The sequence below is a fragment of the Miscanthus floridulus genome, chromosome 10 (genome assembly GCF_019320115.1).
Source record: "Miscanthus floridulus cultivar M001 chromosome 10, ASM1932011v1, whole genome shotgun sequence".
Lineage (NCBI taxonomy): Eukaryota > Viridiplantae > Streptophyta > Magnoliopsida > Poales > Poaceae > Miscanthus > Miscanthus floridulus.
Window position 1 is genome coordinate 41,942,306 of NC_089589.1, and position 72,089 is coordinate 42,014,394.

General features: G+C 45.2%; 1 long non-coding RNA gene and 1 other non-coding gene across 2 annotated transcripts; both read right to left on the reverse strand.

The window, feature by feature from the left end:
- Nucleotides 1-32,058: 32,058 nt before the first annotated feature.
- On the reverse strand, nt 32,059-34,103 carry LOC136490088 (uncharacterized). The gene is made up of 2 exons (XR_010767508.1): nt 33,634-34,103; nt 32,059-33,540 (listed from the first exon to the last, which is right to left on the reverse strand). It is a non-coding gene; the product is annotated as an uncharacterized lncRNA (long non-coding RNA).
- Nucleotides 34,104-68,365: 34,262 nt separating this feature from the next.
- On the reverse strand, nt 68,366-68,474 carry LOC136490349 (small nucleolar RNA R71). The gene has a single exon (XR_010767638.1). It is a non-coding gene; the product is annotated as a small nucleolar RNA R71 (small nucleolar RNA).
- Between the last annotated feature and the right edge of the window lie 3,615 nt (nt 68,475-72,089).

Genomic DNA, 72,089 nt, shown 5'->3' on the forward strand with positions numbered 1-72,089 from the left:
AATATGGTCGGTAGTCCACCGAGGGGGGTGCCCGTGGTGGTAGATTATCGGTAGACGGTGCGCAAGCCCCAAACAAGACGGTGACGCGAGACAGACACGAGGTTTTATCCAGGTTCGGCCGCCAAGAAGGCGTAATACCTACGTCCTGCGTCTGATTTGTATTGCTGTATGTCAATGAGAGATATTTTTTAGAGGGGTCCCCTGCCCGCCTTATATAGTCCGGGGGGCAGGGTTACAGATCTGGAAACTAATCCTAGTCAGTTACAATTGCCATATGTGGCCGGATAAGGATTCCTATTCTAACTGACCAGGATCCTGCTTGGTCGCCAAATCCGTCTTGATTCCTTGTGCGGGACTCCGACCAGGTTAACTGGGCCACACGTCATCTTTCGGGTGGACTGAACCCATCGATCCGGGCCAGCCCAAGCTTAGCCGTAAGGGTATAGGGGTTAATACCCCCACAGCTAGTCCCCGAGCATCATGTATTATGCTGCGACATGCCATTTTAACCTTCTCCGACAAGCGAGGCTTAAATCCTTGACGCCTCCGACCACCGTCATCATCGGAGAAGTAGGTTGTCCAAAGAATGTATGGTGCTCTTAAGAAAAAAGAAAAAGATTTTTGTCCTGAGAAGTGTGCCCACTTGTATTTCTGAAAAGAAATGTAAGTGGTCTTGAAGCATAGCATCCCTAAACATCAGAAGCGTAGGGGTCGAAAAACAAACACATTCACCGCAAGGTGAAGTGTGCCCACTTAGTCCCCGAGCCTGGTAGTAGGTGACGTAGGCACGTGGTGCCAGGGTCTAAAAAGAATCCATAGTTTAGTAAAAAACCGAATTGCCGTACAGGCAAAACATGATGCACCGGGAGGTGCATCGTACCGACGTAGTCCCCGAGCTTGCTGGAAGGCAAAGTATGAGCCTTGTAGCAAGGTCTAAAGAAAAGTCTCTTAACTGTATGTGAGTACAGATCACATGTAGCCAAGGAGAACCGTTATTCAAGCAGTGGTCGGGGCAGTCCCCGAGCACACTAATAATCCTCATAATCATTCAAAACATAGGGGCCGATTTAAACAAACACATTCACCGCAAGGTGAAGTGTGCCCACTTAGTCCCCGAGCCTGGTAGTAGGTGACGCAGGCACGTGGTGCCAGGGTCTAAAAAAGAAATTCCACTGAAGTTAAGAATCCAATTGCCATACAGGCAAAACAAGATACACCGGCAGGTGCATCGTACCGACGTAGTCCCCGAGCTTGCTGGAAGGCAAAGTATGAGCCTTGTAGCAAGGTTTAAAGAAAAGTCTCTTAACTGTATGTGAGTACAGATCACATGTAGTCAAGGAGAACCATTATTCAAGCAGTGGTCGGGGCAGTCCCCGGGCGCGGCCGTGGTTGGAGCGGACCCCGAGCACAAAAGTGGTCTGGGCAGTATCCAAGCACAGTAGTGATCTAGGCAGTCCCCGAGCACAGTAGTGGTCTGGGCAGTCCCCGAGCACATTAGTGGTCTGGGCAGTCCCCGAGCATATTAGTGGTCTGGGCAGTCCCCGAGCACATTAGTGGTCTGGGCAGTCCCCGAGCACATTAGTGGTCTGGGTAGTCCCCGAGCACGTTAGTGGTCTGGGCAGTCCCCGAGCACATTAGTGGTCTGGGCAGTATCCAAGCACAGTATTGGTCAAGGCAAATCCATGATCACTTGCGCTGCTTGTACTATTATTTGGTGTACTTATTTTTCTCTATTCTCTGCCAAGGCCAGTCTGACACGTCTGGTCAAAAAAGTAAATAGGTATAGTACGTCATTCTGTCTTTTCTTTTTTTTTTTTTTGCAAACAGTCGGTTGACACCTGTATTGAGGTGTGTCAGTGTGGGCCCCCTTACACTATCAACGAAGAGGCGCGTACACTGTTAACGAAGGAGCGCGTTTATTGGCGCAGATTTTGAGGTTGTGTGAACAACCGTCTGCGGCGCGTGCGCACGACTCCCAATATTCTCAGGCGAACGAAACGACGGTGCTCTTTGTTTTATATAATGCAGATCTAGTAAGTTACTCATACCGTTCCCCATTGTCATCCGTCGCCGCAACCTTCTTCTTCCTCCTGCCGAACCCTATTCCCCCAAAAATCATCACCAATCCCCTCAGTCTCCCGCATCCACCCACTTAGTAAGGACGAACTAATGGCGAAGAGAGACGCCTAGAAGAAAGGCGGGGTCATGGCGAAGGAATGGTGGAAGTCGCGGAGCAATGAGCAGACCATCGAGGACCTCGTCGCCATGGGAGTGCTCCACAACAAGGCACTTGCGGGATGGCGTGCACCGGAAGGAGAAAGCTTCCCCGATCCACAACCAGGTGAGATTGTGGTCTTTGAAGATTTCTTCAAACAGGGTTTTGGGATTCCAGTGCACCCTTTCCTTCAGGGTCTCTGCTTGTACTACGAGATTGGGATTTGCAATCTGCATCCCAACTCGATTCTTCTTGTCTCCACCTTCATCCATCTCTGCGAGGCTTATGGTGGCTTCCAGCCCCATTTCGACCTCTTTTGCCACCTATTCTGTCTTCGGAAGAAAGGGAGCGGTGGCTCGAAGATCGCCGGAGGCGTCTACCTGAACCTGCGTGACGGCATGAAGGCTCAATACCTGCACTGCCCCTGGAACACCTCATTGGACGAGTGGTACAAGAAGTGGTTCTACATCCGTGAAGAGCCGAACACCATCACTCTGTGCAATGTGGGACTGATTCCAGAGAAAAAGAGCAGCTGGTCAGAGAGGCCTGAGAACTTAGAGCAGATCACCGAACTGCTCGGGATGATCCCATGGGGAAGGCTGGATGGCCCGAGCGTTGTCGGCAACTTCATCAGCCGAAGAATTCAGCCCTGCCAGAAAAGGATTCACCCTGGCTTCGAGTACCAAGGAGGCGCTGATCCGACGAGGACCAGGAAGGAGCCGCTCGACAAGATGGAAATCAAGGCTAGGATTGGAGAGCTGTTCAACCTGGCCGATCCCAATTATGTTGCACTAAGCGCCATCGAACACGCCTTCAAGCTGGCTCGACCTCCCCCAAAGGTAAATGACGTCTCCTTTTAACTGTAGAGTCATGTTGTATCAAGAAAATAACTGTCTTTTCCTTCATTTTGTGTCTCAGTGTAATGGCCGTGACCGGGCAGGAGTGTTCATGTCACCTCCCCCCGGTGTAGAATGGCCGCAAGCTACCGGGCCAGCCGCCCAAACCAGCGCCAGGGCCGACAACGTTCACTGGGCGGTACTCGAGACCGTAGAGGACGCCTCGACCAGAGCCGCTAGCAAGCGTCCGGCTGCCAGCAAACGTCGTTAAGCCATCTTCCCCCTGTCGGACGACGAAGCAGAGGATGCGGACATCTTCCGGCTCGTCCCCCGAAAGAGGAGAAGGTAGATGGGACCGACAGAGCAGGGTGGCTCCTCTAGGCCAGCAGTGGTCACAGCACCGACCACTGCAGCACAGAGGACAGACGAAGGGAACATGCCGCATCATACTCCGACGCCCGTACCGGAGGAAGAACAAGTCCTGGTGGAAACTGCCGAGCAAGCGGAGTAGGGGCGGTCGAGGAGACGTTCCTTCGCCACATCCTTCCGCAAGTCAAAACTGTAAGTATCTATATTTTTGATGCAAGCTTTGCATTTTGCATTGGATGCTATTATCTTCTGAATTTGTCTCTGAATGCATTAGATCGGCGTCCACCGAAAGCCCCGACCAGCTAGCTGGGTGCGGAACGTCCTCACCAACAACGGTGGGACAAACTGCTCAGCAACCAGCCGTGGAGGAGCCCATGGCAGGGACTCCGCCTGGGCCTCAGCAGGCGGATGACCAGGCGCCAGTCCCCGAGCAGCTGGTCGAGAAGACAACCGAGCAGAATACAAGTGCTCCAAGCACGAACCCTGATGAGGCGGATACCACGGCGCCAAGGGAGCTGGATCCACCCGAGGGGCAGCAGCCAGAAGATGCCCGGAACATGGCTACCGACGCGACGGCTCGTGGGAAAGCCCTGGTGGTCGTGGAGTCTGCGAACTCCAGACCAGTGCCGCCTCCCAAACAAGAGGCTGAAGAGGATGAAGTGGAAGAAATCCTGGGCCGTCCCCAAGATAGGCGACAACATGTATATGTGTCGCGCTATCGGAACGACGAATGGGTCATGCACGAGGAAATCCCAGAGGTCGAAGAGACCTTAAGAGTCGAACGGGCGGCCAAGCGCCTGGTGACAGAAGTCCAGGTATATTTGGCTTTAGTCCTTGACCCTGTTGTGTAGTCGAACTGTCTGACGTAGCTTGTCTGTATGCAGGACTTGATGAAAACTGCAAGATACCGAAAAAGGTGCTTCGACCAGATAGAAGGAATCACGACGACCAATAAGGAGCTGACGGCTGAAGTGGAACGCCTACGGCGCCAACTTGAAGCCGCCGACCAGGAGAGGACAGACCAAGAAGCAAAGAACCAAAACCTGGTCGGCCAGCTCATAAACAAAGAGCGGGAGAAAACAGGTAAGTTTTCACCGTAACATAGCAAGTGCGGGACTTTGTGTTATTTTGTTCTTGGCAGTAATAGCTGTAATGCAGGTTAAGAAGCTGAAGTGACCCGCCTCCAGGGGGAGAACAGCCGTGCGCTTGCAGAATGTGGTCGCCTGAAGGAGGACAACGAGAAACTGGCACGCCGCCAGTCGGAACTCCAAGACCATACTAACAAAATGAAGGACGACCTGAAAAGTAAGCACTCCAGACCACCGTTCTCATTCGATTGCCCACATTGCCTTGTCGTGTCATCACGTTTTATGTCCTGTACTGTTTGCAGTTTTGAAAGTCAATGCCAAGAGGCACCTGGAGGCCGTGATCAAGGAGCGTGACGACTGGAAAGCACAATGCCTCAAGGCCACCGAGGAACGGGACACGTGGAACAAGCGGTGCCAAGAAATGGCAACTGGCATTGTGCCCATCCTCGACCTTATTGACCCGGCGCTCACAGAGGAAGAGCTAAGGACGCCTCAGCTCAGACTGGTCGAGAGATGCAAGCAAGCATGGGGATGGTTCCAAGACTTCGTGAAGGAGGCGGGTGAGTACACGGGTGCCCATGTGCTAAGCATGGTGCGTGCTCACTACCCCCTGATCGATCTCAAACGCTTGGAAGCTGGGTACCCAAAGGAGATAGACCCAGACAAGGCCAAAGAGCTTCGGACGGCCCAGCTGGACTTGTCATCAAAGATAATTGGCGATATTAACCTGTGCGGAGGTGGGATAGCACCTGTGCAGGGTATGCCATCGACAAGCCAGCTGGAAATGCCATCAGCTGCAAGCCAACCAACGAAGCCTATGGTCTCGACCAGCCAGGCACCGGCGGGGCCATCCCCTTCAGCTTGACTAGCTCAAAAGTCCCCGAGACTTGAGTAGGGTATCAGAGGCGGCGAGCAGTAAATGCCATGCGCCCCGACCAGCCAATGTAATAGGCGTAGAGCTGTAGAAGGAGGACATAGTTGTGTTATTGTAAACTTGAGCCTTTTCAGGCAAGCTTGTAATAACGTAACTGTATATCATTATAAGCTTGTTTGTTTTATACAAAACGCACTTTAAGCTTGAAATTTTTTGTTGGTGTAACTAAGTGGGAACGTGTTAACGTTCTGTTTAGTTGTACCGTTTTGCTCGACACGTCATCCTGAAAAGTTTGTGCGGCCCTAGTCTGGCATGTGGTCGGAGTATGAGGTACTATGACCTGTGCACACATGGACACAGACAAGTCAGACTAGGGGGGACCTGCCGATCACCCGCAACGTAGAGAGCGGATCCCGTGCACGTGTTGGGAGGAACCGGAGACAGGGCCTGCTCCGAAAACCGTAGAAGGAGTGGTGGTCGGCTTGTACTGGCTTAAGTTAGAATAACCATAAAATTCGGAGTGACACATTAGAGTGGTCGGAAGAATCATAGTTGCTTTAGTAAAGTAAATCGAAAATACAAGTAGAGTACATATCTCAGTAGTTAAGCATAGAAGCGTCTAAGCTTGTCGATGTGCCATGAGTTCGGTACGTCCGTGCCGTCTAGATGAGCTAACCTATAAGACGTTGGACGTGTGACTTCCTTGATCATGAAGGGTCCCTCCCATGGGGTTGCGAGTTTGTGGACACCAGCCTGGTTCCTCTTCCACTTCAGGACTAAGTCCCCGACCATGAAGAAACGCTCTTTAACATTCTTGTTGTAGTACCTGCGCAAAACAGCAAGGTATTTGGCCGTGCGTACACAAGAATCAAGCCTTTTTTCTTCTGCGCTGTTGACTTCTAGCTCCCGTACTTCGTTGACCTTGCCTTCGTCGAAGTTCTCTACCCGTGCTGATCTGAAAGCTATATCTAGTGGGAGGACAGCCTCAGCGCCATAAACTATAAAGTATGGTGAGACGCCGGTGTTACGACTGGGCTGAGTTCGGAGGCCCTAGACAACGGCTGGTAACTCCTTTAGCCATCTTCCAGGAGCTTTATCGTTTTCTCTGTACATCCTCTTCTTCAATGCGTCCAAGATCATGCCATTTGCCCGCTCGACTTGTCCATTAGCTCTAGGATGCGCCACCGAGACGTATTTTACAACTATGCTCCTTTCATCGCAGAAGTCCCAAAAAGCGTTCCCGGTGAACTGAGTACCCAGATCAGTAATGATGCTGTTGGGCACGCTGAAACGGTGGATGACCTGGTCGAGGAATGTGACAGCTTTCTCTGAGGATGCCTATACCAGAGGCATGTACTCTATCCACTTAGAAAACTTATCAATTAGCATGAAGACGCATGTAAATTTTCCAGGAGCTGGTTTGAAAGGCCCGATCATGTCCAGTCCCCAGCATGCGAAGGGCCAAGAGGCTGGAATCGTCTGGATCTCATGTGCTGGTACATGGATTCTCTTGGAGAAGAACTGACAACCCTCACAGCGGCGGACTAGCTTCTCTGCGTCAGCCACTGCTGACGGCCAATAGAAACCTACTCGGAAAGCCTTACCGACCAGTGTTCGTGAGGCCGCGTGGTTGCCGCAGGAGCCAGAGTGGATTTGGTCTAGGAGATGCTCACCTTCCTCCTGGGTTATACACTTCATCAAGATTTCCTCCTTAGCGTTTTTGCGCCATAACTTGCCATCGACGAGCAGATATTGCTTACTACGACGCATCAGGCGCTCATTTTCTGTTCGATCGACATAACCGCTACCATCTATCAAGTACTTGATGAAAGGCGTTCTCCAGTCCGGCTCATGAGTGGTCAGAAGCGGCTCAGTTGTGCTCGGCGCCGGAACCGTAGCCACTAATTGCTGGTCTGAAACTTTGTCGATCATTGAATCTTTGTCTTCAATGGAAGGTGTGAGCAGGTCTTGGACGAATACGCCATGTGGGATTTTGGCTCGGGATGATCCTAACTTTGACAACGCATCCGCTGCCTGGTTCTTGTCCCGGACCACGTGTATGTACTCGATGCCATAGAACCTGCCTTCCAGCTTTCTTATCGACTTGCAATATGCGTCCATCTTTTCACTGGTCGTGTCCCAGTCCTTGTTGAGTTGGTTGATGACCAGAGCCGAATCTCCATAGACATAGAGACGTTTAACTCCAAGCTCAACCGTAATGCGTAGACCATGCAGGCATGCTTCATACTCGGCGGCATTATTAGATGCTGGAAAATAAATCCTAAAGACGTACCGGAGCTGCTCCTTGGATGGTGATACGAAAAGAACTCCTGCTCCCGCACCGTCAATGTTAAGAGAACCGTTGAAGTACATCGTCCAATATTCGTCGGATCCCGGAGAGACAGGCGTGCTTAAGTCTGTCCACTCGACGATGAAATCGACGAGTGCCTGAGACTTGATTGTAGTACGGCTTGCAAATTCCAAGGAAAGGGAGCATAGCTCCATTGCCCATTTGACGATGCACCCGTTCGCATCCTTATTGCGAATGATGTCCCCCAAAGGATACTTGGTTATGACCACCACACGATATCCGTCGAAGTAATGTCTCAACTTTCGGGATGTTATCAGTATGGCGTAGAGCAGTTTCTGAATCTGTGGGTACCTGGTCTTGGATTCGTTGAGTACCTCACTAATGAAATAAATTGGCCGCTGTACCTTGTAGGCGTGGCCCGGCTTGTCGCGCTCGACCACCAGTGTAGTGGAAACCACCCGATCGGTTGCCGCAATGTAAAGTAGGAGGGTTTCGTCTTCTCTGGGAGCGGTAAGTACCGGAGGTGATGTGAGGTATTGTTTCAGCTGCGTGAAGGCAGCGTCTGCTTCCTCTGACCACTCAAACTTCTCGGACGCTTTGAGCAGTTTGAAGAATGGTAGTCCTTTTTCTCCTAATCTTGATATGAAACGGCTTAGAGCAGCCATGCAGCCAGTGAGCTTCTGAACATCCTTCACCTTTTTTGGGGGCTTCATGTCTAAGACAGCTTTGACTTTCTCCGGGTTAGGGCGTATGCCGTCGTAACTGACGACGTTGCCGAGCAATATGCCAGAAGGGACACCAAAGATACACTTCTTTGGGTTTAATTTCCATTGGAACGTATTAAGGGCTGCAAAGGTGCGTTCCAGATTGTCAACAAGGGTATGTGCTTCCTTGGTTTTGACAACTACATCGTCGACGTAAGCCTCGATGAGGCCGTCTTTTATCTCATCGTTGAGGCAGGCCTGTATAGCGCGTTGGTAGGTAGCACTGGCGTTTTTGAGCCCGAACGACATAGTCATGTAGCAGTAGGCGCCGAAAGGCGTGATGAAAGATGTCTTGATCTGGTCGTCCTTTTTGAGAGCGATCTGGTGATAACCAGAGTAGCAATCGAGAAAGGAAAGCAGCTCGTAACCGGCGGTTGAATCTACGACCTCGTCTATACGAGGTAAACCAAAGGGGTCCTTAGGGCAGTGTTTGTTGAGATCAGTGTAATCAACGCACATTCTCCATTCATTATTCTTTTTGCGTACAAGAACCGGGTTGGCTAACCATTCTGGATGATACACTTCTTTGATAAATCCGGCTGCCAAAAGCTGTGTAACTTCTACCCTAATCGCCTCCTTTTTGTCACGAGCGAACTGTCGTAACTTCTGCTTGATTGGTTTGGCTTTGCTGTTGACATTTAAGGAGTGCTCAATCAAGTCCCGAGGCACACTGGGCATGTTGGAAGGTTTCCATGCAAACACATCCACGTTGCCCCTCAAGAACTTGACGAGCGCGTCTTCCTATTTAGGATCTAGGTTGGCCCCGATGAGGGCCGTTTTGCTGGGATCGCCCTCGACCAGCTGGATCGTCTTGTGCTCCTTGGATCTGATGTTCTTGCGTGGAGCCTCGAGCTCTGGGATCTCCAGGTGGTCGGCTGGGGTCTTCTTAGCGTCGAGCATGGTCTCGGCCATGCGAATAGAGAGGTCGTGGGCCTCTGCTATTTTGAAGCTGTCGTCCTCGCAGGTATAAGCTGCGTATACATTGCCCCTGAGGGTTAAAACTCCTTTCTCAGTAGGCATCTTGAGCACCAGATACCTGTAATGAGGTATGGCCATGAACTTGGTGAGCGACGGTCGACCAAGAATAGCATGGTAGGTGCCGTCGAAATCAGCGACCATGAAGTTGACGTAGTCGGTGCGGAAGTGGTCCGGAGTCCCAAACTGCACAGGTAGCGTGATCTGCCCGAGAGGTGTGGAGCTCTGTCCGGGGAGAACGCCCCAGAACTGTGCCTCGTATGGCTTCAGGTCCGCCTGGGCTATTTTCAGAGCGGGCAGGCTGTTCTTGAACAGTATATCAATGGAGCTGCCGCCGTCGATCAGTACCCTGTCGAATTGAACCTTGTTGATACAAGGATCGAGGACCAGGGGAAAACGCCCTGGCTCGGGTATGGCGGCCCATTGGTCCTTCCTGCTGAAGCAGATTTCACGGTGAGACCACGGAGGAAGCCGCGGATCGGTGAGAAGGTTGTCGGTCTTTGCCACGTTCAAGCAAGCGCGGGCGAGCAGCTTGCGTTCTCGTTTGGTCTCAATGGACACCTTGCCACCGATGATGGTGTGCACGCGATCAGTCGGCTTGACGTATTTATGACGAGGATCTGCATCGTCGTCGTCGTTGTCCTCGTTGCGCTGTTCCCCCACGTCGTTAGGCTTGTCACACGTATCCGGAGCCTGTTGACGCGTGTAGATAGTCTTGAGGACGCGGCAATTCTCCATGGTGTGGTTCGACTTGGGATGGAGCTGGCAGGGTCCCTTCAATGCTTTGGCGTAGTCGTCCTTATAGTTTCAACGTCCGCTGCCCTTTTTCACAGTATTGACCTCGCCGTCGTCTTCCCAAGCGCGCTTGCTCCTGTAGTCGTCCCGGTGGTTGCGCCGCTGATTACGTTGATCACGGTGGTCGCGGGAGTCGTTGCGCTGGTTGCGGCGGTCAAAATTGTCGTTCCGACCACGATTGCCATGGTAATCGTCGTGGTGTGGGGGGTGGTCGGAGCGTGGAACCCTTACTGCTTCTTCAACGATTATCTTTTTAGCGTCGTCAGCGTCCGCATATTTCTTAGCGGTGGCCAAAAGCGCTGTGACCAATTCGGGTCTCTTCCGGAGGAGCTTGTCTCTTAGGGCGTCGTGGAAGCAGAGGCCGGTGACAAAAGCCTCGATTGCTTCGTTGTCGGATATTGATGGGACCTTGATGCGCATCTCCGAGAAACGCTGAACGTACTCGCGTAGTGGTTCATCCTTTCGATCTCGGATCCATTGCAGATCGTACTTGTTGCCGGGTTGTTCACAAGTAGCGATGAAGTTGTTGATGAAGGCCTGCCTGAGCTCCTGCCAAGAGTCAAAATAGTTCACTGGCAAGCTAACCAGCCATTGGTGACCTGCATGACCAACAGCGACTGGGAAGTAGTTAGACATGACGTGCTCGTCAGCCATGGCTGAGCGGCACGTGGTTTCGTAGAGCATGATCCATAATTCGGGGTTTTCCTTGCTGTCGTACTTCTGAAGCTTCTCGAACTTGAAATTCTTGGGCCATATGACATGGTGCAGGTGTGGAGTGAACTGCTTCAGACCCGGCGGACCGTGGGCGGTGTCATACTTCATACGGCGATAGCTTTCATGGGATGCACGATCGTCGGCTCTCTGGTTGATGCGAGCACGCAGATCACGTCCCCCGAGGTAATGGCGGAGATCGTTATTGCCATCGCGGTGATCTCGATTGCCATCTGGATTAGCCCTGCGACCGTGGTTATCTCGGCGATTGTCGCGGTTATCTCGGCGGTTGTCGCCTTGAACGTCGTGGCGGTTATCCTCCCGGCGGCAGTTGTCGTCCCGACCACCATCATGACCACCGTTTCCGCCTTGACGGTTGTCTGATGGGTTGTTATTACGCGAGCCACGTTGGTTGAGTGGCTGTGAACGACTTGAGTATTGGCGGTTGTGGCTTGATTCGACAGAAACGGATGGAGCCCGGGCTTGGTTCATCTCTGCGGTCTGAGCCATAGCAGCCGTGAGATAAGCTTGTATGTCATCATGGATTACTTGAGTCTCGGGAGTGTTGGGCAGCCGCTGCATTGTCGCCATGGCGATGGCTGCGTTGGCGCTTGGGGTCTTGAAGACTTGTTTGTCCCCCACCCTGTCGAAAGCATTGTTGAGGTCACGTGGTCGGAGCCTTATGCGTCGTGCCTCCTGGTCTGCTTCAGCTTCGATTTGCCGGCGATTAAACCGGTCAATATTGCGTGCTTCGCGTGTAGTCTTTTCTTGTTTTGTTTCGCCAACTGCTGGTGGCTCGTCGTTGCTGACAACATGGATCAAATCCCCTCGTCTTGGCAGGAAAGACGGAAATTGGGGGAAAACCGGGGCGTGGTCTGGTAGATCCAGATCGTATTTGACGCCTTCATCTTCGTAACGCTGAAGCTCGGTGTGGACAGATGCGTTGGATGCGATGTCGAATGAGGAGCTGGAGTCACCCTCTCGGACTGTGTGGACGGATCCTTCTTGATAATCTTCAATTCGGACCATGTTGACGATGTTGCATGGCTTCGGCCGAGATCGGTGTATAGGACATAGATCCGAGCGGCGTCGCAGGTTGTACGCGTAGCTGGAGGCAGCGTTTTGCAGGCCGTAGGGCTGGACCTGGTGGTTCTCTGTCGGGGCTTCGTACTCGCAGAGTCGGAGACCCGTCGCGATGTCTGGCCGGCGATGAGCGAAACGCCCCTCAGGAGTTGATACGACCACAAGATCTGTTCCAAGTCGCACAGGATGACTGGTCCGAGCAGGTCGGATAGATCTGTTGTGGAGAGCTGTTACCTACTCGTTAGGTTGGATTTGAATCATACTTACCAGAGCCAGGGTTTCAGCGAGTTGGATGCCGACCCGATCAACGGAGTCGAGCAGGTCGGTGTTGTCGATCTGCTTCCCTCTGTAGCGGGGAAGCGGATGACGGGTTGTTGGCATGGCTGTAGGCATGGTCGGAGCTAGATGTCCCGTGGTCGGAGCCAGGTCCATCATGGTCGAAGCCGTGTTCACCATGGTCAGAGCCGTGTTCACCGTGGTCGGAGCCGTAGCCGATGCAGGTGAAGTAGTCGTCGGTGTAGGCTGAATCCATGCCTCCTCCGCGGTCATGGCGATGGAGTCATCGGAGCTGGTGGTCCAGGTGATCTGGCCGACGGTGAACATGAGGCCGTTGGGCGTAGCCATGGAGCCGGAGATGATGACCATCTTGTTTGCTTGGAGAGCGGTACGCACACCCCCTACCTGGCGTGCCACTGTCGACGAAATATGGTCGGCAGTCTACCTAGGGGTATGCCCAAGGTAGTAGATTATCGGCAGACAGATGCGCAAGCCCCAAACAAGATGGTGACGCGAGACAGACACGAGGTTTTATCCAGGTTCGGCCACCAAGAAGGCGTAATACCTACGTCCTGCGTCTGATTTGTATTGCTGTATGTCAATGAGAGATATTTTTTAGAGGGGTCCCCTGCCCGCCTTATATAGTCCGGGGGGCAGGGTTACAGATCTAGAAACTAATCCTAGTCAGTTACAATTGCCATATGTGGCCGGATAAGGATTCCTATTCTAACCGACCAGGATCCTGCTTGGTCGCCAAATCCGTCTTGATTCCTTATGCGGGACTCCGACCAGGTTAACTGGGCCGCACGTCATGTTTCGGGTGGACTGAACCCATCGATCCGGGCCAGCCCAAGCTTAGCCGTAAGGGTATAGGGGTTAATACCCCCACACCTGCCATCACCACACCCTTGCTGGAGCGCCACTGAGCTTGCGCTTGCTATGGCCGTGCTCCACTGAGCCATCTTGCTCATGTGTTCCGCTTGTTAGGGATAGTCTAGGGTTAGGGTTAGGGTTAGGTCATGCCGTTGGCCCTTGAGCCAACGATGGCACACCAACGCTGGAATGCCACTATGCACCACCGTGTCACCATGCATGTGGCCAAGCTTCACCGCTGGTCCACCCTGACCTAATCCACACCATAGAGCTTCGCTAGGGTTTGTAGATGCCATAGCCGCGCTCGCATGGCCATGCCGTCGACGGGGATGGCTGGAGCACCACCATGCATCACCGCCAAGCCGCCATGCTCGCTAGTGAGCTAGCTCCGTTGATCCTCCAAGCAAACCTAGGGTACCTGTAGGTGTGGAATAGGATTGGGAACACGTTGGTGCTGACCTCATCGTCGGTGACCTCACCGTCAGTGAGTTCTCACCAGTCAAAGCCGACCCCTAGCTCTGTCTCTCTGTCTTGTGGGGTCAGTTGACCCACGGGGCCCAGTCGTCAGCACCTCTGTGGTGTATACGCTGGGTGCACCTAGCATTTAGGGTTTAGTTGTTTTTGAATTATTTTCACAAAATTGAATACAAATTTCAAAAATTCATATCTAGAGCTACGAGTGTCCAAATGAGGTGAACCAAATTTGGTTAGATTCATCATGAAGTGTACTATTAGATAAAAATATGAAATCTAGTGCTTAGGGTATTTTTCTGGTTGAATTAAATTGAGCAAGATAAGTGCTTCTAAATGTTTTTATGAAACCTCCCTAAGTGCTCGGATCACAGGCCAACCTCTTTGCTCAAAGGTAAGCCCCAGAGCATTCTAAGTCTCCTATGTTTTACAAAACTTGACTTCAGTCCTTTTAAGTTTGATGCATTAGGTGATAAGTGTTGAACTAAAACCAGTTGTTGCATAGGACTACCTTGTCTAGATATATATACACCTTTTATCTTGTGTAGGTCCAGGATCGAATACATGCTTAGCCATGCTTAGACCGATAGAAGTCGGGTGATTTCCTATCATCTACGAGATATAGGTGGATACCGAAGCACGGTTGGCTATATTTGCTATCGTGGAAAAGAACCATGGGGTAATGTAAATGGAGGCTAGGCAGAGTCTATGTGTAGGTTGACTCATGTGGATCCGTCTGTGCCGATTAAGGACTGTACCATTGTTGGGTGCTTCTGACAAGATTGAACGCATTCCTCTTACTCAGCAGGCTAGATAACTCGCTTCGACCGTGAAGCCGAGTAGCTCAACTCAGGCTGAGCCCCGTTCTGTAAAAGTGTGCACTCTAGATGGTAGTAAGGATGAGCGGGGAGCCAGACATGAGCCCAAGGGCAGGCCAGGCCTGAATGTCCTAGCAGCTGATTTTCCCTGATTGTGCGGCATAGGGTGAACCCTCAAAATGTAGACCTGAGTTGTACCAAAGGTGAGCTAAGGTGACCGTTGATCTGGTCTGCCTGGGTTTGTGTTAAGAATAAATTCTCAGCTTGTTGAAATCAATTCGAATCGTCGTCTCTCCCGGACAGTGAGAAACTTGGCTAGTACCAACATCGTAGTAACTATATTATGGAATGATGGTTATGATGAACATGGAATTATTATACCAGCTATGGTTACTATTGTTATGCTACTAAATGATATACCACATGTTTGGCATAGGTTATTTGCTAATCTAGAGATGAATAGCTATAATTAACTTGATGACCAAATTATAAAATGTATAGCAGAATTAGTGGCTTTTTATGCAAAATGTTGTCAAGCTAGCTCCACTTATAAAGCCTTGCATAATCCTTGGAGTCACTTTATTTTTGGTTTATGATGGGTAAGTCTAGCTAAGTACCTTCTCATACTCAGGGTTTTATTCACATTATTGCAGATGGTACAGTTTATCATGGATATTGCAAGAACTGCTTCGGACCTGCTGTGGACGAGGAGTAAGCCCTGGGCAGGCATCTCTTATTAATCCCTCTCTTATGCTTTTGTGGAAGTGTGGTCGTGAGCTGACACTATATTTAAACAATGTTGTAGATGTTGGTTTCAAACTTTTAATTTGCTTCCGCTACTATCTTACCTGAACATGGTTTGTAATAACTTTAATTCATACTCTAATGGATGAACTATATTTGTGAACTTTATGTAACGTGTGACATATATGTTGAATCATGTATGATCTTGGTTGTATGTTGGTTGAATCGAGACCCTTCACGGTACTCGATGGACTACCGGGTTTATATGGGCTCAAGTATGACAGTTCGACCGCTTACGGGCTACCATTGTACTTGTGCTCTCATAAATTGGTCGGTTATGCTATAGGTACTTCCTCCAAACTCTTCTCTCACACTCTCTCTCTATTTCTAATACAAGACTAGATCGTATGGAGGACTAATCTTCTCTTGATAGCTGGCTCTGATCCTGATGAGGAGGATATGAATTAGAGTTCTAGGATGGCTCTAGGGAGGGGGGTAGGGGCTGCTATACATAGGGGTAGCTTCAATTCTGGACTCTTGGATCAAACCAACTTAAAAGAATGGCATAGATATGATCTTCAAGGCAGTGGGAAACTGACATACGAAGGAGGGGTCGAATGGGCTTCCTCATAGGCCGGTCGGCCTATGGGTTGGGCCGCCCAGCCCACTTTTGGCACTGTTTGGCTCCATCTTTGGTGGTTCACCTTCTGGAGTGTTCTAGAGTATTTCCCTAACAAACATTTTTTGTCTACTCCTAGTGTAGGAGCAGAGTTTTGGGTGGATGGAGGCATGTTTTAGTGTATTCCCAGTGTAGGAATATCTTATGTATGTGGGTGTATGTGATCTTGATCTTGGGGGCATGATAACTTTCTCCACAAGGGTCAACAAGATTTGACAAAACACAATGCAGGAATAAGTAGCATATATTTGGATGTTTTAAGCTCTAAACACTAGATATGGCTTTGGTAGGAATTTTGAGTATCATTGAGGAGCATGATATTTGAATTTTGATTTTGCAAAATAAATCTCAAGTTCTTCACATGAGAGAGTAAGGTTCATTTACATCCTACTATATCACATATTCCAATTACTTACATAACATGGGGTCCGTATGATGAATTGTTCACAAGTATAGGAATATTAGCAAGGAATAGAGTATGCAAATTTAGTCAAAGGATTACATGGAGATGGAGCATCCAAAGTTTTGCCCTTTTTTATTTGTTCAGTTTTAAACTTCAAAACTTAGGAGAGTTGAGGGTAGAGTGTGCATAAACCAACATTGAAGATGAAGGAGCTGCGGGAAGTCAGAGATGGTTTGGCTAAATAGAGGTTTAGCCAATCCATCTCTAGAGTCATTTGTTTCATCCTTCTGCAAGTTGGATCATTTGATGTTGTGCAACGTGTTGGGGGAGATCTCAAGTGTATGGTTGTTATGCTTGAGAGATCTTCCCCACACTTATTGTTGTCCCTACTTTTATTTAACAGAGAAAAATAAAAAGAAACACAAGGGCTCTACCAGTTGAAATACTGGGGAGCCTCAATTTTATTACAATTATTTTATTATTATTATTATTATTATTATTTTTTTATTTTATTTGTTCACCCAACTTTTTATTTATATTTTTTAAGCATAACTCAAACAAGGCTAAAGTTGAATATGCAATGTAACTCTAGCCTTGATTTATCTCCATTATAAAACTACTTCCATTGTTTATGAATAATAACTCAAGTTCATTAATCAAAATTTTAACACCATGTCTAATTTTGATTAAAGAAGACCATTTTAACCTAAGCACCATGCTTAATTTAAAAGGCCTATGGATGTACCATATGATTGCATCCAAATCAGAGCATAAATCATAAACAAGGAAAGCATGAATGTGCATGATCTCATGGAGACAAGTATGAGTAAAAGAGTTTGGTGAACTTTCATTTACCTTTACATACCTAAGTGTACTTACCGGTAGCATAGAAACTCTAAGGTCACTACTACAATTTGACTTATCACTATCGCCACTTTCACTGCCGTAGCGATAGAAGCGACGGTGTGATACCTCCACCATCGGTTGACCGATAGCGAGGCCTCATAAGGAAGGAAACCGACAGTTGAAACTGCTACCACCAATGGGTTAACAGTAGATGCGGTAGTGGTATTGGGGTTGCATTTCCTCCATCGCATGAAAAGTCGGCCCGACTAGGATACGTGTTTTGGCCGGCGGTCCAAAACTAGCGATTGGTCAACCGATGGTAAAAATTCAGCATGAGTGTTGAATGCCCTCAACTTCCAAGGCCATCAAATCACCATTACTTCCACCGCCTAAAGCCAAAGAGCCATACCCACTGCTCTACATATTCTTCAAGCTCGGTGCCCTCTGAAACCCACCCCTCTTCTTCATCCAGCATCCCCTTCTCTTCCAATCTGCAAAGAAAATGTCGGACAGCCCCATCAGGTTTCCAAGTAGCCCATCATCTAGCGAGGATGACTTGCTAGTCCACTAGTCCTCTAAGGAGGATGTCTCCTCTGATGACTGAATGCCTTCTGATTATAGTCCTTCATGGAGCTCTAAGAAGGAGGATCCGGAGGAGGAGGACAATGCCAACGCCGATGATGATGACTCCGACTCTGACTTTGACTCGCCTCCTCCCAAGCGAGCGAGAGGATCATATTTAGATTAAGTAGTTTATAGTTAGTATAAGTAGTTTTAATAGTTTAGGTTAGTTATTATGTTTTTGGATGAGTACAATCGTATACTCATCCAAATTGTATTTATCGGTATATGCAATGAATGAATGAAAAAAGTTATTTGAAATATTATGTTTCCTACTGCTATTCTTGCTATCTATCTTTGATCCTTGCTATATTCCAGGAGATATTGCTACGCGATGAATGTTTTTTCTTTTTTTGTATTTATATGAATGAAAAGTAAAAACTATCATGTACAGTTCCAGTTCTAGGAGAATCTAATAGCAGTTGAACTACTGACAATAACTGTATTATAGCGTTAGATTAGCATGGCAATGGTCGGCTTAATACGGAGATTGTTTACCATATCCCGTGCCATCCGTTCTTGTTGCTAATCAATCTGGACCGTCCATTTGGAAAAGAAACCTAGAACTACCCAGTTCGTTCCCCAACTACCCTCGGTGCATTGGCGGCTATTGGAACCACTAAAAACCCCAATACGAATCCATTAGTTCTCCCCACCTGTTGCTTCATCTTCATTCTCCCCACCAGTTGCTTTATCTTCATTCTCCCCACCCGCCTTTGCTTGCCCTACCTCAAGCATGTTGCATTGTCATCATGGACAATGCCCCATGACGGTTAGATGAATTCGGTCACCCCCTGCTGTTTGCATTTGGCTCCAATTGGTTTTATGTTCGATATCAGTTTTGTTTATATTAGAAATTTCTTCATTGCAACAGATGTCTTACTTTGAAAGAAGCCATTACAATCCTACTTGGGGACAGAGCATTCACCCAGACCAATTGCTGATTATTGAAGCCGTTGTTCGTCACCTCCTCGGACCACAAAATTTGACAAGAATTGTTCAAGACCCTATTTGTGGAGAGATTTTTGTCCTTTGCAGGACTAGACAGGAAGTAGACATACCTTATAGATACAATGTGTCTGTGGATGGAGATGCTATCATCTTCACTCTGGTTCACTACCATTGGCTTTTGGGACCGCATCGACCAATTGAGTACCTTAGCAACTGCCTACCCATCCGACATTAAGTCTTACAATTTGTGAAACTTTTATGTTAATGAAGCTTATATGTACTGATGAAACCTCTAGATTAGTATGTATGAGTAATGCATAATCGTTGAACTATTACTTCGGTCAAACTGTTAATTGAATCAGTTGGTCTTGATTGTGGTCTACGTGTACACCTCTATGTAAGCACAGAGGATCCAAAATAGGCCTTCTTCTACAGGCAGATAGTACCCTGAACTAGCGATGACACAGCATTTCATATTGGTAGGAGTCTGAGGGTTTTGAAGGATGTTTTGGCACATTGGTGGGAGGCAAAAGCATAGAGAAAAGGCCTAGGACAACCTCTTCACTCAGAGTGTGCAACACTTTGAACCCTGACTGCTCCATGGCTACATCTAGCTCCAACTCCTCCTAGTGGTCGGCACCATCCTAGGGCACCATCATGAGAAGAACACTGGCTTCTAGTGGAGGAGGCTACAACAAGAGGGGGCCACCAATCCCATGCCGTGTCGAGAACCACCCCTACCATACAAGCCACCACTCTTGTGTCGTTGCGGCTTGAAGTCACCTCAGTGGATTTCATGGAGTGATGGAAACCTAGGACGTCGGTACCATAGATGCTGCAGGGCAAATAATGTAACTCAATTTCTTTCATGTTCATTCTATTTTCGCAATGCAATTGCCAAAATCCCATTGTACTAATGGTAATTTGGTTTTTTCGTAACCCAACTTAGATTGTGGGTTCTTTAAGTGGCACGATCCCCAATATGGAAAATTTCTGAGGACTTTGATTTTGGATTTACGTAACAAGATTTGGGAGCTGAAGGCAGAGGCCAATGTTACAACAAATGAAGAACATCTGCAGGAGGAGGAAGAGATTATGCCTCTAATTGAATAAATGGCCTGGGTTCCAACGAAGATGATGGAAGAATTCATACCTTTGAGAAAGAAATGTGCTTCTTGTTCTTCTTTCACCTATTTTGTACATACCTTAGTTCTTGGCATGATCATTGGCAAGTTGCTTAGTTCACCGCAGTAGATTCAAGTATCAATTTATGATGTATCAAACTGAAATCTGTCACTTTTGTACAACTATTGTTAAACTAAATGCAAGGTGATTATCCAGGTGTTCAATTTATTGAAATGTAAATGCTAGTACATCCAAGTATCAATTGATGTGTCGGACTGATATCTATCACTATTATTGAACTAAATGCAACGTGATTAACCAGGTGTTCAATTTATTGAACTGTAAATGATAGTAGATCCAAGTATCAATTGATGTGTTGGAGGCATCCTACTTCCCTAGACACTGGGCCTTGGTACAGGGGCAACCAATTTATTGAACTATATATACACTCCTACGGTCCTACCACACCTTCCTCCCATCCATTCCCCACTCTGCTCCCTTGCTCTGCTTCACCCTACTAGTGTCAGATGAAAGGTAGCCTCTTGCGTGCTCACTGCTCCTTCACCTCCAACCTCACTGGCTCACAAATCTTTAGCACGTCGTCCCTGCTTCTATGCTCCATCAGGATCTAAGGTAACTGCACAGGATCTGCTCCTTCACATGATTCTATATTCCTTTGTATTGCTCTCTCGTGCTCCCTGCTCCTTCACCTCCAACCTAGCTACAGTAATTTTGTTGGATCTACAGATGAAAATGCATCTTCTCATTCTGGAGTTTGTGGCCTTATATATCCGTGGAGTGCAGCTTGTGAGCCTTATTGTCCTCGGTATTGGTTCACCGAATCAGTGCTTTGTGAACAAAGTCGATGAGCTAAATGAAAGTGTACCAATGGATGTGGATAGGGTTGTAGTGGTCAAGGCTTGGGATGACATGGAGATTGACAACGATCTCGTGGAGGTCGACAACGATCTGCAGGATATTATGGAGATTCACAACGATCCCATGGAGGTCGACTAGGATCTGCATGGAGAATGATTAATTATGCAACCAATGATGTACATATGAAGGCCTTTTAACTTTTGCATAGTGTTGGCCTAATTAGTATCTGCATTTTAGCTTTCAGCATGCTTATTAGCTTGGTAGTGTCCACCTACTTATTTGGTATGAATGTATGGAACTCAAGTTGGATTCCTTTCAATCTGAGAGTACTGGCATTGTGCTTTCCTTATGTTTTCTAAGTGCGCAGTTTGGCTTTCTTTCAATGTAAATATGAGTGCCCTATTATTCACCATCGAACTCAAGTTGGCTTCCTTTCAATTTGAGTACTGCAATTGTGCTTTTATTAGTTTTCTAAGTGCACAGTTTTGCTTTGTTTCAATGCCAAATGTTAAGATTGTGTGCCCTAGTGTTCATCACCATATGCTATGGTGGTCTCTGGGTAGTAATAGGACCTAGCCGCCAGTGATGGTACTGTGCATTCACCGCCGCTTAGTTGCAAAATTTCCAATCCCGTGTTTGAAGCATCCCGCGTAGAACTGTTGAAAGTTTGATTCCCATGTGGCGTAAAAGTTACATAGAGAGCAAGCAACTCTTGCCCCAACATCCCCCCTTAACCCTTCCCCCCACTCCCCTACCGCCGCCCCCCTCTCTTCCCCCCACACACATAGATTTTCTTATCCTTATTGTTGCTATTTGTCATCGCCGTTGTTCGTCATTGCCGCTCCTGCTCATGACCACTAGCGCATGAGCTGCTGCTATCACCGATGTTGCCACTCATGCTCACCACCGCCAAATCCAAAGGCAAGTGTAATAAGGCCTTACTTACATCGCTGTCCCTTCTTCTCAAAACTTATCTCCTTACTAATGTTTATTGATGTAATTCCATGGCAGGGTGGCCTTATCTGTTTGGCTGGTGGTGTCCTTCCAGATGAAGGAGGCCCACAACATGAGGAACGCAGTGGATAGCCTCTTGGACGATGTGCTTGCCAACATCTTCAGCTAACTCCCTACCCGGTCCTTGTGCTACTTCAAGTGTGACTGTCGCTCCTGGAGGCGCGTCATCTCTAACTCCTATCAATGTAAGAAGCTTTTCACAGGCTATTGTTGGCTTCTTTATGGCAGCTGGTGGAAGGGCAATCGCCACTTCACTAGCATCACTGGTGAATGGCCCTCCTTGTCCTTCTTGCCCTTCCCCTTAAAAAAGTCCTTGTCTCAGATTGTTGCAGCGGCCTCATCCTTTGCTGGTGTGCTGGGCCTGATGGATTACATTGCTATGTTGTCTACAATCCAGTGACCAACAAATGGCATGTACTACCATGTAGCATCCATTCTGTTGGTCAGGCTCACTTAAGTTTTGAACCAACATCCTCGCACTTCCATGTGATTGAATTTGTTGAGGTGGAGGGTGCGTGCGTAGGTGTGAAGATCTACTCATCTAAAACTATAGCATGGATCTTTAAGGAATCTAAATGGGGCGAGAGTAGTGTTTTTCTTAATGGTTTTATGCATATGGTTGAGTACTCTACAATAGTTGCTGTGGATATAGAGGGAAAGACATGGAGGACAATTCATAAACTAGGTGGTGCTAAAATGTCCATCCATCAAGCTCAAGGTCACCTGTGTGTGTGCTGTGCTAATTTTCACAATAGGTCTTGGCTTTAGTGTGGATACTTGAAGACTATGATACTAATAACTAGAATTTGAAGCTTGTTGTGGACATGGTAGAACTATTTGGACGCATGAATATTAAAGTTGGTTCTGAGCTTTGTGATGAGGAGTATAGAGTGATTACAGTTCACCCAGAATGGAATTTCATTTTTCTTGTTGGGAAGGATAGAACATTGATTGCATATGACATGGACCGTAGAAAGGTTGATGTCATCCATGCCCGTGTCATACGCTTTTGTAGATCAAGAGGACATTTCCATATGAACATGTCTTACTATCTTCCTTATGTTCCCTTGTTCATTAAGTCATAGCAGAGCAGTAAAGGTGCATTTCCTGCATTTTATCGTCACGATAGTCTTTATTTAGGTAGGCAGTTGTTTTCATTCTATGTATGTATAGGCCTATTTTGGCGTGTTAACTAAAGGAATGGTATGTTCAATATTATTAATTTTGCTGCTTTGTTTAGGTTGCGGATCAGAGATGAATAAGAGGGGTTCCATGGTGCATTGGCTACCAATCCGAAGGATGCACTAATTATATTCATTTTGCCTTGCAAGCAGAAGTGCCACATATAAGGAGCATAGCTACATCATTTTGTTATGTAAGTCTTTATAGATCAGTACCTTTAGTATGCTCTATGTATCGCTTGTGTTAGGACATCAGTTGAGAAAGATGTTATGGTAGCGTCCATTGTTATTGTAAAAAGTACTTTTGTTTGTGAACATGAATTATGGATGTAATGATTATATATATGTATGCTTTGTGTTCATCAAGCTATTAAGGGCCCAGCTGAATTAGTAACTATCATGAAATAGGATGAAATTCTATCACCGTCTCTATAGGTATGATGCGGCAGGGATCAAAAGTATATCACCGCCGAATCCTTTAGTAACCCGACACCGACTAAACGATCATCAAAGATGGATCGTGGTGCAAGGCGACGATGACCATGACCTTTGTACTGGAGGATCATACGCTGAAGCAACGGTGGTATTAACCTCTACACAGGCGTCTTGGCTGATGAACCGATAGTGAACCCGCACCGCTGACAGTTGGGTCGAAGTACAAGTCGATGTTGCTGGTGACCACTACACAGGCGGTTGATGTGCCCACATGACGATTTTGATAGCCTCGGCATAGTCGGATCATTTGCCAATGCAGCGGTGTTAGTGTACATCCACAACCAGATCGTGCTCCAATGCGACTAAAGTAAGGACCTAATCACGAACGGATCATAAGCCAATTGGTGGTGCTAGTGTACATCACAGTCAGTCCTAGATGGCAATGGTGAAGGCTACAATCATCATTGTCGATAGCTTACTACCGAGGCCAAAATTGGATTGCGATGTGGGTTACGACGTGACTACGAAAGGTGCGAGTGTAGTAGTGGGTGGAAATTGTTTCCCTTCTCCCTCACAGGGAAGGCGAAACATTGGTACACATTTGTCGTAGGAAGTATGAATGGGGACTAGGATGCACTTAAATACAAGTTTTGTCTTGCATTTTTTCCCAGGTCCCATATTGTCTTTCTACCAAGGGCGATCCTCAATTTCGAGCAGTATAAGGAGTCCATAGGTGCAGCCTATGCCAGGTTTTCAATGTTAATACACACTAGCCCAAACTTGTCACTACCCAATGGCGTGATCTTACGTCTCTTTTGTTCGGGTCTTGACATAGATGCTAACCTATGCCTAGACGTGACTGCCGGAGGTCATTTCACACACAAACCTATGATGGAACAAGTAGAATTCCTTGAGCACTTCATAGCCAAACACATGTCTTCCATCATAAGAACCAAACCCCTCCAGGCTAAAGTCATGTCAAGTGTTTATGAGTCCTCACTAGTCGAATCCAAACCTATAGCATCCTTAGATTCGACTCATGAGCCCTCACTCGAACCATGAACTTCGAAGGAAGGAGTAATTCATCCTTCGGAGTTCCCTATCCAATTCAAGGATTATGACAATACCTCAAAATACCATGGGCATGAAAAGCTTACACTTCCTTCTGAGAAAGATTCCCCTAGGGTAAATCCGTCAAAGGAATGATTAATGGAAGTGAAATGTTCTTCTGAAGCAATTCGGATTCTTTCACCTTCCACAACCATGATCTATTCGTTAAGGGGAACATTTGTAGAAGCCCTGCACAACGCCATGGTCGAGACTAGCATCATGTCAGAATTCCTAGCAAAAAACCTTTTGGGTGACATGTCACTAGTCCCGACCAATAAACTTTTCAAAAGTCCTTTGGGACTATTCTTTGAGTGTTGTGGGATTGCTAAGGTTGTACCAATCATCATAGGCAAAACCAAGGTACACATGGATTTTCATATCTATGCCATCCTTGAATTTGATCATCTCATAGGCTACCCCGTTGAAAAGCTTTTTCAAGAAAAATCTTTCCATGGGAGCCTTAAGGAAAAGTTTGGGAAAATTGCTTCTGCAACTCACCTAGAAATCCCAATGGCGGAGCATACTCCCAATCAGGACCCATTCGAGGGGGTGAAGTTCATATCCCCATTCATTTCACATAGGTTTCCTTGTGAAACAGAACATCCTCCATCACCCCCGCTCGAACTTAAGCAATGTCCCTCTAGCCACCAAAACATTGTTCTCGATAGTGGTCAAGATTCAACGTTAATCCTGCATGATTTATCTCTTGAGATCATAAACTCCTGTGCCATCGACATCTTGCTTAGTGGCACGTGCTCCTACGAGGATTCCAACCATCTCCTGATCTTCGTTTCAAAACTTTTTAGGAGAATGGTTGTGGATGCGTATGTTATCAAAAATATTGCAAATCCCGTAGTTGCATCGTGGCACTAATCTTGCAGCTTGAGCGATAATGCTAAATGTTGGGTCATGAAGCTAGGAACTACACCACTAATGATAGCTGCAAGATGAAGTTCCTGGGTCAAGCTTAAGACCATAAATTAAGCACTTTCGGGAGATACCCTAGATTATCATAAAAAATTATCAATAAAAGCAAGAACATGTTGTCATATTAGTATGCACCTTCGAGTATTCTTAGTTGCTAACCATTTCAGATTGAGATCAAGAAGAATAAGGTACATATGACGCTAAAGAACAAGGGAGCTGCATCAACCATACACGTCGATGTTCTTTTGTGATGGAACACACTCAAAAGGAGACCCTCGACATTGTACACTTGACTTTTACACAAAAGTCCAAGTGTGGGGGAGTGTGGTGAAAATTTCACTACAAAGTTTCATCCACACAAAAGGGCATCTTGGGTTAAAAGAAAAAAATGATGTCAGCTCTACCTTGCTATAAAAAAAGAGAAAGTAAAAAAAACTATTATGATAAAAAATGATGAGATAAAAAAGAAGAAAAAAATATAGATGATAAATGGAGAGAAAAAAGAAAAAAAGGGAAGAGAGAGTTGCCTCCAGACCTTTGCTACCACCAAGGCCCATGGTCTATATGCACTATTTGTGTATGGCCTGGCTTTGTTGATTGCTTAAGAAGGACCACATATGATAAAGCCACCACAACATCAAACTCAAAGCCTCTATCCACATATGCGGCCGGTAAGAACACTCAGGTATGCAAAGGTAAATAAAAGTTCACCGACTCCTTTACTCATGCTTTATCTCCATATGAAAATAACTTGATCTTACAAATTCATACTTCTCTTGTTTATGATGTATGCTCTGGTTTGGGTATATTCGAATTCCGTACATCCATAGGCTTTTTAAATTAAGCATGGTGCTTAGGTTAAAATAGCCTTCTTTAATCAAAATTTGACATGGTGTTGAAATTTGATTAATGAACTTTGAGTATTACATTCAAAAGCAATAGAAGTAATCTACTATGGAGATAAATCAAGGCTATGTTTATTTTTGCAAACATTACATTAGCCTTGTTTATGCTAAATGATAAAAAGATTGGGTGAACACATAAAAAATAGTAATAATAAATAACAACAATAAAATTAAGGCTCTCCAATGTTTCAACTGGCTGAGCCCTTGTCTGTTTCTTTTTGTTTTTCTTTGTTAAATAAAAGCAGGTACAACAATAAGTATGGGATAGATCTCTTAAGCATAACCAACACACATAACTTGCTTGGCATCTTCTTCACGTCACGGTGATGTAGACCACACATAACTTGCTTGCTTGCATGTCCGACGGAAGCTTTGCATGGCGGTGTAGATATATCATCACGTGATGGCATAACGGTGCTTTTAAGTCTTCGTCATAGTTGCTGATAGGTGAATCTTTACGAGGGATGCATCTCGTTCTTCAATGGGCCGAGGCTCCCGTGTCGCATCCTTTCAACTGAGCGATGACGCGTGCGGCGTGGTGGCCTACCCTGATAATAATCTTCGTGCCTATTTGAGGCATGCAACACTGCGATGGATCTCGGCGTGTAGATGCGTTCGTTCTCGCGGAAGTCAAACTCCATAGCAGAACTTGATCCATCTAATTGTTGTGGGAGACGTGTTGACGCAGGAGTCCGAGTTCTGTTGTGTGCAGCCACGAGTTGCTTCGGGACACTGAGTCTGAGGTCGTCGACGACGGAAGCAGATCACGATGCACAATGTCGAGGGACACCGGGTCGCCGCCGACGTTGTTGATCTTGAGGTACGCCACCTGGTTCATTGGAAGATCAGCACGCACAACCCCTACCTGGCGCGCCACTGTCGACGAAATATGGTCGGCAGTCCACCGAGGGGGGTGCCCGTGGTGGTAGATTATCGGTAGACGGTGCGCGTAATCAGGAGCCAGATGGTGACACAAGGCGCAGAGACAGCGATTTAGACAGGTTCGGGCCGTCTGGTCGACGTAATACCCTACGTCCTATGTCTTTGGTGTATTGTATTGAGATGTATACAGATTAACCTGTCCCCTAGGGGACCCTTGTCTCTCCTTATATACTCCGAAGAGACAAGGTTACAAGTAAAGTATCCAATTTGGTACTATTACAATATCTAGTACAACTTGTAATCTTGATGTGCACGCCTTGATCTTACGGGCCGGGCCACCTCGGATGGTGCGGCCCATGTACCATCTTGTGGTACCCGGGGGTATATCCCCCACAGCTAGTCCCCGAGCGCCATGTATTCTGATGCGACACGCCGTTTCAACCTTCTTCGAACAGTGAGGCTTGAGTTCTTGACATCTCCGACCACCGTTGTCGCCGGAGAAGTAGGTTGTTCGAAGAATGTATGGAGCTCTTAAGAAGAAAGAAAAAGATTTCCGTCCTGGGAAGTGTGCCCACTTGTATTTCTGAAAAGAAATGTAAGTGTGTCTTGAAGCATAGCGTCTTTGATCGTCAGAGGCGTAGTGGTCGAAAAACAAGCACATTCACCGCAAGGTGAAGTGTGCCCACTTAGTCCCCGAGCCTAGTAGTAGGTGACGTAGGCACGTGGTGCCAGGGTCTAAAAAGAATTCCAAGTTAAGTTGAGAAACGAATCGTCGTACAAGCGATACGAGATGCACCGGCAGGTGCATCGTACCGATGTAGTCCCCGAGCTTGCTGGAAGGCGAGGTATGAGCCTTGTAGCAAGGTCTAAGTGAGAAAAAATATCCCAACTGTATGCGAGTCGCCAGTCGCATGTAGTCGAGATGCAAAGTCCCCGAGCCATGGTCGGAGAGTGGTCGAGCAGTCCCCGAGCATAGGTCGAGGAGCGAGCGACGAAGTCCCCGAGCCGTGGTCGGAGAGTGGTCGAGGTGGTCGGAGCTCGGCTGGTCGACGTGGTCTGCTGGTCGGAGCTCGGCTGGTCGACGTGGTCTGGTGGTCCCTCGGGACGTGGTCGACGTGGTCGGCTTGCTTAATGGCTCAGGCGCTGGCTTGGTGGCTCGATGAAGTCGTACGGGTGCGCAGAGTCGGAGTTGTAGTCGGCCAAGCGTAGTCGGAGGCTGACAGAGTTACCCAGCTTATGGAGGCGAAGCCCGTGTCCGACAAGGCAAGGCGCAGTCCGAGGTCTTCCTCCCGCGTGCATGCATGGCGATCCTTGTTGATTTGCTGACCGATGAGATCTCGTCGTCTTGGCACTTGGGCTAAATTCGGGCGTACAGCATGTCATGCATGCACGGACGTGCGAATTTTGCCTTTGTTAAATATCTTGCATGGCCCCCGTACATTCTTCTTGCTTGCTTGCGTCGGCTTCATGGTAATGTTGTCGTACATCCTTGCCTGCTTTGCCTCGTGTTGATCTGATGCCGTAGTCCACGGGCGCGAGAGGTTGCCGAGCATCGCCACGAGTGAGCAAGAGGCGCGGCCGAATATGCAACGTATATGCATGAACATGAATTCGTGTAGCTCCTGATTGCTTGCATGGCCATGACGTTTGCATGCATATACCCATATATGATGCATGCATATATCCATATATGCCTTGTCCCTGCTTGCTTCCTGTTTGCTCGTAATAAGAGGAGATCGATGAAACCTTGACTTGGAAATTCCGTGTCGATGCCGTGTTTGGAGATGGAGACGGCGTTGTAGTCCAACTTGTGCTCTAATTTTGATACTTGGGCTTTAGATTGGATCTGGTCATCTCGTGGAGACAGGGCGCCGTCTTGGAAATCCGACATGGTGATCTACATGACAGACTGTTGCTTTTGCTATTGTTGTAGAATCCCGAGCACGGAGTGGTCTGGCGAGAAGTCCCAGAGCGCGGAGTGGTCTGGTGAGAAGTCCCAGAGCACGGAGTGGTCTGGTGAGTCCCCGAGCACGAGCGTGGTCCAGCCAGAGTCCTCGAGCACCGTAGTGGTCTTGGCGAACCCTGAAGCATGAGCTCGCTGACCGAACTGTGTTCCTGAAAAATAAACACGGAGAGCGGTAGTACATGATGATGTATGAAATATATTGACCTCTCTGTAGGAGGTGAAGTAAACACTTGGTGTTCGGTTGGCGATGAATTATACTTGGTGTAATATTCGAAAAATAATATTAGCTGTTTTTAGCCCTTTTGTTATGTAGTGGCGTAGCGCGATGTATTAACCTGTCCTGAAGAATGCGCCAGCCCTGGGCTGACCAACATCTCGTAGCGCGAGGTACGGAACGCTGCCGCGCGTAGAGTGCCAGTGTTACCAGGGAGCGACTGCCGACTACCTGTAGCGCAGAGGGCGGACTCTCATGCACGCGTGGGGTGGAGCCGGAGACAGTGCTGGCTCTGGGATTCTCAAGCAGGAAGGAAAACGTATCGGCGAACCGTTGTAAAAACTTATACATGTTTTGGATTGTATGTATGGAGAAAATTCGACGCGGAGCACACCCTAAGGGTGGTCGGCGGAGGTGTATGATGATCGAAGAAATTTTCAATTAAAAATAATACTTAGCTTTATTGACGACTGGTGGGTGTAGTCGGCGTGTTGCGATGTTCGAGAGATGGCTTGACGCGTCATTGGCGATGAAGTTGTCCGGTCCTTGAGCTTTTCGACCTGTCGTCAAGACTGTGGTCGCGATTGTCGTAGCGCCGTTCTTTGCGACGATCATTATTGCGACGTGGTCTGGTGGTCGAGGTGGTCGGAGCTCGGCGGAGCCGCTCGAGACGTGGTCGACGTGGTCCGTGGTCGACGTGGTCGGAGCTCAGCGGAGCCGCTCGGGACGTGGTCGACGTGGTCGGAGCTCGGCGGGGCTGCTCTAGACGTGGTCGACGTGGTCGTGGTCGACGTGGTCGGAACTCGGCGTGGCTTGCTTAGCGGCTCGCTCCGCGGCTCGGCGTGGCTCGCTTGATGCAGACGGACGGAATCCACTATTGGACTTGGACTTGGAAATGCTTTTCCTTGAAGCGTTGATCCACCGTATTTGGAGATTGGATTTGACGGAACCGGGAAGCATAAGGAAGCAAGGAAAAATTATGCCTTGCATGCCTGACATAAATATCTTTATTATTTCCTTAATTAGCTTTCTTGCTTGGCATCTTCTTCACGTCACGGTGATGTAGACCACACATAACTTGCTTGCTTGCATGTCCGACGGAAGCTTTGCATGGCGGTGTAGATATATCATCACGTGATGGCATAACGGTGCTTTTAAGTCTTCGTCATAGTTGCTGATAGGTGAATCTTTACGAGGGATGCATCTCGTTCTTCAATGGGCCGAGGCTCCCGTGTCGCATCCTTTCAACTGAGCGATGACGCGTGCGGCGTGGTGGCCTGCCCTGATAATAATCTTCGTGCCTATTTGAGGCATGCAACACTGCGATGGATCTCGGCGTGTAGATGCGTTCGTTCTCGCGGAAGTCAAACTCCATAGCAGAACTTGATCCATCTAATTGTTGTGGGAGACGTGTTGACGCAGGAGTCCGAGTTCTGTTGTGTGCAGCCATGAGTTGCTTCGGGACACTGAGTCTGAGGTCGTCGACGACGGAAGCAGATCACGATGCACAATGTCGAGGGACACCGGGTCGCCGCCGACGTTGTTGATCTTGAGGTACGCCACCTGGTTCATTGGAAGATCAGCACGCACAACCCCTACCTGGCGCGCCACTGTCGACGAAATATGGTCAGCAGTCCACCGAGGGGGGTGCCCGTGGTGGTAGATTATCGGTAGACGGTGCGCGTAATCAGGAGCCAGATGGTGACACAAGGTGCAGAGACAGCGATTTAGACAGGTTCGGGCCGTCTGGTCGACGTAATACCCTACGTCCTGTGTCTTTGGTGTATTGTATTGAGATGTATACAGATTAACCTATCCCCTAGGGGACCCTTGTCTCTCCTTATATACTCCGAAGAGACAAGGTTACAAGTAAATTATCCAATTTGGTACTATTACAATATCTAGTACAACTTGTAATCTTGATGTGCACGCCTTGATCTTACGGGCCGGGCCACCTCGGATGGTGCGGCCCATGTACCATCTTGTGGTACCCGGGGGTATATCCCCCACACTCCTCAACTGGCGAGCAATTCCTACCAAGGCTAAAAATTGACATCTTGCAAGTTTCAAGCCCTCTACATGCGCTGCTTGTTATTGTATTGAGTTTGGTCAAGTTTTATTGACCCTTATTGAGAGATTTATCATGCTCCCAAGATCAAGATCACATACACCCACATACACTTGCTGCTCCAACACCGGGAGTACGCAAAAACATGCTTCCATCCACCAAAAATTCTGCTCCTACACTGGGAGTAGACAAAAAAAGAAATGTTTGTTAGGTAAATACTCCATGTTCTAAAAGATAGTGATCTCTCTAAATATGTGGTTTAGAAGAAGAGACATGGCTATGCAAAAAGCTTAAAAAATATGGACACATGAAGGTCCAAGCATAAAAGAAAAAGAAATGATGAGCACATGAAGGCTCATGTATTAAAAAAAGAGAAAGAAGAAAGATAGCCATGTTTCAAAATAATTAGTTATAGAGAGAGATCATATCTACAAAAAGAGAAAGAAGAAAGATAGCCATGTTTCAAAAAGAACCGGATGGATGCTGTGTTCAAATATATATTTTCAGTTCCCGCATACACATTGGATAGATCAACTCAGACAAATAGAGGCACGCCATAAATTGTAAATACAATATTGCTTTGTAAGTCCATTGCTCTATAAATATTTGAGCATCTCAAAGTTAACATGGAATGGTATTCCAGGCAGCATAGCATATAAATCCATTGCTTTATAAATATTTCAGCAGGACTGAGTTGCTGCTGTACCTGAGTTAATTACAGTGGTACGGAGAATAGAGAATAAACCATAGAACATTGCACACTCCTAGCTAACTCAGATTGGCACTGTACCATAGACAACAGCATCTCTAGATTATTAAAAGGCCACGAAACTATTAAAGAGTAAAAAATAGCATTTGTTCTAATAAATGAGCGTCACGAAAAAGAGGTTAATACAATATTGCAAATGGACAAAAGCACTGTGAAGCCAACAATATTGAAATCGGTGAGCAAAGTGACTGATTCTGATCTGGATCTGTAATGTCCAGAAAATATAAAACAAATGACAAAGTTGTAAATATATCACGCAATATTCAGTCAATAGCTCAATATGCTAAAAGCAAACGCTGCAGGTGAAGCAAGTCTGCTATTATATAAACAGAAAGACCAAAAAGAGAATTAACATGAGGTATTGACACTTAGGAAATAATTATCACCGCTATTATTGGCATACGTTACCTTGATTTGATCGACGTGGATCTGCAACGCCTTGTTCGAAAGGCAACACTCAAGTGAGTGAATTTAATGGTATGATTACTTCGCTAAGATTAATATGTCATCTCTTAACCATGTTTAATTTGTGGCCATTCCCTCCCAAGAAAGGGATCAAACACATATTTAGATGCCTTATTCGCTTCACGGAGAGGAATACAAGTTAGATGGGCACTCTTAAGTATGACGGGGAACAAATTGAGATATTGGAAAAAAAATATAGATGACAGGAAAGAGGAGCAGAAAGCTGTAAGAACAGGGGAGACCTACTGACGGCTTAGCACTTCATGGGGAGAAAGCGGGGAGGAGGCTGTAGGCTCAAGCTTAACTGAAGGAAAATGATGTGATCATATTTTTTTCTATATTTACTAAGGCTAAATAAACCAAAAAGTTCAACAGGTAAGCGCAACCATTTTTTCAGTAAAGTAGAGGGGTACTGAACGTCTGAACCATAGTACAGGAGGTAGGGGAAAAGGCTCTCGCTTCCTACAACCAATAGTTTGGCAGAAACCCTTTTAAAAAAACAACAATTGTTAGAATACCAGTGTTCATATAACCACATAAAACTATGAAATGTGCATGGAAAGGGATATAATCAACACAGCGTTTATGGATGTGGTAAATCAAAGGACTAATGATGCTACAAAGATGGTTTATGGATGTGCTAAAATAAAGGACCAATGATGCTACAAAGATGATGCAGTGACATGTTAGAAAAGAATCAACTAAATTAATATATACAGCTCTGACGAAACTATCTATCTTTTCTCTTCGATGCGTAATGTATCTATGTTCCAAGGTGCAAACTGGTGTGCATACAGGAAGAGAATGGAACCTGCTGCCATGGTCACCTGTGCTCACTGCTGTTGGCATTGTATCGAACACATCATATGCAATTCCTCCAGAGGTTTCCACATGCAGCTGCGACAAGAGATTTCATACTCAGCTGTAGTAAAAAAAGATGCTTAGATTGGCTGCTCTTCTGTGCAAACGCAATGCATGCAAATTTCGCACCTTTAGAGCCTCCAAGGCGTCGCCTACCCCTGCGGTGGCCGGTTTGAGGGGTGCTCAGAGGGCAGGAAGTCGAACTCCTCGTTGCTCTCCTCTTGGTTGTTGCCGTTTAAGCAGCTGCAGCGCCCCCACGGCGGTGGCCTCCTCCATGAAGCTGAGCACCATACGGTGCAGCCCCAGGGACCTCGCGACGTCACCCTCATCGGGCAGGTTCAACCGTTGCTGTGGCCGCCCAGCGTTCAGCCGCCGCTCTCGCAGTCCCGGCTCGCAGATCTGGGAGGGGCAGGGAGAAGAAGAGGAGCCATCGGCGCAGATGGAAGACGAGGTCGGCGGAGGCGCCAAAGGCGAGGGGGAACTCCGGCCGTTGGTATTGCCGTAGCGCGTCACAAAACTTGGATGGGAAGGGGAGCGAAAGGGAGAGGAAGGGGAGCGAAAGGGAGAGGAAGGGGAGGCTGCATTGCCACGGATCGAAGGCGAGGGGGAGAAACCGACGGATCTGACAGGCGGTTGCCCTCCTCGATGGCCTAAATATCGGCCGCCTTCTCTGGCGGCGCCTGGTATGCCTGGTGCTTTTGGCGGCGCTGCGGCTGCGGCTGCGGCCTGCGGGTGTGGGCGCGCGGGACTTGGTGTAAGTAGCTTTGTAGGATTAGGTTTTGGCTTTCGGGTGGTTTTTTCTTTTCGAAATTAGCTGATGGCGGGATTTTTCACTGAAAATGCACGGGCGGCTGCACCTTTGGCGTTTTGTCCTTCGTTTTGGCGGCTGTGCTTGAAAATGCAACCCCATTTTAACTGCTCGTCTGCGGTTAGAAAAAAAAAACCCAAAATGAAGGCCTCTGTGACATCTGAAACATAGCAGTCCAAGTCTGTCGGTATAGGCATGGGAAAAAAAACCAGATTGTTGTCGTCCACACGTTTGAATCCCATGGAGCGGAGGCAAAAAGAAAAATCCCCTCCAGAAGCTCCTGGCTCCGTTCGCTGGTCTGAAATTTGGCTGAAACTGGCTGAAAACATTGTTCCGGCTGAATTGTTGTGAGAGAAAACACTATTTCGGCTGAAAAAAGAAGTCGAACAAGCCGAATATAGGATAAGCCGAACAGGGCCATTCACAGAACATCTTCTCGCCCTCACCCATGGAGTCGTTCATTCACCATCGCACCACCGCAGATTCGTTCCCCGCAGTTGCTGCCTATGCTAGCCCTCTCCTTCCCCCTCCCTTGTCCATCCGCGCGCATAGCACAGATGGACAGCTGCGAGCCTGCTCCTTCCCCTTCCCTACCAAAGCAATTCCTTGACCACGTCGTGGAGTCAGACGGTGTCGAATCAGAGGTTGAGAAGCTAACCAGTGTCGATTCGGCAGGGGAGTCCTCGATCTAGGCACGCGGGTATTGGATCGAGTGTTCTGGCATGTGCATTGACTCCCACGGCGACATATATGTCACCGACTCCGAAGATGAAGATGGAGACCTAGTCCCGCCACTGCGGGGAACACGAGCTCATCCCCGGCGCTGCAAAAAGTGGGGCTACGCGCGGACGCTGCATGCTCCCGGCAACGCCGTGGTGTGCGCAGATGGCACGAGCTCGTCTCTGTCGGAGTGGAAGACGAAGGTTGGGGCATGGTTGATGGTGCGGTGGAGAGGGGCTGGAGCGCGCTCATGAGCAATCGAGGTGGATCGGGCGCGGAGGCCTGGATGTGCCGCGTACGAGGCTCACATGTTTTTTTTTTGTTTTTTTCTCCATATGAAATTGTGTTTGTTTTTTCTCCACCGAAATTGTGACATAAGACGCAGGCTCTTTACAGGGGCAGAATCATCATTTTTACATCTGTCTTGGTGTGCGTACCCAAACCCAGAAATGCAAATATTGTGGGACCGAGGGAGTATTCAACTTTATGTTTTTATATGACAATTTACTAAAAACTTAATTTGGTATGCTTGATTAAGAAAAAAATCAATTTAATTAGTTGGCACCACAATAACTTTTTAAAATTGAAATGTATCTCTATGAATTATTTGAACTACTCCCTCATTCCCACAATATTTGCATTTCTGGGTTTCGGCACGCATACCAAGATGGATGTAAAAATGACGATTCTGCCTCTGTAAAGAGCCTGCGTCTTCTGTCGCAATTTCAGTGGAGAAAAAAACACAATTTCATATGGAGAAAAAACAAAAAAAAAATCATGTCGCGAGCCTCGTATGCCCCCACCCGATCCACCTCGACTGCTCACGAGCACGCTCCAGCCCCTCTCCACCGCACTGTCAACCGTGCCCTGACCTTCGTCTTCCACTCCGACAGAGACGAGCTCGTGCCATCTACGCACACCCGCGGCGTTGCCGGGAGCATGCAGCGTCTGCGTCTAGCCCCACTTTTTTGCGGCGCCGGGGATGAGCTTGTGTTCCCCGCAGTGGCGGGACTAGGTCTCCATCTTCATCTTCAGAGTCGGCGACATATATGTCGCCGTGGGAGTCAATGCCCGCGCGCCTAGATCGAGCACCAAGGAACTGATTTGGTAGGGAAGGGGAAGGAGCAGGCTCGTAGCTGTCCATCTGTGCTATGTGCGCGGATGGGGAAGGGAAGGGGAAGGAGAGGGCTAGCACAGGTACTAGGTGCGGGGAACGAATCTGCGGCGGCGCGATGGTGAATGAACGACAATTGTTCTCGATCTCGATCTCCTCGTCAGACTTGTGAAGTTGGGACACGTACTTCAAGGCCTCGGCGAGCTCCTTAGTAGGCTTGGCTCCAGGAAGGGTAGGGCAGGCGTCTAGGTTGAGGCGAGTCGGGGCTAACTCAAACTCCTCTATCCTAGGCTTTGTCTTGCTATGAATCTCCTTGGGTAGCTGATCCCACATAACCTTCATCTCCCTAAGGTGCTTCCTGTCAGATTTCTGCCAAGCCTGTCATGTCCTCTCACACTTGTCTTGTAGGTACTCGTTCTGCCTGAGTGCCTCGATTAGGTGACCCTAGTTGCGAACGGCCTTCTTTCTGAACTCCTCTAAATCCTGAGTCATGGTCTTGTTCCAAGATTGGATTTTCAGCATATCAATCCCCTTGGACCTCTCTCTATCTCCTCTGCGGTTGAACTCGGCCTTCTTGTCGTCCAACTCTCTCTGCAACTCCAAGACCTTGCTGTCGAGGTCGTAGTTCTTGTTGCCTAGGTCGGCAACTTTGTCCTATAAGTCTATGACCTTGGTTCTGTGGACTTCTTCACGACGGTTGAGCTCGTCCTGTAGCTTGGCAACTATCTCAAGCAGACTAGCTCGCTCCTGTTCTCCCTGCGATTCTCGCTCCTAGTACTCCCACAGAAGGGCCTGGTCCTGACGTCTCCTCTACTCTAGCTGGGTCACATACCTATCCTGCTCCAGTAGGTGGATAGCTGAGACACGAAGGCATCTATCCTCCTCGGCAAGGATAACTCTGCCGGCTGCGAAACTCTGCTCACTAGGGGTAAGGCTGAGGTCGAGGGCCTAGGGAAGTAGATGGAACTCTGTCGTCTTCAGGTGCTCGTAGTGGTCCCTCATCACTCTGCGAAGTGCCTTGTGTGAGATCGCTTGCAGTCCCTCCTCGACTGTGTCCTCTGTAGTCAACTTGGTGAAAGCTGGGACAGAAGGTAAGGTAGTGCTAGCTGGGAACTCGACTGAGGTGACAATCGATCCTTCGATTCCTCCTTCCTGAGCTGGCTTCCTGATGCAGGTGACCTTGACAAGCTCATCGGGGACTCCTAGCATGACGAGAACTCAGCAGAGGGTCTGTGCAAAACCCCCGAGCTCATGTAGGTCGAAGGTAAGCTTGGCGTGGTCCAGAGGTAGCGGTCCTAGAGGCGGTCAGTCGATGTTCGTTGCCATCTGCATGTTTTAAGGAACATATGTTAGCAGGTCAATAATAGATAAGCCTTGCATAAAAGTAAATGCAGGGTTGGTATATAACTGAAAGAAGGGCTGTTCACGTCCTATTCTATCGTCCATTTCTGATGGTTTCGTCCTATGGTCAAGTATGGCTCTGATACCAACTGAAAATAACCTGATTTCCACGAAGGGAAATCCACAGAGTCGAAGTGTATTATAACCGTTGTAGATCATATTACCCAAATTCCAGTCGAATATCACATCCATGCAACGATAACATCAGAGTACATAAAGTGCGGAATTACATAAATTATTACATCGCCGCATTGGCGGAATCAAAAGTAGCATTCATTTAGAACAGCTTGAAGATAAGATCGCCAAACTCGAGCGTAGGTACGAACCCCTCAACCGTCAAACTCCTCAAAGCTATACTCCTCAGCAGAACCTGTGTGCCAAAATTTATCAGTACGATTTGTACTGGCCACTCCCACCCTATGAGCATTGCTTTGTGGAAATTGGATGCAAGTTGGATATAATCAAAAGGAACCTATAAGGCTGTGGTTTCCTATGTTTTAGCATATCAAGTATATAATAATAGTTGGTCAAGTTTTAACACCATTCCCACACATTCCACCCTATTCTCGTCCAGAGCCAGGTTTCGATCCTAGGATCAATATACCTCCATCACCACATCACCACCATACCATCGCTCAGTCGATAGGCCAACTCCCTCTCGGCACTACCTCAAGGTTCGTAACCCCTGGCTACGACCGACACTCTCTCACGGGGAAAGAAGAGAAAGACTCATCTCGCTATCTAGTTTAAGCGAAACCTAGGAAAGGTCCATAGCCGACAAGTCAGCACATGTATTGATCGATCAACCATACACTCTGCAGAGGTTTTACATAACCACAAGATCTGCCTTCTTCGCTGACCATCGTCAACTGGGCTGATTCTGGCCACTTGCTAGCCTAGGATTATGCCACTCTACCATTCAGCCCTGGTACACCCCAAGTCTAGTCTAGGGTAGCTGAAACTGTGAGTCATGAGCCAGGTCCACAAGGTCTCCATGAAGTCTTAGAAGGGTGTGGGGGAAATCCTCCACGCCCCGTACCTCCTTACATTGTCCGCTATCAACCTAGTAGTAGTGGCAATATCCTACCAAGTAGCCCGACCGTCCCGCACCATATAGGGCGAGTGGTACATAAGGCTTCCCGGTGAATCTGAGTACTAGTAAGTCCTTAGGGATGACCAAGCCAGAATGTCTTCATTAGGGTTTCTATTTACCGTGCCACCACAGCACCTCCATCCCGGGCTCCTCCCATCATAGGTTCACACCCAGGACCACCTCATATACCATTTACCCACCACAGGTATCCATTCCAGGGGTGCCCAGGTAGCACCCCATGGCAAGACTTGCCCTAGGCTCATCGTATACTTCAACTTGGTCGACACAACCCTCACCCTCCACACACCCAAGTCACACACGCAGCACTCTCCCCATAGCCCAGATAACACCATGCATTAATGTAGTATAAGCGTAGTAGAAGTACAAGCAAATGAAATATAATAGTAAGCGTGTGTCTAGCCTAATAGCAGGGTATGCAGGGGTAAGGTTGCGTCAAGGTAGAGGCCATCAAGTAAGCATACTACCATGCAAGTCCTATCATAGTATGATTATAACAATAAAGTAAAGCAATAGCAGTTCTATATTAGCCATGCGTAATAGGTGCTACAAGATTGGGTGGGATATGGCACCTTTAGTGTAGTCGTCTCCATACTCCTCACGGTACTCACGATCCTCGTCCGTCTGGTTCTCCTCCGAGTCTGCAACGATCGCATTATAGTCGCGTTAGCGACGTCTATAGAATAGCACAAAGAAGCAATGAAAATTCAAAAGAGCCAAATGCACTCAAACATGGGTTCATCGCGTAAAGCTCGATTTTAGATGAATTTTGGTCCTGGTTTCATATTTTTCTGAGATGGTATGAATTAGTTATGAATTTCCAAAGTTTAATTCATCTTTGAAAATGGAAAAGGCTGGATTAATCCTGGGCTGACACGTGTCTCAGTGTGACTAGTCCACCTGGCATGCTGACGTCAGCGTGACATCAGCATGACATCATCGACTCGGCTCTGAGCTGACAAGTGGGGTCCTGCTGACGTCATCTTGACGTCATCAACGTCATCGTTTCCGACAAGTGGGGCCAGAGGCTCTTGGGTCACTGACCTGTGGGTCCGGTCAAAGTCAACGTCAACGGCGAGTCAACGGTCAATGGTTCGTAGTCACTGACGTGTGGGGCCAGGGCTGCTGACGTTAGCAGCTGACGTCATCGTGACGTCACCTCGTCTGTGTTGTTACTGACAGGTGGGACCCGCGTGACATCATCATGACGTCAGTATGACGTCACTTACTGACATGTGGGTCCTGAGTCTCTGTGATGCTGACATGTGGGCCCAGGTCAACCGTCAATGTTCAATACAGGCCGGACCCAAACTAGGCTGGTTGGGCCTGGATACGGGCTAGGCTTTGGCCTGCCATGTGGCGCGCGCTGGTGCAGCCACATCATCTTACTGGGCCACTAACGGGCCGTGATCCATGGGCGCAGGTGAGGCATGTTTCATGGTGAACCCACCTGCGTTGGTCCATAGACCGCAAAGCCAGTCTATGAAGGACTTGGTCCACTTACTCCTTCCCAAGGTTCGGTTCATGTGCACGACGTGGTCGTGGTCGGAGCTCGGTGGAGCTGCTCGGGACGTGGTCGACGTGGTCGGAGCTCGGTGGAGCTGCTCGGGACGTGGTCGGCGAGGTTGTGGTCGGTGCTCGGCGGAGCTACTCGGGACGTGGTCGGTGAGGTCGTGGTTGGTGCTCAGCGGAGCTGCTCGAGACATGGTCGGTGAGGTCATGGTCGGTGCTCGGCGGAGCTGCTCGGGATGTGGTCGACGAGGTCGACGAGGGGGGAAAATCCTCTTCTCTTCCCCGACGGGGCTCCCACCGACGGTGAGGTCACCAGCGAGCCCCCATGGCGGCGCTAGCATCCGATTAGGGTAGGCAATAGCTTCCCCATGCCACGGCGATTGTGACGGTGGGGTTGGGGCGACGGCTAGGGCTGCCTAGGGCTCTGGCCATGGTGAATAGTGGCGTGGGTTTGTCGGCGTGCATGGACAGGGCTGCAGTGGTAGCGAGAACCCAGTTGGAGGAGCGTGTGAGCTCCACTATGCTTCTACAGCCACGGTGGGCGTGTTGAAGGAGCTCTTGGTGCTCCCAGTGGCTCCAGCCACGGTGGTGGGGGCAAAACAGAGGCGGTGGCACTCCGATGAGGTGTTGTGCAGCAACGCGGGGCTCTGGTGGGCTTCTTCCTCGGCTAAGGTGAGCATGGTGTGACTCTCGTCATGGCGGAGCCAGTCAGGGTGTCAACGTCACCTTTACCGCGATGTAGAGGACGCGGTGGTCTCGCCATGGTTGTGCTCTCGGCTATGGTGAGTGTGTCCGTGCATGTGCACTCCTGCTCCGATGTACAACGTCATGGCTGGGGTCCTCCTTTTGGCTGATGGCAGCGCGCACGACGCGTCCTGGGTCTCGGCAAGCGTGGCCATGGCGGTCTCCCTAACTATCCAGTTGGGCTAGGCCGGAGCTCGAAGCTTCAGCAAGGTTTCGATCATGGCGGTGCACGTTCCATTTGGCTAGGGAGGTGGTCTCAGCAAGATGGCTCACCGCAGGGTTCGTGGCGGTAGGATGGCGGTGCGGTGGCGAGGCGAGGCCGTGATGAGGCGATGCAGTGCCGTGCCGAGCAGCTATGTCACTGTAGCTGATCGGGGTGGCACTCCTGGCTCTGGCGAGGTCCTCCCCGCAGCGGCTTCCTTCTCCTCCTTGCTTCTCCCTCCTCCCTCTCTCTTGGCTTGATGCTGTGTGGTGCTGTGCCACCAGCGGCGGCGGCAAACGGGCTGAGGGTTAGGGCTCACGGACGTTGGCTTTTATAGCTGAGCTCCAAGGGCTCCAATGGCGGATGACGATCGAGCGATGGTGATATGTGCGGCGCATCCGACGGCTCGCGTGTGATAACGTAAGCGCAGCGCAAGGGGGGAACAGGGTCATGCTTCTTGCGTGACCCCCTGGCCCGCACCTGCCACGCTGGTCGGCCCCTAGTCGCGCGGGGAGAATGCGTGGGCGAGGGGAAGAAGACGCTACTATGCTGACAAGTGGGGTCGGGTCGTCAAGCGCTTGGCGCGATGTGGCTGCGTGCGGCGCGTGATAGCTGACGAGTGGGTCCGGCTCGTCAGTGGCTTGTGCGCGCGTGGGCGGTAGGGTGCTGCTGGGCTGGCTTCGTGGGCCGCGCGTGAGTGGGAGGGCAGGCAGGCTGGTTCGCAAGGCCGAGCAGGCCTGGGCTGCTGCTGCTCCCTCTTCTTTTCTTTCTCTTTTATTTGTTGCCAATTTGATTAGGGTTTATCATAAATATTAAGTAAGTTAGTTAAACATCACATAAGGCAACAGAATCCAAATCACAAGTGGGTCTAAGGATGCATGCATGATTTATTTATTTAGGAATTTAATTACTCATGTGGCATAAAACCAAACTATGCTTATGATTTTAACCTAGTTGGGTCACATCCAATCCAGAACTAGGGTTGGGCTTCTACATGTGTCACTCAACATCACATGGGGCTAAAACAAAAATTTTGTAGTTGTGATTTTTTGTGTGTGAATTTTTGGGTTGTTACATTAGCCCCCGACATGGCTGTCCTTTTAGTCCTGGCAGAGTGAGCGGAGCATGCCTGTCCCTAATAGGGTTGGCCTACATGATGGGTCCTATCCCCCCTCGCTCCTTCCTAGGGGTCGAGACGGGAGAGAGGTCGTGCGGTGCTACGTAGCGTGCAGTGGAAGGAGGGAGGTCGTGACGGACCCTTTGTGTTAGCGTTCGGCCTAGGGAATTTGTGACCTAGACAGGCTACGGCTGCTGGGCCTCTGCCAGTTGGGCCACCGAGAGGCTAACTAATCGGTGTCTGGTATCACGACCCTGATAATTTTTATTTTTATTATTATCATTATCATATACATAATAAATTTTTTGAATTTTTTAGAACCATCCAAAAGTGTGTTTCTGAGAGGTCTCAACAATTTCTTGTCTGCCGCTTTATTTGCCGCCAGCACCGTCCAAAATTCAGCTCCCACACATATAATCCTACCCCCCTCGCCTCTCCACTTCCTTCTTCTGAAGTCCGAATCAAGGGCCTAGCCGCCCAAATCCACCGTCTAGTGTGTACTAATCGATCCCTGCGCAAGATTCCCCACCCGCCCGACAAGGGCGTGTTTGGCGGGGCTTCATGTGGCGCCGGCTCCTCCCACAACGCGTATTGTAGCAGCACTGTTTATGGGAGCTGTTTTTCTTTCTGATAAAAAATAAATTGGGAGCCAGAAGAGGCCACGATTTGTAGCTCCTCCAGCTCTGGCTCCTCTGGTACTGTAGCGAGGAGCCGAGGAGCCCCTGCCCAACACGCCCAAAAACTCCTCCGCTCAACCTCCCAAATCCCTCATCGCCCTACTCCCCCGCCGCAATTTGGCACACCACCCCACCGCCATTGGAGCCGTTACAGTGGCTACCCCCTCCATCACGCTGCCTAAAATTTACCTAGCTCCGTTTCCACCCAAAATCAGCGCCGCCACGGCTGCACTTTCGTCTCTCCCGCCGCCGGCGCTCCTCAATTTTTCTCCCCTTCCGGTCCTGCGATTGGAATCGAGCTCGCCCGCCTGCCCTTCCCTCCCAAATCGACTCTCTTTATTCTCCAATCCCACCAGCAGTTTCTCTCCCACCCGCTCGCCCCCGGTCCCCTAGCCCGCTCACGCTCCCCACACCCACAGGCTTGCCCACCCCGCTCGCGCGCGACAGGAGGCCGCGCCGGCGGTGGCCCCCTCCCGGCGAAGAAGCCTCCTCCCGGCGGCTTCCCTGCTCGCCCCCCGGCCCTCCACCCCGCTCGTCCCCCGGCCCTCACCCTGCTCGCGAGGAGGCGCGGCGGCCCCTGCTCGCGCCTCCACCGGCTCGCCCACCTCGGCCCCCTCCCTGCGAAGAAGCGACGGGCTGCGCCGGCGGTGGCCCCTCCCCAGCGAATAAGGAGCGAAAACAGGCGCCGTCGACGACCTCCCTCCCCCACGCTGCTAGGTACAAGTACAAGCTGCTCTCCGATGTAACCCCCCCCCCCCCCCCCCCCCCCCCCCCCCTGTGTGAAATCTTCCTTTTTTCTGGTGCTTGTGTGCTTATGCTTCCTCTGGGCCTTCGTGTTTGATCCGTGCAGGACGTGAGCAATATCTGGGAGAGTGGGAGGTCCCCGACCATCAGGTTCATAAGATCCTGCTTCCAATTTCTTATCTGCATAGATGTGTTCATGTTGTTTGGGGATTTTTTTTGGATTTAGTTTGATGAGCTGTGCTGCGCAGTGGTTTTCCTGATCCATTGCGCAGAGGGCAATGCCAATACAACCAATATTCTGATGATACATCTCACAAGATGTACATCTAAGTTGCGTCAGTTACTAGGTGTACATGTAAGATGCATCAGTTACTAGATGTACATCTCACAATATTCTGATGATACCTGCTGCTGCTTTCAAGCTACTGAATATGATAGATTTAAATTCATGTGTAAAGCATAATGCTAGAAAATATCTTCAATGTATAGTGGACTGTGGTTTATGAAAAAGGCTTGCGCTCTCAATATGCCTGTCTTTTCTGAAAAGGCCTGTGCTCTCGATATGCTTCTCAGCATTTGTAGTCATCTTATGTCATGATTTTTTATGTTTTGATATACCACTTATATAACCAGGTGTCCTACATAAAAAAAAGGGCGTACCCAGTGCAGAGAGCTCCCGCTCTGTGCGGGGTCTGGGGAAGGAAGGGTGTAAGTGGCAAGCCTTACCCTCGCCTGTGCAATGCGAGGAGACCGCGACTCGAACCCGGGATCTTCCGGTCACAGGCGGTAAGACTCTACCGCTTGCACCAGGCCCGCCCTTCAACCAGGTGTCCTACATGTCTCGATCATATTTCTTCATTGATGTTTAGCACCAGGAGTACATTGAAGCCCATATCCTTTCAATCCTTGGCACATTCTGTGCTCAGGTGACTCGAAAACAAATGACATGAACTCTTTCTTATTTAAAGAAGTAAATTGATAATTGTGTTGCAGGCTCCTTTTCCTTCAGCCGCAAGCTCTCCGACACTGCTGGCCCCTTAAATATGAAACTGGGAAAGTATATGTTACTGCTAATTGATACTCCTGAGGACGCCATGTCTAAAGGTATGGCATCCTTAAATATGAAAAGTGGACACTGCTCATGGCTTCCAGACCTTACTGTTTCATTTTTTTAGTACTGAAGATTAGCAAACTTCAGTGCCATCATTCCATAATTATTTAATTACTAGCTGTTTATTTTGAACTCCTGTTGCTTGTCTCGGTTTTGCATTGAGATAGCCTCTTTGTTGCAACTAGTATGCTTTTTTGTATATGAAGTCTGTATGCACAGATGCAGTTGCGGTTAATGATTAATGCTCTTTCCTGATTTTTGTATATGCAGTCTGTATGCATTTCCAGATTTTTATTTATTCTGTCCATCTTTGCACAACTGCATTGATTTCAGTCATTTCCAAGCCTAATCTTGGGCAATGTTGCCAATTATATATGATAAAGTCGATGTATTGTATGTAATTCATCTAGGAGCATCCCATGCAGCTGTGGAGTTTGTCAATTTTTTCTGCTCTTCTCAGTAGCTTGCTTGTTAATTAATGTGTTCCTGGTTTTACTAAATAAGTTTTAAACTGTATGAATCAGCAACTGTAAAGCTTTAACTCAGCCAACATTTTAGAACTTTTGGACTGTGTTAGTGTAATTCAGCATTGGACTTAGATGTTTGATGTTCAGTAGACAAATAGGATGCTAGCTGCAGACAAATATCTAATGCTGAAGCATCGTCTACTGCTGGGGAAACCACATTGAGAAAACAAAAATCACATGCAGGTTCTTAATCACTGATTGTTGGGGCCTTGCATTCGTTGAGTCTTTCGCATGTAGGTTTAATTAGGAATTACATATTATTTCCTATTTTCAGCAGTACATATATGTATTAAGGTAGCCTGCAAGACGGACATGATTTTAATTTCAGAGCATCAAGCACTTGGTTACTGCTTTAATCATCCATTAGATGTATCAAAGTTCCTATAATTTCTTTGCTTATGAGTCCTTTCCAAGATTCGGTACAGTCCTAAGTGTTGACTGTGTATCACCATGTTAAGTCCAAGTTTTGTGTTATTTCCAATATAGAAGCATGTTTGGAATTCCCACTAGTGTTTTAGTTTACACTATATTGACCAATTATGGAAGCTAATATCCCCATGAGAACATTGCATTTTTATGTAACCGCCTACTATGTAACTGTAAACTTGTGGCTATCAATGTCGGATGTTGTGACCAGACAATTGGCGATGCATTCTTGGACAGGGAAGGAACTGGGTTTCAGTCTGAAGTGAGTTTTGAAGATCAACAGATAATAGTTATGTTTGGCTCATAGTTGCAGGGATCAGCCGTGTGATTGAATCCTACAAGGCTCTTAAGTACTTGGATGTTTGGTCATGTCCGCAGGATAGAGGGACAGCTGCGAGCAAGTGCCTGTGCGGTTTCCTGCTGGCTGTAAGTTGAATTTCTATGGCAGTTTGCTGGAATCTGATCCATCTGCTGACATTGTTGTTTATCTTTCTCCGTCAAAACCTATGCAAGATCGAGAGGCTGTAATGGATGCAAACCGTGACCAATATTCAAATACCCAATTCAATGTGCATGTGATTGTGTGTAGATAGTAGCGCCAAAGCCCATGAAATAAGTTGTCTGATATATTGTGGCAATGCGGCAAGTGTATTCAAAATGTACAGTTTAATAGACTGTTGTCAGTGTATTGTAGTTCTATTTTTATCCGCATCGCTTGTACAGATATTTTTATTTTGGCGTTGTATCAAACATGGATATAGTGTTTCTTTTGATGTCTTGTGCTACAATACTGCTCCCACTTGGAAGAATCGGTGGAATGTCAGCTGCTTATTTTCCAGTTTCACGCCACACATTTGTAACTCAAAGGGACAAACATATATAGTGCTCATAAAAAAACATGTCGATTATGCATAAAAGATATAAAATTTCACTAAAAATTGACTATATAACGTTGAAAAATAACACCAAACAAATAGTTAAGTTTATCCTATGATAGCATCAGCTAAATATATCATTCCTACATACATTATTGCTTTTCCGATGCAACTTGATTAAATTGACATGCTTAACAAATTGGTTAAGTTAAAATATAGATATATTTATATCACGTTGAGTTAGTGTTACCCACCACACATCATTAAGAATTTGTAATGCACAGCTATAAAAATTTGTTTAGCGATGCTATAGGTTATTTGGTTCAAATTAGTGTGCCCATAGCAACACACATGCCATTAGCTAGTATATTGTTATAAAAGCCAACTTTGCGTGTCTTTTTCGTGGGCCCTCGAGGCACTTGTGGCCCAATGATATGTTTTAGCCGCTTGCAACGTAAAACTTTTGATGCAATAATGACCTTATATCGCATCGAATCACTGCTAAACTAATGCAATAGCAGTCACCTATCGCATCAGAGATTAGCACTATAAATCCGATGTAATAATACTTCCTAATTGCACTCATATTCGAAACCGATGCAATACCACCTACATATTGCATAAAAAATCAATAGTAACGCAACCAAATTTGTCCCATGCAATAATTTGTACATATTGCATCTCTTCTTCGAAATCGATGCGATAGATCATACTTATTGCATCCACATGAATTACTATCGCATCAGATGCCTTCTCGGTGCAATAAAGACCACCTATTGCATCAAATTTGCTAAATTGATGCAATAGCACCCATCTATTGCATCAAATTTGTGTTTGATGCAAGGCGAAGCGATGCAATAGGGTCAAAAATTAGTAAGTATGCTATTTTGTTTATCCCTACCTAAAACTCCACATAAACCTTTTAGAAGTAGGAGAAAACAAAAGGAGGCAAAACAGTGCTATGCCTTGGTGAGAAAATATACACCATTGAGTGATTTGAGAGTGCCATTTGAGGAGTATAAAGTGAACTATGCTTTTGTTTGAAAAAACCTTTTCAAAACTCCAAGTGCTAAGATGTGAAATTGAGAAGATGACTTTGCTTCGAGAACTGTTCCAATTTTCAACAACCTAAGGAAACATGTTAGCTAACGCCACATATCCCACTTGTATAAGGAATGTGTTGGAATAACTTTCATGTATAGCCATATATCTTGGGATATTATGCTTGTGATTACTTTTATCTCTAACTTTGCTCGAGGACGAGCAAATGACTAAGTGTGGGGGAGTTTATTTGTGGTCCTTAACTCCTATTTCGAACCGCAAACACTTGAATAAAATCCACTCAAATGAGCACCAAACTTAGTGATAGGTTTTATAACTAACGAATTCCACGAGTTTTTTATTCATTTACAGGAGGGCATTTATGGAAATACACATAAAAGGGCTAAAAATGTGCAAGAGAACAAAGCACAAATACCATTCTACACAAGCCCAAAGGAGGAGGCCCACAACCAAGCAAAACAGGGCCCAAATGAGAGGAGGATAAGGCCAAAACCCAAATCCAAACACCACCAATCAGCGCAAAACCCACATAGGCCCACTCTAGAAGACCAAAGAAGATCACCCGAGGAAATTGGACTCAAGGTGGCCCAACTAGGGTGTGCACCCCTACTAGCGCACCTCGGGCCAACCTCCTTCAGGCGGTTCATACCGCCTCTCTTGGGTCGGTTACGGTGGGGAAGGCGGTAAATTAATTGCGCAAGATGGCAGTTTGCTCTTTCCATGAGGGGATGAGCATTTTCCAAAGACCCCTGTCCTCTCCACCTATACAAAGGAGGCTCCCTCCTCCTCATTTGAGACAACAACACATCAAGGAGCAAGAGCACCACACAAGAGCAACATTATAAGGGCTTAGACCCTAGATAGCTAGTAGAGTTTGTTGGGAGAGATGTGAGGGAGAGTACGGGGAAGAGCTATACTTGTCGGTGTCTCCCTGAACTTGTACCTCGACGAACACTTGTACCTTGATGGAATATTCGTTAAGTAAGTGTTCGGGTTTCTTATGGTATAAACTCTTTTGATTAGTTAAGCTTTACTCTTATTTGCCTGCGGGTTCGTCATCCATTCTTGTAGCAGATACTCTAGTAGAGGGCCCTGATAAAGATGGATAACCCTACCGGAATGCTAGAGTAGTACTCGATAGAGTAGACATGGTGTCTAGGCTAGAGGCTACCTTCGTTTGCCTCGTGCCCTCTGGTTGAGGGGTAGGCGATAGGTGGTGACAGCCCTGTCCGTCCCTTGTAATTCCCCATGTTCGGGTACGACGTAGAGCCATAGTCTAGCTATGCTTGGCAGACTAGGTGTTCACCAGTGCTCGAAGTAAGAAAGTAGAAGTAGAGTTTATCTTCTCCTAGACCCAAAAGCCATAGGAATCCATCTCTACCCTTTCCAACTTTACCCCTTGTGTTGTCCTTGGACAAATTAGCTAGAAGAGATACCTATGTTCCCTATGGAAATACGATGCCCTGAATACTTCCAGGTGAAAGCTACAACACTAATTCTATACGCTTGTAGATTAACTTATGTAGACGTTAAGACATATCTAGTGTCAACAAGCTTTCTGGTGCCGTTGCCGGGGAATGGCCGGTAGCTATTTTAGCTTAGAATCGAGTCATCCAAGTATCTTTTATCCTTTATGTTTCATACCATGGATCACATTCCTATCATTCAATTCGCTGGTCCAAAGGGCGTTAGTTTGGAGCCACCTCCATCATCAAAACCTATCCTCACTAATAGTTATGAAATTCGCCCTTGTTTCATAACTAAAGTTCAGGAGCTATCTTTTTCTAGGGGAAAGGATGATAACCCATATGCTCATCTATGAGAGTTTGAGCAAGTGTGTTCGTGCCTTCACATTTCAGGCATATCACACGAAACCCTTAAGTGGAAGCTATTTCTATTCTCTTTGACGGGATTAGCCAAACTATGGTATACTCGAACCGTAGAGAGTGCACAAGGAAAGTGGGAAGTTCTTCAAGCCAAGTTTGGCTTAACCTTCTTTCCTATCGCCCAAGTGGTTCGTCTTCGAAGGGAAGTCCTAAACTTCAAGCAAAGGGAGAAAGAATCCCTAGGTGCTGCATGGGCCCGTTTGATGGATCTATATTCATCTGGCCCTGATCTTGCTATACCCAAACCTATACTCTTGCAACACTTCTATTTGGGTCTTAGTGAGAAATCTACACAATTCCTTGACATCACTTCAGGAGGAGCCTTCTTACATCTTCCTATTAGTGAGGGGAGAGCTATCCTTCATACAATCCTTGAAAACTCTCCCTACACCGATGGCCATCATGACTCCCCTAAATAAAAGGACAATTTAATCCCCACACAAGAAGATGTTTTGACAGCTAAATCCTTGCCAAATCCATCTAAATCTTTAGCTACCAACCATATTCCTGAACCATTCCTAGGGGCACCAAAGGAAGAAGAAATTCATCCTTGGAGTTTCCTTTTGAATTTGAGGAGGATCTCTCTCCCGATGTTGGGAATACCTTCAATCATCCAATCCAACAAAGGTATGTGGCATCCTTGACCCCAAATCATATCTTCCCTATTCATCTCAAGATTTGGTTGCTCAAGAGCCCATTGAATCAAAACCATCTTATATGTCAGACCTTGAATCTCTACATGATGATCCCCCATTTATCCCTTCTTATTTCTTTGATAACCCAAACCAAGGAGGCACTACAAACCTTTCGGTTGACATCGAATGTGCCAGAGATATGGGCCTAGGGTACCCTCACTGACCATATATCTAGCCCATCAATGGAGGACATCTGAGGATGAAGCCCATGAGGACTAGGCGCAACTACCAACCTAGAGATCACGACACATCAAGGATATCTGCTGCCATCACAGCTATGGTAGGATAGAATTGATTTCTTGTAACAAACTTGAAATCCAATCTATAGCGCCAGTCACCCTCGCTGTAACCCTACCCCTTTGCCTATATAAAGAGGGGTAGGGACCCCGCGATCGTCACATCCACCACGACACCATTGCCTCATTCCAATCTACCTTGTAGCTAGGAGCTACAACCCCTGTAATCGAGCATACGAATACAAGAAGTAGCAACTGGATGTATGGCTTTTACTCTTTTCTTGAGGCCCAAACCAATACAAATCTTCGTGTCTCGTGTGCAACCATATGGATCAATCTATGCGACCACATTGCTAGGCATTGTCGGAGCTAAAAATCCAATAGTTGGCGCGCTAGGTAGGGGCCTTTCACGTTCAGATTAATATTGTATTTCAGATGGGAATCATCATCAACATCGATGACGCCACAGAGAGGATGCAGCCAGGTGAGAAGGTCACCTTTGGTAGCCTTGACTTCATCGCCGACCGGTTCAGGGTCTTACATCTGCAAAAACCCAAACTACCCGTGGAGGAGGAGGAGCAGCCTCCCCCATCTGTGCGTTCTTCACTGGATTGGAGGAAGCTGTGAATGTTGGGCCCTGCGCTCTCGCCCAACATCTCAGCCGCTATGGACGTGACGTGTTCACCAAGCTCGGTCGAGAGAGCGATCTCGAGGCCACCCTCCGACTCTGGGTAGATCTAAATTGGAGCCCCTGATCGGATCTACAACCACCACTCGATCACTTCCTTCCCGGCTTCCCGACCGAGTTAAGGAAAGCGGCGACAACTTACTCTAGCTGGCTTCAACAAGCCCTAGCGAAACCCACCAAACCTCATACCAAGGATCATCCCATCTGTGGTTCCCATTCCCCCGAATGTTTCGACAACCTGGTTACCCAGTTCGTCGTTGTTGACATTTCGTAGCATCACTCTATACTAAGTTGTCATCCCTAGCATGATGCCAGAAATGCGTGGTTGGTAATTATTAATGACACTTGTAAACTCAGAGAAAATTACATATGTTAAAGTAAAGTATCTGCAAGCGCACAGATAATATACCATTGTAGCATTTCACATGGGAGTATACCAAGTATCGTTATTTATATTTTATCCACAGGGAGGAGCTATGGGATTGTTGGCATGGAGATATTGACAAATATGTATACTTATGATAAAACCACTCTCATGCTATGGTAGGGGTAAGTCAAATGATAAATAAATGATAAGTATAAAGTATTGATAATAATTCCAAAGATAGAAATAGAGACTCATAAAATGTAGTATGTCTAGGCAGGAGATTTGGTAAGAGCAAAAAATTCCTAAGTCATTCCTTATTTACTAAGTCTTTTGTACACCCAAGTATATACACTCTCATTTATAGCATAATTAACTCTGGATCTATGCATAGAGATATTGACAGAGCTTGTCTCCCTTCGCAACCATGTTCACTACACCACAGCCCCAGACTAGGGACGTACTGTCGGTCGGTATAGGTCGATATAGCGACGCTCCGTCGGTCGGTATAGATCTATGCCGACACTTACTTGCAGCCGCTGAAAGTGGCGTCAGTATAGCCTACGCCGACCGACAAGCTAGTTTTTAGCGACGGACAGTCTGACGCCTTAGGGGCTACATATACCGACACATAGTTTGAAGCTATAAATACTTTTAGCAACTAACAATCCAACGTGAATCATTCACAGAGACAATACATATGTTGCTAATCACCAGTACATAATAACCCAAAAATAATCTATTATCAATGCACACGCATTCATTACAAGATATATTAACCATAACTGATTCATTCATATATGAGTAGTACAAAATAGATTAGAAGCTCGCAAACCTGAAGTTTGTGCATGAGCAAGCCATCAACATCCCTACATCTACCTCATGTGACCAAAAGTCATACATCCACCACTTGTAACTAAAAGCTTAGCTCACTAACTTGTAACACCCGGTTTTAAGGACAAAACCTGATGCACACCATATGTGAGTCTTTAGAATCAATTCTCACATATAGCTACAAAAGAGAGGTGATACCAAATAACAATGCTTATTATATAACATACTTAGTAAAAGAGATAACCTTAGAAAGCAATCAATGGATAGACAACTCTGATCTCCAGGTGCAACTTCACTCCACTGGATCCAACTGACTGGTTGATCACAAGCCTAAAACTTCTCCTGAGGTGTGGGGGGAATAGCAAGAGTGAGTCCATGTCGAACTCCGCAAATATAGCAACAAGGTATTATAATCCATAACCACATGATCAAGTGTAATTGAATAATGAATTGCACATAAACAATTTAAATGAACATACAACAATTCCCTCAGTTTTTCGGGCCGCCCGTATCCGTGGGCACGGCTAGTATACCAGTTTATTAAACTCTGCGCAGAGGTGTACACTTTCACTGTGAGTCATGATTTGTCCTTTCGCTCGAGGTGATCAGCCTCTTAACCCACTACCAAGGAAGGTCGGCAGGGTTCACTATAAAGCCTTTCAAAGGTTTCGTCTAACAAGCTAGGGCCATAGGGTCATCAGATATAGGAACCCCCCTTCCAAAAATAAAGAAAGGCACACTTTCAAAGCTATGCTCAATAGGACAGAGGCTGTCCTATACCCAACTCGCAGCCCTCTAACCTGCTAGAAAAAGGTTCTCATACTGAGCTAAAGCCAGAGCCATATAGCCCTCACAGTTGTACTGTAAATCCTAGCTTTTGCCAAAGGATAACATTCATCATTTATGTTTATATCACATTTCATTAAACCAGCCCAAGATCATGGTTACAGAAAGAAAACCCAAGCTATACTTGCCTTAAACACCGATCCTTCGGTAAGCTTTAATCTTCAACGTTTTCTTCTTCTTCTTCTTCTTCTTGATCTCCAACTTCTTATAGATCACCAACGCAAAACTCACCGACTGGACAAGACCGGAAAGCACCACACAAGCATCCGAACAAGCATGCATAGCAAACATACTAGATTAGAACAATACACCAATCAATGAAAGATTCGAAATCTAATCTACACATTGCTACGATCACACACACGCGAAAGGCACACTAACCGGAGCTATGGTGAAACAGAAACATCTATCGAAGGATTTACGTTGGAAAGAAAACTATATGCTTTATCCATTTTAATGATCATAAAACATGTATAAGATATCTCAGGGGAATATCTAAAATTGAGTTAAGTCATTTTATACTTGAGTTATTAGATTTAGAAAACTAAGATAAACTATTCATATCTTAATTATAGTTATTTTGATATCATTTATGCAAATTAAATTTTGACTTACAAAGATATAATAACAAGTGAGAGTATATATTCAAAACATATATAGCACGTATAAGCCCTTGCATTTATTATTTTTAAAAGGAAAACCAAAATGATGTAAGAATTACATCAGTTTAGGATTTATCAATGGAATAATTAATAATGTATTAAGGAGCGAATGTGCATGTATTATTCAATCAAAATAAACTTTAACTTTTCAAATTAAAAGAACATGTAAGAGCATCTACACTATAACTGAATATGACGTGAGTTCAGCTAAACAAATTATAATCAAAACATATATTTAAATTGATATAACCAGTTTAATATTCATTTATTAAGGCCGACGTGGAAAACCTATATTGCTTTTAATTAATTTAGAAAGCTAGTTGCACATTAATTAGATTTACAATAATTTATAAAAGACCCAAGTATATGCCTATGTTACTTTTAATTAGAAACTCAATTGCATAAGCGCAAATTAAATTAATATTTACTTATAAAATTCAAAGATGTGAAACATGATAAATTTTCCTACTAATGTGTACCTCAAGATCAGCACAGTCGTAAAAGAACAAGAACAAAATTAAACTGATTGTTTTTAATTGGGAAACCATTAACTAATTATTAATGTAACTAGTATTAGGTTAATAAATTCATAATTAACTGACATGATAAACTTTACTACTACTGCATACAGCACAAAATTACGAAACTAACGCAACTAGAATCGCTCCAAACGGAGTTAAGACGATGAAACGGTAAAGGATTAACGATCAGTGGTAAAACTGTAAATACATCATCTTGTACCTCTAGCCTCCTCCATCTGGACGTACGTGGCCATGGCAAAGAGGTTGCCTGCTGCTGCTGTGTTCATGCAGGCAGGGCCGAGGATGGCTGGCCTGGCCGGCCAGCAGCGGGGCCGCTCAGTGGCGCTGGGGCCCACGGCAGCGGCGCGCTGGACCTGAGCCGGCTCAGCCGGTGGCTGCTGGCCACTGCACGCACGGCACAGGGCGGCGGCGGTCATCCTGCTTGGCTCGCTCACGAGCAGGGGCGCGGGACGGGGCGGCACAGGGCTACAGCCCAGGTGCGGCGGCGTGGGAACAGGGCCAGGACACGGGAGGGTGCCGTGGTGGCGCCGGGTGGCCGGAGACAAACGAGAAGACCGCGTCATGGTGTTCCTCGCCGGAGAAGAAGAAGAAAGGTTAGGGAAACGACGAACGGGCATGGATTCGCGAAAAGGATGACAAGACGACGTAGAGAACGACGAGATCTACCTCGTGGTGTTGACGGTTTTCGCCGGAGACGTCCGAGGTGGCCGGAAAAGCTCGTCGAAGGTTCGCCGGAAACCTAGCTGTGAGAACTTCGGCGTCTGATCTGCGGGGCTACGAGTGGCGGCTCGAAAAACGGGCTGTACTTCTGGAATCCTCGCATCGAGGGCTACGCCGGCATATATATATATACGTAGGGTTTGGATATTTTGGAAATCCAAGATATTTTAGTAAATATTGATTTTCGGAATTAAAATAATTACAGAAAATCGGGAATTACTATTTAGGCTCCGAAAAATATCTTTGAGCTCCGAAAAATACTAGAAAAATTCCTGGGGATAGATGGAAGAATAAGGAACACAACCAAAGTGGTTTAGCTCCCGAAAAAAACTTTTGCATTGATTGAGGAAAAAGATAAAGCTCCAAAAAATATGAATTTAATCCTGAAAAAGGTCGGAAAGATTCTCGGAAAGAGAGGCATCGTTCTAACATGTCTTAAAACCTTTTCCAAGCCTTTAGATTTTAAAAACAAGGCATCTTATCTAACTTTTGTTTTTGCAAATTTTTAAATTCTTTTTAAACCACTACTTGAAAGCAATATTTTAAAGATTGAGATTTGAATTTATTTTCCAAACCACTCATCACAAAAGTATCAATGCAACGGTATGTATGCGCAAATATGTTGTTACCCTTACGTTGGATTTTAATTTAAAGAAAATTTTCTTTTACCTATGTTTTTATGAGCACAAAACAATTAACAGAAATCATTTTACTCTTTTTAGAAAGTAGCTAATTTTAGGGTGTTACAATTCTACCCCCCTTAAGATGAATCTCGTCCTCGAGATTCGGAAGATGGTGATCAAAGACACTAGAATATACACTGCCATTGGATCTTCTTCACTTTCTCGAGTAGTTCCACTGTCTTGACAAAGATTCCTCTTGACTTTGCACACCTGTTAACTTTTACTCCAAATAGCATACTCGCTGATCCCAAGATGTTGATAGGCCCTCTAATTAACTCTCAAGTATCTACAAACCAACTCTCTGGTACTCTTCCAATTGTTAGGCCTCTTCTCTTTTCCTTTTTAACAACCTCAATGAACTGTTGCAGCTGGGTGCTAGCTTATTCTTCACAATGACACTCCATATGCTTCTCACATAGACCACTTTGGAATCCATTGGATGACAAACTCTTGTCCTCACTAATTCCAAAATGTAACACAATACTTCTCAACATGTCTTGCTAGATTTCTTTTTTTTGTCCAAGATATCAAATCGACTACTTCATACATCCATGTTCCAATTGATCCTCATGTATTACTCTCTCTTGGTCCAAAATAGATTCCAACTTCAAAACACTATTAACTATATATATGCTTAGGTTGAGTTGTGACTCTTAAACACAAAACTTAATCCATGGTGTCGTCCAATCTGCTTAGCATAACTCTTCCAATTTGCTAATGGCATTGGCAATGACTTTTATTTCTTCTAAAGATAACACATACTTCTAAACCAAAAACATTTGGTTAATTGAACCCAACACTGATGTCACAATCCCAAACCAACTTACTAAAAATGTCCCTTAGATTCTTATGATTCACGTAGATATCACTCTTCATATCCAAGTAGATAATACCACTATGCTCCACAATGGATAACTGCAGATCTCATATGTCAAATAGTCCATCTCAAGCCTCCATAGTTGACTTGATGCATAATTCACTGCTTTCTTACATATAACACATCCATATCCTTGCCAACCGCTTTATAAAAGAAACTCTTGTGTTCAACACTATAATACCTCTAATGAACGTGTGATAGAATCTTACCATTCCGGGGAACTCTAAATCCCTCTTGCATACTTAAGCGGGTTCCAGCTCAACACATCTCTCTTGAGCGATTGTCCATATAATTCTATCATTAGAGACATCCCACAACCAAAAAGAGAACTCCATCCAAACTAAACTCACTTAAGTTGACAAAGAACCAACTGTAGAGAAGTCCAATCATCATATTTTCGTATGCCATCAGTACCAACTTGTCTTGTGTTGAAGATTGAACTCCCAAGTGATGATAGCTTGAAGCGAAGACCAATCTTGACAAAATATTTGAGCTCCTTATAGATGATCCAACATGTTAACAATCTTGAACAAAGATCCTTGTGTCTGATAGTGATTCCTCAATCGTAGGAATAACTGATACTTCCAAGTGAAGCTCTAGATTGTATGAGACCCCCATCTTGCGATTCCTTTATGCCTTGGCTACCCCCCTTAAGAACACATCAACCAGGGGCTTCTAAATGAGATAGTTATCATGATGTCGTCCTATTATCCCAAAGTGACTCATGTGCATTGGCAAAAACCAGAACCTACAGTTCCTCGCTAGCATAAAAACAGCAGCGTAGTAAAACTAGTATAACTTCTGTTATGTAAATCCAATGAAGTTGTACTTTATACCGTTGGAAAGCTTATGAAATCTTCTACAACTTTATTTTAGAACACTTTTCCAGATTCGGCAGTTAAGTTGGTCAAAAACAGCACACAACAGAAACTGTCCCAGATTACAGACTGCACATAAACTTCGGCTTGTTATGTTTATATCTCCCAAAATATATTAGCTATGGGGGTGATTCCAGAGGCATATGAAAGGTACATAAGTCTAGTTGTTCCCAGAAAAATTTCATAGACTTTGCATGAGCCAAAATTGTGTTCTGACCAGAAGACTACAGACTGCTCCAGATTTCTGACAGCACAGATACATCCTCTTATGATTTTCATAACTTCATAACCATAATAGCTATCAGGGTGATTCTGGAGGTCAGAGAAACATGTTGAAGTCTAGTATTCTCTAAAAGTTTACCATGATTTTTGATTGCCCGAAACCAGAGATATAAACCAAAGATGACAGGTTGCTCCAGAAAGATAGGATAGGAAAACAGGAGAAAACCAAAACCCAACTATCTATTCATTAATCCTTATGTCTTATGCCTATAAACTAAATGAATTTGTGGAAAATCCCACAAAATCATTGAACTCATTACAAAGATTCAAAACAAAACATAATCATAATGACAAGCCAACAAGCAATTAGGGTGCACAATTCAATCATTGACTTAAACTTGCGATGCTATCGTCTTCTTAATATTATGGGTAAAGATCCTATAGCTTAACTTCAAATTGCGCGAGAAGGTGGTAAGACAAGATTCTAAAAGCATATCAAAGCAAGGAGTAGATGGGAACAAAAAGCTTTTAAATAAGCATCAAGGAGGGGACGAATATCAAGGGTAAGAATGTAGTAGGGAAGATAATATCAAGGTTTATAGAGCAAGGATTTTTGTTGCAACTTTTAAACCTTAGAACGACCAGTTTCTACTAGGCTTATATCCTACAGTCAGCATTTCTCTGATACCACTTGTAACACCCAGTTTTAAGGACAAAACCTGATGCACACCATATGTGAGTCTTTAGAATCAATTCTCACATATAGCTACAAAAGAGAGGTGATACCAAATAACAATGCTTATTATATGACGTACTTAGTAAAAGAGATAACCTTAGAAAGCAATCAACGGATAGACAACTCTGATCTCCAGGTGCAACTTCACTCCACTAGATCCAACTGACTGGTTGATCACAAGCCTAAAACTTCTCCTGAGGTGTGGGGGAATAGCAAGAGTGAGTCCATGTCGAACTCCACAAATATAGCAACAAGGTATTGTAATCCATAACCACATGATCAAGTGTAATTGAATAATGAATTGCACATAAACAATTTAAATGAACATACAACAATTCTCTCAGTTTTCCGGGCCGCCCGTATCCGTGGGCACGGCTAGTATACCAGTTTATTAAACTCTGCGCAGAGGTGTACACTTTCACTGTGAGTTGTGATTTGTCCTTTCGCCCGAGGTGATCAGCCTCTTAACCCACTACCAAGGAAGGTCGGCAGGGTTCACTATAAAGCCTTTCAAAGATTTCGTCTAACAAGCTAGGGCCGTAGGGTCATCAGATATAGGAACCCCCCTTCCAAAAATAAAGAAAGGCACACTTTCAAAGCTATGCTCAACAGGACAGAGGTTGTCCTATACCCAACTCGCAGCCCTCTAACCCGCTAGAAAAAGGTTCTCAAACTGAGCTAAAGCCAGAGCCATATAGCCCTCACAGTTGTACTGTAAATCCCAGCTTTTGCCAAAGGATAACATTCATCATTTATGTTTATATCACATTTCATTAAACAAGACCAAGATCATGGTTACAGAAAGAAAACCCAAGCTATACTTGCCTTAAACACCGATCCTTCGGTAAGCTTTAATCTTCAACGTTTTCTTCTTCTTCTTCTTCTTCTTCTTCTTGATCTCCAACTTCTTATAGATCACCAACGCAAAACTCACCGACTGGACAAGACCGAAAAGCACCACACAAGCATCCGAACAAGCATGCATAGCAAACATACTAGATTAGAATAATACACCAATCAATGAAAAGATTCAAAATCTAATCTACACATTGCTATGATCACACACACGCGAAAGGCACACTAACCGGAGCTACAGAGAAACAGAAACATCTATCGAAGGATTTACGTTGGAAAGAAAACTATATGCTTTATCCATTTTAATGATCATAAAACATGTATAAGATATCTCAGGGGAATATCTAAAATTGAGTTAAGTCATTTTATACTTGAGTTATTAGATTTAGAAAACTAAGATAAACTATTCATATCTTAATTATAGTTATTTTGATATCATTTATGCAAATTAAATTTTGACTTACAAAGATATAATAACAAGTGAGAGTATATATTCAAAACATATATAGCACGTATAAGCCCTTGCATTTATTATTTTTAAAAGGAAAACCAAAATGATGTAAGAATTACATCAGTTTAGGATTTATCAATGGAATAATTAATAATGTATTAAGGAGCGGATGTGCATGTATTATTCAATCAAAATAAACTTTAACTTTTCAAATTAAAAGAACATGTAAGAGCATCTACACTATAACTGAATATGACGTGAGTTCAGCTAAACAAATTATAATCAAAACATATATTTAAATTGATATAACTAGTTTAATATTCATTTATTAAGGCCGACGTGGAAAACCTATATTGCTTTTAATTAATTTAGGAAGCTAGTTGCACATTAATTAGATTTACAATAATTTATAAAAGACCGAAGTATATGCCTATGTTACTTTTAATTAGAAACTCAATTGCATAAGCACAAATCAAATTAATATTTACTTATAAAATTCAAAGATGTGAAACATGATAAATTTTCCTACTAATGTGTACCTCAAGATCAGCACAGTCGTAAAAGAACAAGAACAAAATTAAACTGATTGTTTTTAATTGGGAAACCATTAACTAATTATTAATGTAACTAGTATTAGGTTAATAAATTCATAATTAACTGACATGATAAACTTTACTACTACTGCATATAGCACAAAATTATGAAACTAACGCAACTAGAATCGCTCGAAACGGAGTTAAGACGATGAAACGGTAAAGGATTAACGATCGGTGGCAAAACTATAAATACATCATCTTGTACCTCTGGCCTCCTCCATCTGGACGTACGTGGCCATGGCAAAGAGGTTGCCTGCTGCTGCTGTGTTCGTGCAGGCAGGGCCGAGGACAGCTGGCCTGGCCGGCCAGCAGCGGGGCCGCTCAGCGGCGCTGGGGCCCACAGCAGCAGCGCGCTGGACCTGAGCCGGCTCAGCCGGTGGCTGCCGGCCACTGCACGCACGGCACAGGGCGACGGCGGTCATCCTGCTTGGCTCGCTCACGAGCAGGGGCGTGGGACGGGGCGGCACAGGGCCACAGCCCAGGTGCGGCGGCGTGGGAACAGGGCCAGGACACGGGAGGGTGCCGTGGTGGCGCCGGGTGGCCGGAGGCGAACGAGAAGACCGCGTCATGGTGTTCCTCGCCGGAGAAGAAGAAGAAAGGTTAGGGAAACGATGAATGGGCACGGATTCGCGAAAAGGATGACAAGACGACGTAGAGAACGACCAGATCTACCTCGTGGTGGTGACGGTTTTCGCCGGAGACGTCCGAGGTGGCCGGAAAAGCTCGTCGAAGGTTCGCCGGAAACCTAGCTGTGGAGAACTTCGGCGTCCAATCTGCGGGGCTACGAGTGGCGGCTCGAAAAACGGGCTGTACTTCTGGAATCCTCGCATCGAGGGCTACGCCGACATATATATACGTAGGGTTTGGATATTTTGGAAATCCGAGATATTTTAGAAAATATTGATTTTCGGAATTAAAATAATTACAGAAAATCAGGAATTACTATTTAGGCTCCGAAAAATATCTCTGAGCTCCGAAAAATACTAGAAAAATTCCTGGGGATAGATGGAAGAATAAGGAACACAACCAAAGTGGTTTAGCTCCTGAAAAAAACTTTTGCATTGATCGAGGAAAAAGATAAAGCTCCAAGAAATATGAATTTAATCCCGAAAAAGGTCGAAAAGATTCTCGGAAAGAGAGGCATCGTTCTAACGTGTCTTAAAACCTTTTCCAAGCCTTTAGATTTTAAAAACAAGGCATCTTATCTAACTTTTGTTTTTGCAAATTTTTAAATTCTTTTTAAACCACTACTTGAAAGCAATATTTTAAAGATTGAGATTTGAATTTATTTTCCAAACCACTCATCACAAAAGTATCGATGCAACGGTATGTATGCACAAACATGTTGTTACCCTTACGTTGGATTTTAATTTAAAGAAAATTTTCTTTTACCTATGTTTTTATGAGCACAAAACAATTAACAGAAATCATTTTACTCTTTTTAGAAAGTAGCTAATTTTAGGGTGTTACATAACACCTAAAGCTCACTGCTCAAATTTCACTAACAGTGAGCTCAGAGTCTTGTCTCTAATAGGTTCAAAACAAAACACAGCTTTGATGAGCCCTTTTAACTTGTCGACACCATCAGGTACACTGCCTAGGCCTTGCAGGATGGCTGAAATGCAATATGAATATCCAATTAGCGACAATTTTTACCAAAGTTGGAGAAAGACAGCCAATAAGATCAACTTCAAGAGGTTCTCTAAAATTAATAGCCAAATTTCATAAAAAGGAAAGTTCAATGTCGCAAACCATTGTAAATAAAATAAATAAGTAAACTGATAGTACCTAACTCAAAGCAATACATAGATTTAGTATATGGGCTGGCACTGGAGGTTAACATATAAGATGATGAATTAAACATGGCCTATACATGCTGATATAACTAATAAAATAACCATCAACGTGTAAATACTAAATATGTAGTGCCAAAAACATACACGTTTATGGGAGCACCATAACTAGCAGTTTCACAGGAGGTATACCCTCGTTTTTTCAAACAGTGTAGCTGTATAGGAGGAACAATCATATGAACACACAAGCAGCAGTATGTGTACCAAAGATCCTGCCTTGTACTAGAGGAAGAATCCTATGATTCATATGAACACACGCAGAGAGCAGCAGCATGCAGCACTACCAAACACGTAGGCAGCAACAGATCAAACATAATGAGGCAGTACCTCAAGAGAACTGTTAGCAGCTGAAAGAGCAAGCCCATGAGAACTGGACTATCTGGTGTGCTAAACTGGACCATCTGGTTTTAGGCTCCAGCCGATAGAAGCACAATTACTATTAGTTTTTTAACCTTTCAAACCGTAATTATCTTTTCCAACCCTAATCTCTGTTCTCTTCGTCTCGACGATGACTTGAGGCCTTCTAGGTGTCCTTAACCGTTACTCTTTCTAAGTATTTGCTACTGAAATCTACCAAAAATCAACTAATGTTTTTCACGGGGAAAATCTTACTTCCATTGTATGCTTGGAGCCATGGACATATTAAACACTTCATAGAAAACAGTAAGATGGCGACAAAAAAAGAAAACTATTACGTACAATAAATATTTGCATGAAAAGGTGAATCCCACTGTTAAAAGGGTGAGATAAAAGCTTGTCAAGGCGGGTCAATTTTGAGTTAAAAAAACCTTTGGTCAAAAGAAATCTTGCAGAACAGAACAAAGAAAAGAGAAGATTCACCTGCAAGCTATCATCAACCCCTTTCATAGTAGATGCACAAGCAATAGAATAGAAATACCCAGTTACTGCTGCAACAACATATTTTCTAGCAATATCTGGTCAGCCTCGGAAAGTGATAGCGCCTTCTTCTAGGTACCAAGCTTCTACGGCACAATTGTTATTCATTTTAATATTGTCAACCTATTTGAAATAAGACAATAGCATATTGAGAGCCTAGATAGTCCAGTACACTATCATGTATCCACACTTGTTACTTAGTGAAAGTAGGCATCTTCACCCATATGTGTAACAGAACTCACCTCTACTGTTAGTAGAAAAAGAGACTCCACTTGTTGTTGCATTCATAGGACATGAAAAACTCCATAACAATATATGAAAAACTCTAAGCTTTATGAATCATCCTGCTAGCTCAAATCAGCAAATATTGTATTTCTTGGAAACTTCAAATAAACAGCAACCTACTGCTTTGTTTTGAAAAAGTAACCCTATAGTGGTATAACAAGTGTAAAAACATGATGTTGCCTCAGTCACAGGTGCTATGAGAAATAACTATCATATACCCACCACTTGCAGATCCTTACTTAAGAGTTAAGAAAGAATAATGAACTGGATCACAGAGTAAATCGGATCAGTACTTTGCTTTAAACTCAAATGCTCCTTTTTTATCTAGTACTTCGCTTTAAACTAAAATCCACTAGTCAAATAGATGGCAACATGAATCCATTAAACGAGAAAGATCACACATGCAATGGCTGCTGCATCCTAGCAGAAGGGGAGAAAAGAATAAAAATTAAATTACCTTCTCTCTTCTCTCTTGTTGCAGGGATTCGTCAATTCTCACAAACTGCTGCTTAGTGTGTCTGCTTCCACTGCTTACCTTTCCTCTACTTCTGCTGCTTCTTACTACGCTACCCACTGAGGATAAAAACTTTCTCTGATCTGTACACATGAGTGAAGCAATGGCAACGGATCCAACGCAATGGCCTGGAGACAGGAGCAACCGATTCAATGGAAATGCGAGACAGAAAAGGAGACATGGTGGCCAAGACTCACAGAGATGTCATGGAAAAGGAGTTGTTGGACCATCACTGAACAAGACTTTTTATTGATAATAACTCAATTCGAAATAGATATGGTCCTCATAACAGATTAGAGAATTGCATAGCAAATAAATTGCAGGAACATCTTAACATACCACTTTGGTAAGAGAACAAAGACCTGATATCCAAAGCGTTGAAAGGCTTGAAGAGCTAATACTAACAAAACCAAAGCCTGCTACAACCATCTAATTTAAGAACTGACAAATTGGTTCTCTGAAACAAACCTAGTAACTCATGCCTGCATGGAACAACAAGCATTAGTTAGATACACCGAATTAGGTGTCCTCTTTTTGCAGTTTTGGCATAGTGAATATCATACTATATGTTCATATCATAAGGTTGTCATGATATCAATTCATATGCACTGATGATAACTTAAGTTCACAAAAATAAATCTAATACAAGGTATGTATCGGTGACTCAGTTAGTACTTGTAACGTGACACTTGCTGCAAGAAACAAAGTAAAACAAAGACATTATCATTTTTCCCAAATGGACAGACTTGCTCAATAGTTCTCATGGCTTTCAGTAGATATTGTAGTAGTATGAACTATGAAAGGAAGAAAAGCAATCTCTAGACAGACCAAAATCTTTCTGTTAAACACATCAGTGATTGGCCTATCTACTTGTAGAAGCTATTCAATCAAACCAAAATGCATTCACCAGATAGAGGACGTAGACAAGGCCTACAGATTTGAGAGGGGAGGGATAGGAAGACGTGCATCATGGTCACAGCCTAGAGAGGGAGCAGTCGGCATAGAAACCTACGAACGGCGGTAGATTAGAGGGGACCGAGCACCAGCGGAGGACCAAGTCTTGGCGAGGTCGAGGACGCAGCACGAGATCCACAGAATGGAGGGTGGGTGACGATGAGGGCTGCCTGCGATGGATCCAGGTATGGTGTAGGATCTAGGAGGGGGAGGAGGACGGGAACTGATAGCGAGAGAGGAAGCTACCCACGGAGCGTCGCCGGCTGTGTGAACCACCGGGAGCTGCCGCCAGGTCGAGCTACGCTGCGCTGCTAGCCATGAGCGGGATCTGAGAGGGGTAGAGTGCAGGACATCAAGAGCACGGGTGAGAGTTGGGTGGCGGCAGCGACGGCGGATTTGGGTGGCGGCGATTTGGTGGAGGGCGCAGGAGTAGGTGACAGAGGCGGCGGAGTTGGGAAGTTGGAGACTAAGCAACGAAGAGGTAGGGTTTGGAGAGCGTGGTATTTGGACCTTAGGATTTCTCCATGAATGGGCCTTTTTGACGTTTTCTGGGCCTCCTTTATTTTTTGAGAGCTATAGCGACCAAAGGTTCATCCTCTTTATTGATCTGTCCCGATGGATTGTTTGATGGTACACACAAATATCTATACCGACCGATCGTTCGATGTAAAAGGTACATTTGCCGACACTTAGTCCGTAGGCTAGCTATACCGACCGACGGTTCAACGGTATTAGTATATTTATAATGACACACATGTGATGCTATATTAGTGTTGTGGTGTAGTGGTTCTACATGCTCTACAAATGGGGAGTGGACTACAAAGGATTCAATGGGAGTGTCACATTCATGATCTACCACATGACCTAGAGTGCAGAATGCATCCACATGTAAACAATATCTAAGCACCATGCTTACATAATGTTGACCACTTAACCCACGTGTGTCTTGGGCTAAGCGCTTTGCGAACATATGCATAAACTCATCATCAATTACAACTATATCAAGTATATAACTACATCAAACTTGGAACATAATAAATAGCAACATAATATTAAAGTAGCACAAAGTCATAAATAAAGAGATACAATGGCTATACCAGTCTCCAAACGGCGGATCAGGAATCCTGAGCAATAGCCCACATTCTATTTGAACCTTGCTAGCTAGCCTATACTAGAACTTTGAAGAATTAGAGCTCTATTCTCTTCTCCCTAGAAACCCTAATTTCTGGTTTGATCTTGACTTATGGCAGCATGCTCTGAGGGGGGGGGGCAGGGGCTAGTTATATAGGCCGGAGCATCAATCCTGAGCCCTCGGATCAAACCAACTTGAATAAACGGCATAGATGCAATCTAGGAGGCGGTGGAGAACGAACGCAGCGATGGGGGCTGACATGTGGGCCCTAGGGGGCCGGGCGGCCTACAGGTGGGGTGGCAGCCACTCGGGCTCCACCTCGGCATGGAGTCCTTTCGAGTCTTCTAGAACCTTCTGGTGTCTGTTTTGCTATGGATAATAAGCACAATTATTTCCAACATGTAGGTCCACCTTGATGGTTTTCTGAATAAAACCTGCAGAAAATACAGATTCACCAAAACTCATGGAATTTGTTTGTTTAAACCCCTAGACCTTTGTTGGTGATCATATTTTTGCCCTTATACATGTTTTATTGATGATTTATAGTGGTTGTTAACTACCATCAACTAGCTCCCCCAAGGTTAACTTTTGCTAGACCCTTAGCAAAACTAAACTCAGCAAATGGATCAGGAGTTGCATCAATGTTTTCATTCCTCAAAAGTACACATGCGTTCAAACAAGAATTCTCCTCCGGATTCAAATCCACTGATCTGACTTTCAAACTTACCCACATTACGTTCAACCATGGGGCTTTTGAGCTTTCACTTGGGTCTTGCGCAATTGAAAGATAGAACGATCAAGTCAAGCACTATGTTTCAAGTTCTTTGTTTAACCATTATTCCAGAGTTTTTGCAAGTTTTCAAAATAAAGCTCAAGCATTTCATTGTATGACACTCTCAAGTCTCTCATATATTTGTGGTATTTGTTGATCCTTACCAAGGCAATAGTGATGTTATGTCTTTTCTTCTCCTACAACTAAGGTTTATGTGGAGCTCATAGGAGTGGTAAATGTATGAGAGAGCATACTTGCGATACATATATTGTAAAGTCAAACAATGGATCCAAAGAGAGTTGAGTCATACAATCAAATCAAGATGTGCATGTGTGTGGAATATGGTGGATATAAATATGGTGGCTAGCCTAATTCTTCTATGCTCCTTAAAAACATATCTCTCATTTGGATCTTGGAAACATTTGCTAGAGAGCAGGGGCTATCTTATTCATTTCTTTCTATTTTTTAGGAGGGCATCTGAGTACCCATTGTTTTAAATATCTTGAACACTTTTGTGTCCATTTTTTCTGAACTCTTTTTTTTCTTTTATGAATAACTTTTGCATAGCCCCATGCCTCTTTCTGCAACAAAACTTTTGAGAGATAGCAACAAGAACTTGGAGCATTTATTTGGTAGAAAGCCTATCAAGCATGTTTTTGGCGTTTTCTCCTGGTGTAGGAGTAAAATATTTTTGGGTGGATCTAGATGGAATGCATGTTTTTGCGCCTACCCCTAGTGTAGGAGTAGTGCATATGTGGGTGGTGTGTACATGATCTTGATTTTAAGAGCATGACAAAACTCTCATAAGGCATCAACAAAGCTTGACCAAACTCAATGCAATGCAAACATCATATATGAGAGAAGTTTTCCTAGTCTAAATATCATGTTTGGCTCTGGTAGGAATTCAAGCTTTGTCATACAGGATCTCATCATGTTACATTTTTATGTTTTTTAAAAGATATATCTACATAATTCAAGTGTCACTTGGAACAAGATAAACAGTAGCTCAGACCTTCTCATATCATATCCATCAATTACCTAGACTTAGATCAAGCATATGCTACCCACGAGTTTCAAGTTTAGAGCAAATTCTCATGTCAAATCAATTTCATCTAAAACTCAGGAGAATTCAAGGCTAAAAACTAGGTACTTGAAAGGAATTATAATAGAGCAACTATTCATCATTTCCATCATGTCAGATCATCTTCATGTTTTCTCTCTTCTGTTTTTCAGCTCTTAAAAACAAGAAAGGAAACTAAAACACATCTTAAGCAAACTTAATTAAACTTAAAGTATATGCACACTCTTTTTATTTGGTTTTCATTTTTTTAGATCACACTATAATGATATATATAACTAAATTTTTATTTTGTTTTTAGTTATGCATTTTTTTAATAAATTGCAATCTCAAAAAATAAACTAAAGAAAATAATAAAATGCTAGGAAGAAAAAGAAAAAAAACTTACCTTCGGTAAACGTGGGCTCCTCCCCCAAGCTAGGTGTTGCTACGGTCTATCAGAAAGGCAAGACCAATGCTCTGTGTGGGAGAATTTCAAGCTTTCAGCAACAATATGATGAATCTGTCCCTGAGGCATGGGAACACTTTTAAGATTACATTGCAAAATATCCTCATCATGGGATGGAGAATTGGCTACTCATGCAGACTTTCTACCACGAGTTGACCAACAGTACCCGTGAGACTATGGATGATGCTGCTGGAGGTGCATTCCTGTCACTCAGCATACTAGCTGCAATAGCTCTTGTGGAGAAGATGGCCTCCAATCAAGGCTGGAATGAAGAACGTCTTTAGACTCGCAAGAGAGGTGGAGGTATGCATCAACTCAAGGAGGTAGACATGCTGTTTGCCAAGATGGACCTGCTGATGAAAGAAGCTCGAAGATCGAGCCAATGAGAAGCAAGAAATCATGCATATTCATGATTCTCGCATGACATGTGCAGTGTGTGGAAACACTGGGCATTCAGGGAGCAACTGTCTTAAAACCCAAGAGGATGTGAACTTTGTCAACAACAACTATTCTCGTCCTCAATAGAATCAAGGATGGAATCAGCAACAAAGACCGAACTACCAAGGTAATTACCAAGGTAACTATCAAGGTAATAATTTTAATAATTTCCATCAACCACCCTTGAGAGAATTAATCGCTGACCAATCCAAACTTATGGAGGGATTATCTAGAAAGGTAGCTACGAATGATAAAATTCTAGAGAACATAAATAATAGAATGGATAGCTTTGCTTCCACCATTAAGAACCAGCATAGCTTTAATAAAATGATAGAATCACAAATAGCTCAGCTGGCTGCTGCTATTCCTCCATCTGACAAAGGTAAGATTTTGGGGCAACCGGAAGATCTAGAAACTACAAATCTTGTCGATATTCACAATGCAACATACTACTGTATACAACCATCGATGGGAAGGTGGATAGATTATACCTTGCAGGAAAAGAAGAGTGATCTAGGAAGACCTATAATCTCCATTGCCATTGGACCTCACATTTTCAAGAAGCTGTCTGTGGCTTTGGAGCAAGTGTCAACATCATGCCTAAGGTAATTTATGATCAAATTAATGGAGATACTTTGTTGTACATAAATATGCATTTGCAGCTTGCAGATTAGTCACTCTATTACCCCAAGGTAGTTCTTGAAGATGCTATTATTCGAGTGGGACAATCATATGTTCCTGTAGACTTTGTGGTTTTGGAAACAGGTGGAGATGTAAGGGCACCCATTATTTTGGGTCAACCTTTCCTAAGCACCGCTAAAGCCATCATCTACGCGGATAGTGCCAAGATCTGCTTCACAATCAAGGATAGAAAGGATAAGTTTTCTTTCAAGAATCGTATCTTGCAATCCCTTGGACATCTGTAGACGCCATACCTACCCAAATAGACAATAGTGGCCAAGAAGAAGGAAAACAAGAGAAGGAGAAAGAACAAAGTCAGGCAGCCACAAGAAGAATCGGTCAACATGATCAACACACTCAGATAAGAGTACGAGCATCTCCTCGCTTCACCATTCCTTGCTAAGAAGGATGATCTAGGCATACCAATGATCGAGTGTACCATTGGACAAAGAATCTTCGAGAAGACCTTCTACGACATTGGGTCGGGTGTCAACATAATGTCCAAGGTAACATATGAATACTTATTTGGTGATGAACTTTTGTTCCCTATATATATGCAATTGCAGATGGCAGACCAATCAATCCGATTTCCGAAAGGAATAGCAAAAGATGTCATGGTAAGGATACATGATCACTATGCCTTTGCCGACTTCATGGTTCTAGACATGGGAGAAGAAGAAGACGATACACCCATCATCCTTGGAAACTATTCCTCAACACTACCAACATGATCATCTACGTCGGATCTAGACAAGTCCACTTCTAATTCCCTAGAGAAAAGGTACACTGTTATTTCAATAGTTATACCTCTTATTAGCAGCCAAAGAAGTCCCACTCTAGGAGGAGACATCGATCTTCCTGAAACCAAAAGAATCAATCCCTAAAGAAAAGTTGAGAGGAAGATGAGGAACCTAAAGAAGTTATAAAAGAGGAGCCCACTCCACCAAAGTCAAGTCCATAGACCTAGCAGGTATGGAAAGAGAAGGTGACATCACCATCAAAGACACCATCACAAGATGTGCAGCCATCTAGGTCTCCATCGCTGAGACCGGATGAAGCACCCGAAGAGTAAAGGACTTTTCTCCAGTAAAGTACTGTCCGGTGGACTTAAAATTTAGAACCCTCGCCGAGAGGTAACATCAGTAGTTATCCATATTTACTTCCTAGCATCGCATGAATTACTTTTCACTTTAGCATATTTACTTTTCTGCATTAGCATTGCATTTAGAACAGGAAGATAAAAAGTTTCATGATTGCATTAAAGTATTGCAACATAAATCCTAAGCCCCACATGAGTAATTTTATGGTGTGTAAACACCCACGGGAAGATTCACTGTGATGGCATAAAAAATAATAATATATATATATATATATAACATGCATGTATATTTTCTTTCTACATTATATAAAAATGGAAAATCCAAAAAGATATTAGAAAGACATCCTGTTAAAAATCTACCAAAACAGAAATATATCTAAACCCCCAAGGACAACTAATCTCTGAATGGCTGACTGCTAAGCCCTTATCTTAATCTGTGCCATGAGTTTTGGTGTTCTTATTGGAGTATTTTGCAGGATGATCAAGAGTAAAGTCATCCATCCAAAGTACATTTTCCTGAACTATCACTACATTTGTTGCACGAGGAATACAACTTCTAGACGGATGAGAAAGACTTCTACTGGTAGACTCACTCTAAGAAAGACCACGACAACATCTAGCTTGGGGGAGGAGCATCCCCCATGTATCTAGATAAGTATTTCTTTCCCTTTGGTTTTACTATTAAGTTTGCTTCATGATAGTTAAAATAAAAAGATGCACAATAAACAAAAACAAAATAAAAATTTATCTTAGCTATATAATAGTAAGGTGTGATCTTAAAAATTAAAACAAAATAAAAAGTGTGTGTCTAGTTTGATTTTTAAGGGCTAAATAAATAAATGAACTCTGAGGATAATCTCTTGCAATGGAAATGATGAATAGTTGCTCTATCGTAATTCCTTTCAAGTACCTAGTTTTTAGCCTTGAATTCTCCTGAGTTTTGGATACGACTGTTTTGATATAAGAATTTACTCTAAACTTGAAACTCATGGGTAGCATATGCTTGATATAAGTCTAGGTAATTGATGGATATGATATGAGAATGTCTGAGCTCCTGTTTATCTTGTTCCAAGTGATGCTAAAGTTCTAGAGATTTATCTTTTGAAAACATAAAAATCCTAGATGATGAGCTCCTATATGACAAAGCTTGAATTCCTACCAGAGCCATATATGATATTTAGACTAGGAAAACTTCCACTCATATATGCTGCTTGCATTGCATTGAGTTTTGTCAAGCTTTGTTGACCCTTATGAGAGGTTTGTCATGCTCTTAAAATCAAGATCACGTACACACCACCCAAATATGCACTACTCCTACACTGGGGGTAGGCGCAACAACATGCCATTCCATCTAGATCCACCCAAAAATGTTTTACTCCTACACTCGAAGTAAACACCAAAAACATGTTCATAGGATATCCACCAAATAAATGCTCCAAGTTCTTGTTACTATCTCTCAAAAAATTCTATTGCAGAAAAGAAGCATGTGGCTATGCAAAAGTTATTCATAAA